At 44.4% G+C, this 72,089-nt stretch overlaps 1 protein-coding gene across 2 annotated transcripts; it reads right to left on the bottom strand.

Annotated features, from left to right (window-relative positions):
* Positions 1-14,317: 14,317 nt before the first annotated feature.
* LOC115087555 (glycoprotein-N-acetylgalactosamine 3-beta-galactosyltransferase 1-B-like) lies at positions 14,318-50,790 on the bottom strand. Of its 2 annotated transcripts, none has more exons than XM_029594913.1 (4): positions 50,559-50,790; positions 25,537-25,771; positions 23,122-23,786; positions 14,318-16,504 (listed from the first exon to the last, which is right to left on the bottom strand). In XM_029594913.1, the coding sequence occupies exons 2-4, from the start codon at positions 25,742-25,744 to the stop codon at positions 16,253-16,255; spliced, it is 1,125 nt and encodes a 374-aa protein (XP_029450773.1). In that variant the 5' UTR covers positions 25,745-25,771; positions 50,559-50,790; the 3' UTR covers positions 14,318-16,252. The 2 variants fall into 2 exon arrangements, with proteins under 2 accessions (XP_029450773.1, XP_029450772.1); XM_029594912.1 differs by having other exon boundaries at positions 50,555-50,788.
* Between the last annotated feature and the right edge of the window lie 21,299 nt (positions 50,791-72,089).

The following is a 72,089-nucleotide window of genomic DNA, read 5'->3' as shown; positions in this document are numbered from 1 at the left end:
TAAGGAATCCAATTCTTCTTTTGTATGAAGAAGAATCCTGCACCAACAGAGGATTTTGATTGTCAAATGAAGCCTCGAGCCAGATTTTCTTGAACATATTCAAACAAGAGCTTAGTTTCTGGATCCCATAAGGGGTATGTCTGTCCACATGGGGGCATGGTTCCAGGAAGTAGTTCGATGGCACAATCGTATTCCTGCTGCCTTGGGAGCATCTCTGCTTGCTTCTTGCTAAACACATTTGCAAAAACATGGTACTGTGTAGGAAGGCTTGGGGGAATTTTCAACTACAGCGACTATAAGAGGATATAGAAACATAGAAATGACGGCAGAAGACGACCAAACGGTCCATCCAGTCTGCCCAGCAAGCTTTCACTCCCCCCCCCCCCCATACTTATCTGTCCCTTGTAAGTGACTTTCTTTTGTTCTATTTCCCTTCCACCCCCGCCATCAAAGTAGTTAGTGCTGGAGCTGCATCTAAGTGAAGTATCTAGCTAATTGTTTAGGGGTAGTAACTGCCGTCATAGCAAGCTACTCCCACACATGTTTATCCAACCTGTGCAACTCAGTCCTTGTTGGCTGTTGTCCAAATATAAATCATCTTTTCATCATTCCCCCTGCTATTGAAGCAGAGATCTTTTCATCATTCCCCTGCCGTTGAAGCAGAGAACTATGCTGGATATCATTGAAAGTGAAATATCAGGCTTATTTGGTTTGGGGTAGTAACCGCAAGCTACTCCCCTGCTTTTTTGTGGATGCAAATCCTTTTTTTTTTCTCACATTTCCTTTTGCCGTTGAAGCATAGAGCAATGTTGGAGTCGCATTAACTGTGTGTATGGTAACTGAATTAGGATATTAATCTCCAGGTGGTAGCTGTCATTACCGCAAACTGTCCCCATGCCTCTTCACTTCATTCACATCCTCTAGACTTTATGGATCCACAGTGTTTATCCCATGCCTCTTTGAAATCCTTCACAGTTTTGGTCTTCAACACTTCCTCCGGAAGTTATAGGCCTTCAGTCCAGGCCACAAGAAGAGAAACTATAAGGAGGCCAAGAGGCAATCTGTCCTGAATGCCAGTTGATGAGTGGCTTATGTAAGTGAAGCCATGGTAACACCAGAAGAACCATACAAGAATCCAAAGAGAAATGGCTTCAGAGTGCCAACTAACCCCTAGAAGATTCAGATCCATTGTGAGGTGTAGTACCCCTCCTTGATTCAGGGGCTGTCCATCAATGGCAACTACTAAGACTGGTGCAGGATTGAGCTGACTAGGAGACAAAATCCAAACTGCTGCCCCGGAGTTGATAAAGGGGAGGATCTCTGCTGATCCTGAGAACCAATTCAAGGATACTGAGACTGAAATGCTGAGCTACATAGTTGAGGGATACCTGAACAAGGTCCAAGGGAATCTGCTTCTGTGAGACTGGTGATTAACATGGACTAGACCTAAGTGTCCAGGGTCAGTACAATAGAGGCAAAGTCCCAGCCACTTCCATTGATCTTTCTCTATCTGGGAAAGGTGAGTAACAATATGGCCCAATTCGATAGGTTTCTGAGGCAATGAGACAGAATTAGCCTGCAGGACTGTATAGAAGGTATAACTTCTAGCGGAATACTGGAGCTCTGATTGTCATACACAAATATGGAGATCAAATTATCCAACTCTATAGGCAGCTCCGGGAAGGTCAGTTCATTCTTGATCCAATCTGCTAATCCATTCAGGAAGGCCATGACAAGAACTTCATTATTCCATCCTGTCTTTGCTGCAACCATGCGGAGTTCTACAACATACTGCCACACAGTACAAGTACTTGCTTTATTTGAAGAAGCAAGGACTGAGATAAAAGCAGCCTGGGTCATCATAAAATGCATTTAAACGCCATAACAGCAACGTAGTCTGAGATCAAGGGAGCCTGTCTTTCCCATAATGTGGAGTCCCAGGCCAAAGCCTCCTCAATCAATAAGGATATTATATAAGCCACTTTAGACTTATGGTCAGGAAAACGGAAGGCTTGCAGGGTAAAGACTAAAAAGCACTGATTCAGAAAGCCCCTTCATGCTTCTTGATCTTCAGCGAAGCAAGGGGGTTCTTTATGTGTATGCTCCTTAATTACAGGAAGTATAGGGACAGAAGGCGGAACTTGTTACGACAATAATCTAGAGGGCCCTGGAGAAGATTTTGGACAAGGGCATTAACTTGCTCCTGCAGGTGTACCACTTGTTCTTGCCACCATCAGCTTATCCTGGTTCTCAAAATATGCAGCCAACATAGTGGGGTTCATATTGGCCAGGGTTTGATGTGACAGTCGTAGACTGTGGGTTATCCCAGAAGTGAGTAGTCTTGTCCCAGGGGAATCAAATCCAGGCCAGCAACAATAGATGGACTTCTGCCTAGGCCAGCCATCTTCTCTTTGGATCAAGCCCTCTGGTGCTGCTGGCCAGTGAGGCATGGGATAGCCCCCGACATGGACCAGGAATGCAAGGCCTGGCACAGGGTAAAGTGCAGGATCTAACCAGAAATCCAGGAGGCCAGGAAGGAGAATAGGAGTGCCAGATGAAAAAGCTGAATGTAGGAGCTGACAAAATTGCACTCTTCTGGAAAAAAAACAGAGCTAGAGTACGAGGACCAGAAGATAGGATCAAGCTCTAGGAACCAATGGCTGAGACTGCCTCAGTATAAGTACAGGTCTGTATAGGAAACAAGATGGCTGCCAGGAGGAAATGAGGAGCACAGAGCTGGGAGAACTAGACAGACATTTCAAGCAGCTCACAGCACCACCTGCAAGCCAAAGGAGCACTTGGCAACAGATTCTTAGCAACAGCAACATCCTCTACTTTCTTCATCCTCCCTCCCCTGCAGTAACATCCTCTGCTCCTTTCTCTCGAGATCTCCTCTTCTTCCCTCTATATCAGGTATTGTGGCATTTTGGTCACAGCAGTTCTCCATCTAACTTGGGCTGAGCCAGCCGGTGTCAGTGTTGGAGTGCAAGTGCCATAGTAGGTGCTGGAACAGGAGACAGCAGGAATAGCAGGCCTCAAAAGTGGACATTTGTCCTTTTCCTCCTGTGCTCTTCTTGCTGTCTGCTTGTTGTGCTTCTGCATCTGTGCATACTGTAGGACTGCAGGCATAGGTGCTGCAAGATGCTGGAGTGTTGGGGCTGGTCAGAAACAGGTTCCTCATTATTGGTTAAGTCCATTGCTGCCTCTCTTGTCGAACTGTTGTGGGCGAGGCTAGCCCAGCATACTGTCTGGCCTAATTGATGCTGGCTTGGTCTTGCCACTACTGCTCCCACAACTGTGGCATGCTCTAGGCAGCCACCTAGTGCTTCTACCAGCCCTGTGTCTACTCCAGGCTCGTTCCCTCCTTTTCTATTCCCTGCACCTACTGGGAAGTGAGGGGGTTGGAGCAGGAAGCAGAAGGTTGTTCTCAGCTGCCTGAGATTTTGGGCACTGGTTAATAGAATCATCCAAGCAGACCCAATGTACTTATGCAATGGGCCCCTGCTTATGCAGGGCCTAGGCTAACTGCCCCTTTTACCTATAGGTGGAAATGGCCCTGTTGGCAGCTGCTTCTGACCTTCTTGTAATTTCTTGAACTCCTCTCATATGACACACTGACTTGGTTTCTAGATAGTCCATTTTTCTCTCCTTCCCTTCTTCCTGCTTCAGTAAGCCTAAGACTGCCCGTTGTATCTCTGCTAGCTGAGGATCACAGTAGGCATTTCACCTTCCTGACTCTCTCCAGTCCTGCCCCTAAACATTTTCCTCTGATGATAATAGAGTCCCTCACCAGAACCATCTTTCTCCATCTCTGGAATCCCCTGCCATTATTTTTGAGTTCTCCTTTATAGTGGGCCACCAACTTCAACTCTGACTTTCTGTGGAACTGTTCTTACACAGTGGTATTGTTTAGGGTAGTGGTTCTCAACCTTTTCCCATCGTAACACTCTTGATGTACAATCCTCACACGTGTGACACACTGCTCACAACAATCCACACCTAACTAAAAAAAAAAAAGCCTCAGTTATTTTTATTAAGAATGACAGAAGGAAAAATAAGATTGTTACTTCTGTTCAGAGAGAGTAAATTTTTGTACAAGCTACATTCTGTCCCCCATGGGGCCACCAGCCTTTTTTCTTCTACTATCACTTTCGGGCCCAAAAGGGGGGGGGAGATAGAATCAGTTATCACTAGCCTGGAAGAGAGAGAATTGCCATTTCTCGCTGGGTTCCGGCAGGAATGGAGGACAAGAGCTGGGTCCTGCTGGGCCCAGTGGGTGAAAATGTCTGCCTTATGCACTCTCCCCTCCCCACACAATTAAATTATCATAGATTTTATATGAAAAATGACATTCAAAGTACAGTCTGAGGTAAAAAAAAAATCACTTACAATATATATTATATATTTACATGCACTATTGTGGTGCCAACCAGAAAACTCTGCAAAAAAAAAAGTAAAAAGACACTTGGAACCCATATGGTATTAGGCCTATTGTAGTGTGTTCAGTGTGGGCTTAGCACTTGGAAAGTCACGAGTAAAAATTATAAACAACAACAATATAGTAAAACCTCCAAACAGAAATATCCCTAATGCCAGCATGCAAATAGAAACAACCTTACTTATGACAAGGTAGAAATGCCATTATTGCACCAGGCCCTAAAATATAAGCCAGGCTGCTATTGATCCCTATACAGAAACTACATGCTGGCAGAATACTCACCTCGGTCAAATACAGGCAGACCCTCACTAAATACAGAATAAACAGAGCATATTATAATTATAAATTGTTAGTGCCGCTGGCATTAACGGGCTGCGGGTGCCTTCCCTTACCCACGATCCGCCTGTTTGGACCTCCCCAGGGATGCGTGCCGCGGTGGCAAGCCACTGCCGTCGCTCCCCGGGCCGTCCTGCACCTATGCAGAGCTCTGACGCCGCCGGCCCAGATTCCTCCGGGTGTCCCCTAGCTCACGTGCCGAGATCCCTCCTCTTAAAGGGGCCGTGGCGGGAAAACCAAGCCCGGCCCCTAGCTGATGTCAGGACTCACCGCCTATTTAAGGAAGCTTCCCCGGCCACACACAGACTTGGCAACAGGTCTGCTTGGCTTCGTTACTGGTACTGTGCTAGTTCCTGCATCCTGAGTTCCTGTTCCTGAATCCCAACTCTGGTTCCTGTCTTCCTTGTACCTGCTCCTGTCTCCCAGTCCTGTTCCAGCTCCTTCTTCTCCCTCGGATGGATCTTCCTGGCTTTGACTTCAGAGTACACTTCACGCCTCTTGTTTGCCACTTGCCCTGGACTTCAGATCGGACCACATGCTTCCTGCTCGCTGCCAGTCCAAGACTTCGGATTGTCTCGTCAGAACTTCATCACAGGGGCCCACCTAAGTCCAGCTGGTCCTCGGAACCCAAGGGCTCAACCTGTGGGGAACAGGGTTGGTATTGGTGAAGCTTCTACCTTTGGCCTTGTCGTCCGTCAGCCTCGCCTCCTGGCACTGGGAACCTGCAGTGGGTCTTCCGCCCAGCTGGTGACAATTCCAGCTCAGGCCAAGGGTCCACAACCTAAGTCGTGGTCATAACATAAATATAAATACTCAAAAACTGAACTGGAAACCAAAATAGTACAACAATGGAAAACAGAATCACCATTCCTCATAAAAACATAAAAAATATAAAATCAAAAGTAATAAAATCATACTAATAAAAAGAATAATTATTTCATAATAGCTGAAGAATAGAATAACATCCAACAATTAAAAACTCATGAAAATGTTCCAAATACCGATAAAACATTTCAAAACAGCAGACACAAACAACCAATAATTAAAACTAAGGATAAAAACAAAATACCCTGCTCTCCATACCTGGGAACTTTTGATTTCCGGGTGCCCTAAGATTGTCTTGGATTAGCGAGAGGAGGAGGAGGGTTGTTCAAACTTTCTCCTCTTTCTCATATATGCATATACTGTCTCCCTCACTCTCACATGCTCAGTCTCACTTACACAGACGCACAGGCTCTCTGTCTTGCATGCACACACACACACACACACACACACATGCTCAGCCTCACACAGACATGCACACACAGGCAGTCTGTTACTTTCATGTGCTCAGTCTCACACAGGCACACACAGAGGCTCTCTCTCATATATGCTCAGTCTCACACACACAGCTGCCTCTCTCACTTGCTTAGTCCCACACAGACAAAACACACCCACACGTTCTCTCTCACATGCTGTGTCACACAAAATGTGTCTCACTCATGTGCTCAGTCTCACACAGGCAAGTGCACAAGCAGGCTGTCTCACTCTCACATGCTCAGTTTCACACAGGCCTCTCTCTCTCATATGTTCAGTCTCACACAGGCATCTCACACATACATACACACACACACACACACACACATGCTGTTTCTCTCCTCCCAGAAGCCTAAGTAACAGCAGCAGCAGCTTGAAGCTTCAGCCTGTCCTTCTCCAGCCCCTGTGGCCGACAAGACTCATTCTCTTTCTTGGGGCCACGGGAGCCGATGCTCACACTGCTCCTTCTCTTGTTCCCACACAGGTCCACCTCACTTCCTCTTCCGAGCCATGCCAAAAAGAAGGCCAACTTCCCCCACCGGCCCCCAACCCCATGTGTTCTGTCTAAATGGCCGCTTAGTGCTGCAATCGGCTCTGCTGCTAGTGTTCCACCCGGGCTTGAAAATGCTGACAGCCTGGGTGGAGGAAGAGATCTCTGCATTCTGCTGGAGCAGAGGAGGGGGAGGGAAGAGGAGCCGCATCAGCAGGAAACCAGGGAGAGCAGTATTCTGGCCGCAGAGATAGCAACGCACCAGCTTGGGCTTTGCGACACAGTGGTGTGTGTCGCAACACACTGAGAATCACTTGTTTAGGCAATGATCTTTTGTCTCACAGACCTTTCCCTATTTGACCCCAGAGTAGTCCATCTAGTCCTTGTCTCTGGGATTGCTTTTTTTTTAGGGGGGGGGGAGGGGAGTGGAGTGGAGAAAGACATGGTAGACTGGTTATGGGGGTAATTCCTTTAATTCTTCCCAGTTCTGTCTTGAGCTGAGAAATATCTATCCTCAGTCCAACTAAATGGATACAGATAGATTTTCTAAAGAGTTGTGATGTTGCCCTATCTAAAAACTGCAGCCCTTACTCCCACCATTTCCACTGTTATTTCTGGTCCAATCGGTATATAAAAATTAAAAATAAATAAATAAAACAAATCCAATTATTTTCAAAATGTTTCTTACTGAGTTTATAACAATAAGGAGAATACCAGGTCTAAGAGCAGAGCAGAACTATTTAGCCTTATCAAGCAAGGTTACAGAAAGTACCTACCTTTTCTCTAAGAGGTGTCTATATAAGATAAAACGGTTGGTGGGAGAATGTTAGACAATAACTAACCCAGCCATGGCATCTAGAAGCAAATTAGTCCGCATCACCCATTTATTAATTCACCCCGCACTGGTTTCCACTGCCCTAGTTACCTTTGATCTTGCTACAAGTATGTTAATTCCTAATTTTCTAATTATATATTTACAACTTCAGCTTTGTAACTTCCATCAACATAGCTGTTTTCTGACTAAGGGCAGGGGCCAATGTTTCTAGCTGGCTGGCTAAGAATCGGATGTAATGATATTGAGTAAAAGTGTGCTAAACTACATTTTCTTTAATCACATGCAAAAAAAAAACCCAAAAAAGTTAATGCCCAATGGTATGCTAATACATCAGGAGTTTAAAAAAGCATGCTAACTTAAAAATGGGTGCACAAAAATATACTTAGCATGCATAAAAACCTGATTTATGTGCACCAATCCTGAGTGCAGATCCCCTGCAGCCTCACACACTAACACTAGGCCCAGAAACTAGTCCAGCTCTGACCAGGAGTTAAATTTCCAGCATCAAGAAAACATTGGTTAAATAAGCCTTGAAGCCTTTAAAGTAGCTTCCTGTGTTGGGGAGTAATAACTAATGCCTTCATTATTATGGAATAGCATTAATTTGTGCACACATTTTTTGTCTTCTATACTTACTAAATTGGGAGTAAAATTATGTGCAGAAGCGCACACTGGGGCGGAATTTCAAAGGGTTACACGCGTATATTATGAGCTTAACCCTGAAAACCCGCTCCTGTGCGCGCCGAGCCTATTTTGCATAGGCTCAGCGATGTGCGTACATCCCGGGGTGGGGCTGGAGCCTCTAGGCACAGCAGCCACAATTGCTACAACCAGAGCCTTTAACTTCCTGCAGCAGATTGTTCAAGATTCTGTGGCAATTCTGCAGTAAACTTTGCATAAAGATTCATACCTCTGATTAGGAAAAAAAAAGTCTGTTTTTAATTGAAAACTGTTCACATTGTTTGATTTTGAACAATTATATGCAAATACAAAATTTATCCAAAAAAAAAATCAACAATTTATAAAGTTGGTTACAAAGTTTTGTGAAATGTCACTTTTGACTTGAAATAGTGCAATGATCCTTTTTATTTATTTTTTTAAAGTCTTTATCTTTGCAACTATGAGCTCATGTGTGCTAAAAATCCCTGCAAAAAAAATAAAAGGGTGTATCCCATATCCACAATTACAAAAGATATACCAAAAATACACCCCCACCTATCCATGCATAAAAGATTTTAAAATTTTTTATAATTTTTTAAATGTATTAATGAGTAAATTAAAAAAATTATAACAATTATAAAAATAATTTTAAAAAATTTCTGCATGGAAAGGTGGGGGGTGCATTTTTTGTAATTGCTTAAATCCCTTTCACATCAGTAGTTTGTCCTGTTGTTAATCTCCCAGCTGCTGCTCTCTTCTGGCACCCCAACAGAGCTCCTGTTGTCTCTCTCTCCCATCCTCTTGCTGCACCACTCTTTCTCCTGGTCCCAGCTTAACCCACAGCAAACACACTTGTGCATCTCTTTCCTGCCCAGCCCAGGCCCAAGTATCATTATCTTTCTTATTCTCCTGCCCCAGAATTATGAAACATGTGCTGCCAGCCCCATATGCTTCCCAGACAGTAAACATGGGGGAGACACTAGGAGTCCGACCCCACACCCTGCCGGCCCTCTGTCCACGCTCACTGCCGCAGCCGGACAGAAGGGGAGTGTGTCAGCAGCATGTTTAGAAAGGTAAAGAACAGGGAGAAACGAATCCTTGGAGGATAAGAAACCTAGGGGTAGGGGAAGAAGAGGAAGGGAACCTGGTGAGAGGAAGGTGGGGATGAGGAGTGAAAGAAAGCATGTGTTAAAAGAAATGCAAGAAATGGAAGACTGAAGGCTGAAACACAGAGGGAACGAAGAGGAAGAAAGACCGAGATGGAGAAACAGATATATGGAGGGAGCAGAGACACAAAAAGAATAGCAAACGCATCTTTGAAAGAGGTAGGGGTGGAGTAAGAGAAGAGACAGAGGAGGAGAGAGAAGGAACAAAGTGTAAAAGTCAAAAAAATAAAAAATTGAAATATAGAAAGTAATTATGAAAAAACAAAGATATAACACCCCTGGGTTAACGTCCCCTTGCAGGACCCCAAAGACCACACCTCACTATTAGGTTTAAGTGATAAAATCCTCTCCTGATGTTCATACATTCTATAAGTCTAGAATTCACTATCGGGGTGGGGTGGAGTAGTGTTGTCTAATAGTTAATCCAGTATTAAAGTATCTTGTATACAGCACTAATAATCACACTGGAAGCAAAGATGGAAATTTGATGAAAATAGTAAGTTACAAGTTCTTGTTATTTGCAGACCATTTTACAGCGTTCGTTCTTCTAATAAATCTGTGACTCTGCTCTTCCAATTTGATTTATTCTGTTACTGATGCCAATGGATGTTTCTTATTTCCTGATCCATTCCAATTAATGGAGTACGTTTGGAACTTCCTCCCAGAATTTGGCAGATAAGAAAGATAATCTTTTCCCAATATAAGTTTTAAGTAAAAATCCCATTTTTTATACCTTAGTCCAGTTGTTCAATCATTCTTACTTCCCTTGTTTGTACCTGGATGGTACCTCCATGCTCCTCTCCTCAGCATCTTGATGATGATGTAGACGTGGTTAACACTGCATGGGCACACGGATCTTCATCACCCCAGGAATGACCCCAGATTAATTCCTCTACCAGGATTAGTTAAGTACCACCCTTGCTCTCTGGGTGAGAGGCACTACTCTTCTAGATGACATGCACTGAGTCCCTGGATCCTAGGGGTACTCAGTATGTTGGAAAAAATAAAGTGTCAGCAAAGGGAAAACAAAAATAGAGACAGAAAGGGTGGCATTACTTTCTCCTCCAAAAACAAAGGGTTTCCAAAAGGACCTGTTAAGGTACCTTTACTACTTTTTCCTTTCCCCAGGTCTCAAATCTAGCGGCCCAAAGGTTCTTTCCTAAGTAAACCAAACACAGGAAATAGTATAGTGACATGCTACCACGTCAAGGGATAACTAACAAATTCACAGCCTAAGATGGTAGCAAGGGTTTACAGTGGCTTGCACAAGAATTTGACCCCCTAAAAAGTCCGCAGATTTATGTGGAATACAAATGACACATACACAGATTGCTCCAGACAATGGGGCAAATTTTCAAAAGGGATATGCGCGTAACCCCCGAAAAGCTGCCCCTGTGCACGCCAAGCCTATCTTGCATAGGCTCGGCGGGACGCGTGTATGTCCCGGGGCTTCGAAAAAGGGGCAGGAAGGGCGTGGCCTGAGTCCTCCAGCACAGCGGCCTGTGCCGGGGGATGACGAGCCGGCACACACAAGTTACGCCTGCCTTGGGCAGGCATAACTTCGGAAATAAAAGGTAGGGGGGGGGGATGGGCAAATCGCAAAAAAAGGTTCTCTCCAAGACTGCTCAGATTTCGGAGCGGCCTTGGAGGGAATGGGGAAAGCCATAGGGGCTCCCTTTGGGCTCGGTGCGCGCAAGGTGCACCCCCTTGCGTGCGCCGATCCCGGATTTTATAACATGCGCGGCTGCGCGCGCATGTTATAAAATCGGGCGTAGATTTGTTCGTGCCGGGTTGCGCGAACAAATCTACGCCCGTGCATATGTTTAAAAATCTGGCCCAGTATGTTTATTGCAAACCAGTATACTCTTAAAGTAAATTTTCAAAGTCACAATTAATTATTTCTCTGCTTTTTTGTAAAATAAAATTAAAAACTGAAAAATGCTGCTTGCATAAGTATTCCCAACCCCTTCAGTCTTTTACTTGGTAGAAGCACATTTTGCTGCAATAACAGCTTTAAGCCTGTTGGGGTAAGTTTCTACCAGCTTCGCACACTGTTTGGGAATGAGTTTTGCCCATTCTTCCTGCCAGATTTACTCCAGGTTGCTCAGGTTGGTTGAATGACGCTTATGGACTGTGATTTTCAATAATGCCACAGATTCCTGATTGGATTGAGATCTGGACTTTGACTTGGCCATTGTAGAACATTCACCTTTTTTGTTGTTCAGCCACTCCTGTGTTGCTCTGGCCTTGTGCTTGAGATCCTTGCCCTGCTGAAAGGTGATCTTTCTCCCAAGTTTTAGTTTTTTAGCAGATAAACATTTTATCTTGCAGTATCTCCCTAGATGTTGCACCATCCACCCGTCCTTCAGTTTTAATAAGACGCCCGGTCCCTGCGGAGAAAAAAGCATCCCCACCACATGATGCTGTTGGGATGGTATTTGCTGAGGAATGGGCAGTGTTAGGTTTGCATCACACATAGCACTTTGAATTTTGGCCAAAAAGCTCCATTTTTGTCTCATCTGACCACAATACTTATCCCACTCCTGATGCTTTCTGTAAAACTCCAGACGTGCTTTGATGTGTTTTTTTCTTCAGTAATGGATTCTCTCTAGCCACCCTCCCATGCAGGCCAGTTGTATGCAGAGTTCTTCATATGGTTGACTGGTGCACCTCCAATCCAGTCGCAGCCACTGAACTCTGTAGCTCCTTCAAAGTGATTGTGGCCTCTCTGTGGCTTCTCTCACAAGTCTTCTTCTTACTCTGATGCTGAGTTTTGAGGGATGGCCTTGTCTAGGCAGTGTCTGGGTGGAATGATGCAGCTTCCATTTCCTCACAATTGATCCAACAGTGCTCACTGGGATATCCAAGCACTTGGATATTATTTTGTAGCTTTTTTCCTATCTTGTACTTGTCTATATTTTATCTTTAATTTCCTTAGAATTTGCTTTGGTCTTCATTTTCACAGCTTTCCTGTGATACTTGACCAATGCTACTGGAATTAAGGGGTCTTTCATCCATTGTGAAGCATTAAAAAAGGGGTCTTTTTTAATGCTTCACAGATAGAGGCCAATTGTTAAGGCAATATCTTTCATCTGTGTAAGCTTGGAGTTTCCACAGCACAGGGGTTGAATAGTTATGCAAGCACCATTTTTCAGTTTTTAAATTTTATTTTACAAAACAATGCAGAGAAATAACGAATTGTGAGTTTGAAAATTTATTTTAAGAGCATACTGGTTTGCAGTCAACATGGGGGGGGGGGGGGGGGGGGAGTGTCTATTTTAAAATCCGCACACACGTGTGGGTGGTCCATGACTCATGTGCAGAGGGGGGAATTTTATAACCTATGTGCGGTGACGCAATGGGCGTCCACCAGTTCCCTCCCAGTCCACTGCAATTAAGAAGTGGACTGGGAGGGAACGTCCCTATATCCCTTCCTACTCTGCCTCCCTTTTCCCCCTTCTCCTCCCCAACCCCTAAAACCCATTTCCCTACCTTTTCTTTTTTCTGTTATTTTAGAACTTATGTCATCCAAGCTGCTGGGGCATGCTTCCCCGGGATAGGGCCTAATGGCCACTGTCCCGGCCAGCCTCCTACCCGCCCCTTTGACCTAGCCCGGCACTTCTGTGTGTATCAGGAGATACGTGCATGGCTGGGCCGTTTTTAAAATGCGCTCGGTATGCACAAGGCCTGGCCATGCGTGCATCTCCCGATGTTTACGCGTGCCAGGCTTTTAAAATTTGGGTATTACTATCTGGAACAATCTGTGTACAGATCATTTGTAATCCACACAAATCTGACTTTTTAGGGGGCCGAATACTTTTGCAAGCCATTGTATATACTCTGAGGACTCACCATCTGAGGCTCTGACATGGGAGAGCTACCACCCACGATAATAGTACTCCTGTTCTCCCTGACAAATAGAACAATCCTCTTTAGTACAGATCCTTTAGGCCAGAGGTGGACAACTCTGGTGAGAGCCACAAACAGGTCAGGTTTTCAGGATATGCACAATGAATATGCACGAGATAGATTTGCATACAACGGAGGCAATGCATGCAAATCTACTTCATGTGGATATCTTGAAAACCAGACCTGTTTGGGGCTTTCAAGGACTGGATTTTGCCACCCCCCTGCTTTAGGGGCTCTACAAAAACAAATGATCAAGATGCACACAATCAAAGTTTACAAACTATTTTTATTTTTTTTTTTAAATAAAAATATTTAAAACTTTAAACAATTTTAAGTGAAAATTGGCTTTTCGTGCATATTAAATATTATAAACAGTATGCAAATGTGCCACAGAATCTTGAAAAATTTACCACAGTATATGGGCCCCCCTGGGCCACTGGAAGAAAAGAGGGAAAAGGAAGGGGAATCTTGGGGTTTGTTTTTTTTTCCAGGAAATCTACAGCAAATGCATGAGACGGATTTCCATGCACGGCCTCCATTGAATGCACGAACCTCTCTTCATATTCATCACGGATATCCTGAAAAATCAGGCCTGTTTGTGGCACTTGAGAACCAGAGTTGACCATCCCTGCACCTCTCTCCAGGGCCTAAGAGAAGGATGCAACTGCTACAGTTCTGCACTTTAGCCTCTATCTAGGCCAGCCTGAAATCAACACTGGCCACTGGGGCTAGTGTCTCTTTTCCATCACTTCTTCATTGTACAATTTTACCAGGGTAGTCAAATTTGGAAACACTTCAAAGAAAGCTACCGAAGTGACTGAGCAGCAATCCAGGAAAGAATTAGAGATGTAAAAAGGTGCTGGAGCTGACTCGAGAGAGTCTCTAAGAACTAGGGTGTCCAATGCTGGTTCTTGAGGGCTGTATACCAGTTAGGTTTTCAGGACATCTCCCAGGCATGTGCATGAGATAAGTTTACATGCACTCGGCCTCAACTGTATATGTATCTCATATGCATTTTATTAGGAACATCCTGAAAGCCAGCCCAGGAGGACTGGAGTCTGACCCTCCTGCAACAGAGAGAGGCAAAATTACCAACCCTTCCACTCCAATAATAATTAGCAACGCATTTGTAAAAGCATTTATTTCCTGAAAACTTGAAACTCTCTTTATCCTTTTGCCACATATTACATAAAGGGCCCCCCCCCCCCCCCCCAATCTCCTCATTGGTAGCTCTTTTTGTTCCCATCGTCCAGGGCTAGGCAACACTGGTCTTTGAGTGTCAGAAATATGTCCAGTTTTTAGGATATTCACAATGACGATACGCAAGATATATTTGCATACAATGGAGGCAGTGCATCAAAGTATCTCAGGCATATTCATTATGGATATCCTAAAAACTTGACCTGTTTGTAGCACATGAGGACCAGAATTGCCTACCCCTGTGCAAGTCATTCAGCTGAGATTAAAAAAAAAAAAAAAAAAATGTATAAATGAGGTGTACACAGAAGTTTCCATTCTGTCCTGTACAGAGATTGAAAAATCCACATGGAAGCTGGAGAGCAGAGTCTGTGCCTGGCCTGGGAGGCCCTATTCAAACACAGTCCTGTTTTTCAATTTGGTAAATAACATTTGGAATTTTAATAAATTATGATTTCTCTCTAATCCCAGGACCCAACTTGTAAGGGCACTGCAGAGCTCAACATTCTGCTCGTGTAGTTCATTTTACTGACCCTATTGCCGTTTCATGGCTGCAATATAAACCAACTAAAAATAAAAGCTGTGAGTATGCTAATTACCCAACACCCAGTCAGGGTCCTGATTTTTCAATTCCTGATTTAAAGCATTCTGGTAGTTTCTTCTTCTAGAAATTAAAAAACCAAAACAAATCCCCAAGAAAAATAAAGCAGGCATTGGGAAACACCTAGACTGACTCTCCTGGTCCTTATGAACTGCAGCTAGATGCCTACCCTACCATAGCTGATATTAGGAGAGTAAGTGGTGATGGTCATCTGAGCAGGCTGAGTCAGTCCTGCATTTAGGTCAGTAAATTTTTGGAACTTGTAGTTCCAATTTCTCCAAGAAAAACAGAAATAAAATGTCCTGCACCGACATGATGAAGGGATCATAGCTCTTGAAAGAGTCTCATAAATGGGTCAATTTTTCAACAGGTTTACCCGGTCAACTTCTAAAGTTAACCTCTGACTTTGAAAATTCTCCCCCACTGAGCAGCTAAATTTACAGCAAGCACAACAGGCTCAGGAGGGGTTTCTGGGTGGGCTTTCCATTTTCACAAATACGTGGCCTAAATCTAGCCAGACAAACTATGTCCAGCTTGATTTAGGTGAATTTTCAGCCACAAACTTAACCAGTTAGGTTTGGCTAAAGATAATCCAGTTAGATTACCTGGTTACTTTTGCCATTCAGCAACTTACTGAAAATTGACCACAAATGTATTAAGCTTGTCCAACAGAGTAGTATCACAACTTAATTGATCTTTATTTCTACATATCTAAGTGGATTAACAGGGCAACCATGATGCCACATTCTCAGAAAAGCAGGAACTACAAGTCCATAGATGCACCAGGCAGATCCTCGCCCGAGGTATTCTGGAGCCTGCCTGAAGCCAATTCTTAGGCCCCAGTCCCACAGTGAGTGAAGGCACATAACCTCAGAGGACTGGCATCTTCTGGACTTGACTTTTGGCACTGTGAATCATTAGAGATGAGACTGTGCTCAGGCCAGGTCTAGTTTTCAATGTTAAAAAACTCTGGCTCTCCCAATCTCTTCCTATGCTTGGGACATAATACTGTGCCCCATGTGTGCACCAGAAGAAAATAAACCAATGGAGATGGCAGCATTTACTGCCCAATCTATCTTTTTATAGTGCTTAGGGAGCAGGAAGTTGATTTGGGGGCACTGTGATCATCTGAGAGAATCAAGATGGGACTGGATCTCCTCCTATCCACTCTTCAGTTCCTGAGCGGACAGAATCTTTTCCGCAGTAGTATTTGCAGGATTAAACACCACCATACCGCAGGATTAAACACTACCATCCCACACCCCCCACCTCACAATCATTCAATTACTGGCTGAAGATATCTTTAATTGCCACTGCCGTCCCTTCATGATTTTTTCCCCTTGTCTTCTAGAAGTGTCTCGTTGGTTTTCTCCTGGTTGGCTAGAGCCTCTGGATTTTTCTTCTTGTCACTTGAGTTATGCACTTGCAGCTTCTGGGCATTTTCAGAGAGTGCTGGATGGTACCGGTATCGATAGCCATATGCCCGGATATGGTATGTTAAGTATTCCAACATGTACATTCCTTCAGGGCTGATGTAGTGAAAGGATATTGCAAAGTCTGAACAGCATTGAGGCCCCTGCAGAATAAAGAATGCTAAAGATTAATGAAAGCAATGTGCATTACAATACTGTCCAGAAAAATCAAGCATTTAGATTTGCCAGACAGCATCATGCGCTCCTGCATCAGAATATTTTCATGTGCAAGAAATAATTTCAGGGCAGCTTCAACGATACCTCCTGAATGGGCTCTCTCTCTGTCTGCAGCAGGACACATTTACCAGTGCCTCATGATGTCAGAGTGTACTCTGCCTCCAATGCAGTGCAACTTTAACCATGCCTCTAGCATTATGAAATTTCAGATATGACAGCTGAACACACACACATATACATACCATAAAACTAGATTAAACTAGGAATAAGATAAAGAAAGTAGGCAATATTTTGAAGCATGTAGGTCATACTTTGCTCTAAAGCAGTGGTTCCCAACCCTGTCCTGGGGACCCCCCAGTCAGTCGGGTTTTCAGGATATCCATAATGAATATGCATGAGAGAAAATTTGCATGCACTGACTCTATAACATGCACATTTTCTCTCATGCATATTCATTATGGATATCCTGAAAACCGAACTGGCTGGGGGGGGGGGGGGGGGGGGGGTTTCCCCAGGACAGGGTCGGGAACCACTGCTCTAAAGTAAAAATAGCTTTGACTTTCTGAGAGCATTATGGCAAACCTGGTTCTCTTCCACATCCTTTTCTCTATGATTGTGTGCTAGGGCAAGAAATTGCAGTAAACTACATGCTTTTGAAATGAGATGTTAGAGAAATGTACTATGTATCCTTTTTCTTTCCAGCAGAAATAACCCCCGCCCCATATGACTGAAGTCTGTATGCTAGCAACTCTAAAAGCTATGAAAACTCATTAGGATCAGGAGCAGGGCTTGGTCATTTCTGACAAAACGAGAAAAACCTGTCATCTTCATGTATCTGCACGGAGAGAGAAGGTCCCTGCCATGGGAAAAAAAAACATTAAAATTAAATTTAGAGTCAATTGGTCTTACACAGAGACTCCCATCCAATCCAGAGATCTCCAGTCTTCACCAGAAATTTCCATTCACTTCAGGGACTCCTATTCAACCTGAACTCCAATATGCTTGATATGGAACTCAGCACTTTAAACCTCATAGGCAACAACTTAAAAAAGTGACAGCCCTGAAGCAAACTCCAGAAACATGGTCAAAAAGGGAGAAGGGAAATGAAATTGTTACTGCTATGGAATTATTGTTGGCTGAAATAAGGGAAGGAGAATTAATGGTAAAACCAGAGATTACTGGGGTATGAGACCTGAAATAATGTGACATGTTAAAGGTCACATAGAAAGTCATTGATTGAAATAGAAATTCACACTCATGTCCCAGGAGTTCTCTCATCTTGTACCGGCTAAACCTCCTTCTTAGCTGAAATGCTGTTTGTACAATACAAAGGGAGAATCTCTGCGTGAGGCTGGGAAACAAAAATAATACACTGATTGATAAATGCAAATCATATCAGTACATTATTACTAGGATTACCAAATGGCTCTTATTACATCCGTGGATGTGTGGTTCTGATTTTCACATAGACGTCCCTAAGAAAAGCTCAATCCAGTGGGAGCACTAAGAGGAGTAGATCATCTTGCTGGTGGCTGAAGAAGATTGGTAAGTATTGCTTTGGGAAATATTTTTTAACTTAAAAAGTTTGGGGAAGAGATAAAACTATTGGAGTATATTCTTTAGTGTGTGTGTTTGTTATAAAAAGCAAGCCAAAAGTTAGGAAATAGCTTAAAAGTTTGTGTGTGTCTTTTCCCTCCCTTCCAACCTAGCTCATCCTTTGATTTATAGGCAAGAGACACTTTCACATTAAAAACCAATCGCCTTTTATCTCACACACAAGATTGCCCCAGCCCTTATCAAGAGTTTAATTATCTAATTGCAAGTCACTACCAGATTAATAGTAAATATACCAATACATTTAAAGGATTCTTATTTACACATCTCTACTCCCTTAGCAACCTAAACTTAACTAAGAACTCAACAAAATTAAGATGAAGGCAGCAATCCAGCAGCAGGAGGGGGGGGGGGGCCTTCCAGTCTTCTGCATAGAGTGTCACATGTATGATTTTTTTACCCACCAGTGAGAGGTTGTATTTGTGCAACTGGTGCAAAGAGCTCCTAGCTCTAAGAGAACGAGTCCAATCTACGGAGGCTAAAGTGAAAGACTTTGAGGAGCTGGGGCAGACAGAGAGGTATACAGAAGAGACCTTCATGGACATAGTAGCCAAGTTCTGACTCCAGTCTGGAAGCCCCTTGTGCTGCCTTGGAGGAGAAAGGTCTCCTGTTCAGACAGTATCATCCTGGTGCAGCAGGAAGTGATCCTATAGCAAGGACCTGCTCTCCAGGTGATGCATTGTTGTCTCGTACTGAGTATGTGTCTCCCAGGGCTTCTGCCCAGGAGAGAAGGGTTAGATTGGCCATCATAGTTTGTGATTCGATTATTAGAAATGTAGATAGCTGGGTGGCTGGTGGACATGAGGATCATCTGGTAACATGCCTGCCAAATTTGAAGATGGCAGACCTCATACATCACTTAGGCTTTTAAACAGTTCTGGGCACCAACGACATAGGAAAAATGTGGGAGGGAGATTCTGGAAGCCAAATTTAGGCTTTTAGATAGAAAGCTGAAATCCAGAACCTCCAAGGTAGCATTCTCTGAAATGCTCCCTGTTCCATGTGCAGGTGCCCAGAGGCAGGCAGAGCTCCGGTGTCTCAATGTGTGGATGAGATGATGGTGCAAGGAAGAGGGATTTTGTTTTGTAAGGAACTGAGGAATCTTTTGGGGATGGGGGAGGGGGTGTCTTTCCCAAAGGGACAGGCTCTTCCTCAACCAGGGTGGAACCAGGTTGCTGGCGCTGACCTTTAAAAAGGAGATAGAGTAGCTTTTAAACTAGAACAAAGGGGAAAGCTGACAGTCACTTAACAGTGCATGGTTCAGAGGGAAGTATCTTCGAAGGATACTAATGTAGCAGGAGATTTAGGGCATCTCAGAGGAATCCAATAAAAGCAAAAGGTAGTCCATGTGCCTTTAAGAATCATCTGAGCAAAAAGATGAATTATCCCTGACAACTGAAAAGCAGGTTGTTAATACAAAGAAACACATTTTGAAATGTCTGTATGCCAATGCCAGAAGTCTAAGACGTAAGATGGGAGAGTCAGAGTAAATAGCAGTGAATGATAAGGTAGACTTAATTGGCATCTCAGAAGTAGGTGGAAGGAGGACAACCAATGGGATAGTGCTATACCAGGGTACAAATTATATCGCAATGATAGGGAGGAGCAACTTGTTGGGGGGGGGGGGGGGTGGCATGTTATGTCCGGGATGGCATAGAGTCCAACAAGATAAAGATCCTGCAAGAGACTATATGCAGACTAGAATCTTTTTGGGTAGAAATCCCATGTGAGTTGGGGACGAGTATAGAGAGAGGCATATTCTACCTTATACCTGGCCATAATAAGGATAAGGATAATTATGAAATGCTAAGAGAAATTAGGGAAGCTAACTAAATTAGTAGTGTAGTAATAACAGGAGACTTCAATTACTCCAATATTGACTAGGAAAATGTAACATCAGGACATGCCAGAATGGTAAAGTTCCTGGATGGAATAAATGACAGCTTTACGAAGCAACTGGTTCAGGAACTGACAAAAGAGGGAGCTATTTTATATCTAATTCTTAGTGCAGCACAGGATTTGGTAAGAGAGGTAACAGGGATGGGGGCCGCTTGGCAATAATGATCATAACATGATCAAATTTGAATTAATGATTGAAGGGGGACGATATGTAAATCTACGACTAGCACTAAACTTTCAAAAGGGAAACTTTGCTAAAACGAGAAAAGTAGAAAAAAAAACCTAAAATGGTGCAGCTACAAAGGTTAAGAGTATACAACAGGCATAGGCATTGTTAAAAAAAAAAATCTTAAAAGTGCAGTCTAGATGTATTACACGCATTAAGAAAGGTGGAAGGAAGGTTAAAAGATTGCCGGCATGGTTAAAAGGTGAGGTGAGAGAGGCTATTTTAGCCAAAAGACCTTTCTTAAAAAACTGGAAGAAATCTGAAGAAAACAGGAACTTTGACAAGTTAAATGCAAAACACTGATAAGACAGGCTAAGAGAGAAATTGAAAAGAAGTTGGCCATAGAAGAAGAAACTCATAATATAACAATTTTTAAAAAATATACAAAGCAGGAAGCCAGCTAGGGAGTTGGCTGAGGCATCAGATGATTGAGAGGCACTTAGGGAAGATAAGGCCATCATGGAAAGACTAAATTAAATCTTTGCTGTGGTGTTCACTGATGAGGATGTTGGGGAAATACCAGTTCCAGAGACAGTTTTCAAGGATGATGATTCAGATGAACTGAACTAAGTCATGGTAAACCTGGAAGATGTAGTAGACCAGATTGACAAACTGAAGAGTAGCAAATCACCTGAACCAGATGATATACACCCCAGGGTTCTTAAAGAATTAAAAAATGAAATTTCAGACCTATTTCAATTAATTTGTAACCTATGATTAAAATCATCCGTTGTACCTGAAGACTGGAGGGTGGCCAATGTGACCATCAATATTTAAAAACAGCTCCAGAGGTGATTCGGGAAATCATCTGGTGAGCCTGACTTCAGTGCTAGGAAAAATTGTGGAAACAATTATAAAGAATAAAATCACGGAACATATAGATAGTAATGGTTTAACGGGACACAGCCAGCATGGATTTACCCAAGGAAAATCTTCTCACACAAATCTGCTACATTTTTTATGGGGTGAATAAACATGAGGATAAAGGTGAAACTGTAGATGTGGTGTATTTGGATTTTCCGAAGGTGTTTGACATAATCTCTCTTGAGAGGCTAAGAAAACTAAAAAGTCAGGGATAGGAGGCAATGTACTTTTTGGGATTGCAAACTGATTAAAAGACAGGAAACAGAGAGTAGGATTAAATAGTCTGTTTTCACAGTGGTAAAAGGTAAATATTAGAGTACCTCACAGATCTGTACTTGGACTGGTGCTACTTAATATATTCATAAATGATCTGGAAAGGGTACAAGTGAGGTGATCAAATTTGTAGATGACAAAATTATTCAGAGTAGCTAAATCACAAGCGAATTGTGATAAATTACAGGAAGACCTTGCAAGACTGGAAGATTGGGCATCCATATGGCAGATGAAATGAAATATAATGTGGACAAGTACAAGGTGATACATATAGGGAAAAATAATCCATGCTGTAGTTACACAATGTTAGGTTCCATATTAGGAGTTGCCATCCAAGAAAAAGATCTGGGTATCATAGTTGATATTACATTGAAATCAATGACTCAGTGTGCTGTAGTGGTCAAAAAAGGAAGAGAATGTTAGGAATTATTAGGAAAGGAATGGCAAATAAAATGAAGTGTGTCATAATATCTCTGAGACCGCATAAAATGAAGTGTGTCATAATATCTCTGAGACCGCATAATATCTCTGAGACCGCACCTTGAATAGTATGTGCAAATCTGATCGCCGCATCTCAAAAAAGATATAGTTGCACTGGAGAAAGTATAGAGAAAGGACACCAAAATGATAAAGGGGATGGAACAGCTCCCCTATGAGGAAAGGCTGAAGAGGTTAGGGCTGTTCAGCTTGGAGAATATGGGGGATATGATAGAGGTCAACAAAATCATGAAAGGACTTGAATAGGTAAATGTGAATTTGTTATTTACTTCTTTCGGATAATACAAGGACTAGGGGGCACTCCTTGAAGTAGCACATTTAAAACAATATCAGAGAAAATTATTTTTTCAATCAATACACAATTAAGCTCTGAAATTCATTGCCAGAAGATGTGGTTAAGGCAGTTAGTATAGCTGGGTTTAAAAAAAAAAAAGGTTTGAATAAGTTCCTAGAGAAGTCCATAAACTACTACTAATCAACAGGAAATAGCCACCGCTTATTGCCGGCATTAGTAGCATGGGATTTATTTAATGTTTGGGTACTTGCTAGATACTTGTGACTTGGATTCGCCACTGTTGGAAACAGGATTCTGGGCTTGATGGACCCTTGGTATGACCCAGTATGGTATATCTTATGTTCTTATCCATGCATGCAATGGGGCAAAAATAGAAGTTCTGTGAGCCAGATGGTAACCCTATCGATTGTGTTTGTGGACAAGATCAAATGTCTTAATTTCCAGGTCATCATGAGTATGCAGAAACAAATAGAAAAATTCTGAGTTTTTAATGTGCTGACTGAGCACCTCTATAGTATCAGAATAAATACATTTGGGCTTTAGAGTAAGGACCTCTACTGCCTGATTCATTTTTATCAACATGTTCAAAAAAGATTTCAGACTTCCAAACAGAATTTACAAACTTTGGGTATTGCACCAGTCTTCCCTCCTGCAATGCACTTAAGTCATGGTCTTTCAATTCTGGAAACGAGTTCAGCCCCCTACTGCTAAAGATAAATAACTGTGCTTCCACTGCACAACCAGCAGAAGGTGCTGTCTTTTTAATTCATCGGTAGACCACAGTTGCAAGTTCTGGTCCTGAGATATGGTCTGTCACACCTTCAAGTAGACTCTAAACATACTAGTAGAAGTAAAAGATCAATACATTGACATACCTCTACAATTGGGTAATAGCAATAGCTCCAATACCAAAAGGACTTTGAGAAATGTCCTGTGAGATGGGATTCAGGTGAGAAGGGGTGGAATGTCTCTCTCCTTTCAGTGTCCCTTGAGTCCCCAGCCCTGACCCCAACTTTCTCCATGCACTGCCCAATGGCTAGGTCCTCCACAGAGGAGGAGTGGGTGCACAACTTGTTGCTGAAGCCCACCACAAAACGTCTCAGGGCTTCCTTGCTAAGGACATAACCTGCTCCCCCACTCATGTAGCCTTGCTTGGCAAAGGGCTTGAAGCGTTTGCCAAAGTAGATGGGTTGATCAGGTGTATAGTTAGACAACATCCACCTCAGATTGTCTACCACCACAAAAGTGTCATCATCGGCTTTCATGAACCAGTCAGCTTCCTCCAGGTAGTGCTCATAAACGTAATGAAATGCTTTGATGGTTTTCCAGTAGAGCTGGTCTCGGCCTTCTTTAGTGTCAAGGCCAATAGTAGGGAATTTCTCATCAGCAACAGAGCTCATAAAAAGGACAATGTTGCAGTGTCGGGTCCAAGTGGTCTTCAGGTGTTTGGCCTTTGTTTCCAGGTTGTCAGGCCCAGTCATGATCCAGCAAAGGACCCGAACCTTGTTGTAGAGTTCATCTCCAATACTGCTATCTTCCCCTGGAAATGAGAATTTTAAAGATTATGTAAACTGTAGAATACACGTTTCGGTAGAATCAGCTAGGCCAGGTCAACAGCAGATGCTAAACCTTGAGCCTCCCAAACCTGGCTGGGGGACCCCACAGCCAGTCAGGTTTTCAGGATATCTTCTAGTGCTGGAAGCATAAACTGAGTGTAGTTTGTGTTTCCAGCACAGCTCAACAGAAGCTACGATGGATCTTGCCGGGAAAGGTCAAGTGCAGACCCTGCTCCCGGCAGAGATTTGTAAGGCCTTGGGAAGTGGAGGGAAGGTCCAGTGGGGTGGGAAGTGTGGTGGGAGGCTCGTTTATATTGTAAAAAGGGGGAGAATGAGAGGCCTCTGTTATACATTTTGCACCTGAGAAAGGGATTTGTCGGGGGGTGGGGGGGGGGAAATTGCAGCGATCCCAGCACATTTTGGTGTTTGAGGATGCAAGGTCTGATAGGGCTTCTTTGATATTAGATGGGGGAAGAAAGGAAATCATGGCATAGGCCCCTTTAATTCTTCTTTTTTTGTGGGGGAAAAATGCTACTTACCAGGATATTTATTTGAAGATATCTGGGGAAGTGGCAAGTTATCTGGCCACACAAAGCGGAATAACTTTAGACCTGCTCGGAAGAAGGTCTAAAGTTATCTTGTGATATTCGGCTAAGTTAGCTGGATAACTCAATCCCTCCCCTGATCGCCCCTGAAGTGCCTCATTTTTATCCAGCTAAATTATAGCCGGATAAGTGGCTGAATATGCCTATTTTACCATTTAGATGGATAACTTTTTGAATTATCCATCTAAATGCCTTTTGAATATGGATCTCAGGGTAACTATGCTGTTTCTTTACTGACCTAATGAAGAGAGGATAATGCTCAAAAACTTATTACAATGTATTGAGTTAGTCCAATAAAAAGGTCTCATCTATAATTTGCTTGACCTTTAACTGATGAATTGAGAAGTTTACACCTTGGGAAAACGTATGGCAATTAGGAGAAACAGGCTACCTGCCTTTAAAGCTATTTGTAAGCCTTCGGAGGACTGGAAAAACTGCAGAAGGGACTACACAAGGGTGGGAAGGGAAGCTGGAGGGAGTTTCTTTCTCTCTTATATGTCACTCCTTGAAAAACTAAATTTTTATGGAGATACCTATTTTTGCTTTTCAAAATGATTGCTTGTTGGATACTTGATTAGAAGTTTCACTTTAAAAAAAATGTCTCACAACGTATTTGACCCTCAAATTCATACATCCATGTGAATTAAAAACACAGAAACCACAATTCTTAGCATTTGGTTTGCAACCATTTCTCATGAAATTCTCAACATTTTTGCAAGAATTCACTCTTGTGTAAAATGTCACCAGGTTTTTGACTCTTCATGGAAAATGGATGTGTGATTCTAATTTTCCTAATTAAAAGTAAAGTTACATGTTCATGTATACAATGAGGGTTAAATAAGCCTCTCCTGAAAGACTGAGTATATTGTTAACACGAATTGTTCTGTAACATTGCTACTTTCTACAGACACTTTTGAGCCCAGTTGGTCTGTGTTTAGGAATTAAGGTTGGTGCCTCATGCAGGGAACACTGAAGCATAAAGAGGTGTTATTGGATCATCCCTATAGGGAAATACATGTTTTGTGGGTCCAACAAACATAATAGTTGCATTCTAAACATGTGGCATGTAGGCACTTTTAGACAGAATCATCCGTGTGCTTCAGCTGACCAAGTTGTAGTACACACAAACCTGAGTGGTGGGGATGAGCCTTGTTAAACAGTGCTGATTTCTTTATTATCCACTGAAGGTCTGCAGCATCTTGGTCTGTGGGGCCTTCTGATTGCTTGGAGAAATTCTGGTCAAAGAGGTCATTCAGAAAATAAAAAGACAAGAAAAATCCCACTACGAGGCCACAGTAAAAGGTGAGCCAAGATGCTTTGCAGTTCCAGAATCTCATCCTATTTTCTCAACTTATCTTTCAGATCTGAAACAGAATAAAGCAATGAAAATAAGAAAAAAAAAAAAAAAAAGCAGAGTCTGATGGTAAAAGAGAATTGTCACCCTTAGTCCCAGTCACTGTGCCAATATTTGAACATATAAAAGGAACAAGGACATCCATCCTGAAATATTTTTGTAAGCGTATGCTGCAAATCATAAGAATTGCTATACTGGATCAGACTGAGGGTCCATCATGCCCTGTAATCATGTTTCAGGAACATAACCGAGATTTATGAGCGTAAAGCTGAAAAGGCATGCTAGAAAAGCATAAAGTTTAAGAAGTACTTCTCTTGGCAGGCACTTACAGTAGCACAACTCTCATAGTTGTGCAGCGCTAGTTATATGTTTAACAGTCTATTGCTATCGCCTCACACTTCTCTGGATTCCCCTCTCTCTCTGTGTGAATAGCTGGCAGCAGCAATAATGGAAGGATGGTGGGTCTACACACCAAAATGCAATAAATTCATTTGATAATATTTCTGTGATCCTGTGGGCCTTAAAACCTTCGACACCAGCTAAGTAGTTTTTACTCTCTTCCTCGGATGAAGGAAAAGCACCGAAACATCAGCCGAAGCTGGGACCAATGATGACATCTTCATACTGGGTCATCATCAGGGATTACTTTAAATATTAGAACAATGGGACTGAATTTATCAATTTCTAGGCCGGTTGCTTTAGGACTTTGTTTCATCTCACTTGGATACTTGCACAGCAGAAAAGTGAAAAATATATGCGAAGGTAAATGACCGTTTGCTATAGGGCAAACAGGCTTTTCATTTCGCCAAATCCTGAAGTAAATGCTGATACCCTTTGCATACTACTCACTCTATGATCACTGGTGTGATTTGTGTACTTGATTTATAATTTATGAGGGCAAAATTCAAAAAGGTATTTAGCTAGATAACTTGTGAGAATATTGGGTGGCTCCAGCTGGAGCGGGTTCGTTAAGGTTGGGGAAAGAAGGGCCTTATAATTCCTACATTTGTGGATTTAACATTGTAACTTTTGAAGGAGGGGAGGGAAGCTTTTCTGATCTATAGGCCTGTAACATTGTCAATTTATTTAGAAGTGGAAGGAAGAAATTGGCCAACAGGGCTGGCCTAGGGTTTACTGGGGGTGGGGGATTGGGTCATGAGCATCTTTTTTTTTTTTTTTTTTTAAATTCACATCGACACTTAATCAGCTATATAAGCAAATTTTGCTTACCATATACAATGTTTTCTGTAGATAGGATGAATTAGCCATGCTCCATGGGTGACATCATGAGCCAGCACATTGCAGAGTTGTCTCTCAAGTCAGTTAAAGATTTTGGTTTACTGAGCATGCGTGGGTCTTCCCGCACGAACAATCGTTCCGAAACTCTCTTCAGTCCATAACAAAGCTAGTTGAATTCTTGGTATAGGCTGCTGTCCAGGGAGGAAGGAGCGTTTGACATGACTAATTCATCCTGCTATCTATAGAATACACCATTTATGGTATTCAAAATTTGCTTTTTTTCTGTCGATAAGCAGACTGAATTAGCTATGCTCCATGGGGAGTCCCAAGCTGAGGGTTGCAGTAGAAGAAGTTTCATTTGCACAAGCCCTTCCTATGTTAGCATATCTTGGTTGCTCCCAAGTTTATGTGAAGAGGAGTGTGAATACTGCACAAGATACGCATACCATGGCTTTCTGGGCCATACTGGACCTATTAGAATCATCCTGGCCTGATCTCGCATGTATTTTTGAACTATCCTAGGGATCAATGGAATTTGGGGAAATGCATACAGTAGTCCCCTTCTCCATGACAAGAGGAACGCATCCGGAGCTTCTCAGTAAGGAGTTGATCAGATGGAGCTGAACTTGCAAAACTTCCTGTTTTGTTCTGTTGCGAAAAGGTCTATCCAGGTTTGATCCAAACATTGAAAAAGTGCATCCACCACAGACTGCAACAGGGTCCATTCATGAGGCCAGAATATTCTGCTGAGGTGATCTGCTTCTATGTTTGCGATCCCTGGCAAGTATGTTGCCTGTAGAGTAATGTTGGCTATGGATGCCCACTCCCAGATGTGACCCTGTCCCTCCCTGCTTGTTTATGTAGAACATTGCAAACTGGTTGTCCGTGTGGATCATTACGGATGACCCTTGATGATATGCTGGAAGGCTCTGAGGGCATTTCACATGGATCGGAGTTCTTGGAGATTTATCAAGTGGTTGGAATCAGGAAGAGCAAAAAGACCTTGCATTTTGTACTGCAGAAGGTGAGCTCCCATTCATTTGTGGAAGCATCCATTGTTAGGATCAGCTGGTGTGGATGAGGGTGTAAGGGACTGCCTTTTCGTAATATGTTTGGTTGTAGCCACCATGCTATTTCTTGAGCCATTGCTTTCATCATTTTTCTTTTGGTCAACAAAGGTTGAAGATACTGGCACTATTGACTCTTGAGCCCCCACTGTAACCAACACATACTACACCAACACTACTTAGATCAGAAAAATTACAAATTTGTTTACTATACTGTCCACCAGGACTGCTTGAACATAACGTCTCCCCATTAATAGAACTTATTGCTAATGAACTTAATCCTGACAAACCAGCGATCATATTAGGAGACTTTAATCTTCACACAGATAATATCCCATGGTCTAACGCATGTAATACGTTAAGTGACTCTTTGACCGCCTTAGGATTTGAATTAATTACAACAGGTCCCACACAAAGCAGGTCATTCCCTCTATTTAATGTTTATTAATTTTAAAACAGAGTGCCCACCCTCCACGAAATATACTAAAGTACCTTAGTCGGATCATTACCTAATCCAATCCTTATTTGCAACTAAAACATGCCCTATAACTAAAAACAATCATCACGAATCCTTTTCCTATCGTCCACCGATAAATATTGAGGAACTCGCTGTGGAAATAGAGCAAAATCTAAGTAGCTTCAATTACTTGAATTGTGAAAACGCCACTTCGTCTTGGCTGCACTTCACTAATAATACAGCTGACAAACTAACTCCCCTTAAATTTATAATTAAAAAAAATAGTAAAATAAAGGAATATAAACCATGGTACAATAAAGAAATAAAATTCACAAAAAAACATTGTGTAAAAAGGAAAAAACCTGGAGAAAAAAATCCCACAAACTCGAACTTGGCAGTATACAGAAGTCTTCTGGCTTAATATAAGAAACTTATTAATGAGTCCAAAAAAAAAAAAAAAAGTTCTTTAGTAAAAACATTCAAAATTATCTGCACAATCCTAAAATCCTGTTTACAACGGTTCAGAATCTCATCAGAAATCCATCTGAAAACTGTGAATCTCTACCAGAATCAAAATGTACTGAAATTGCCGATTTAAGCAAAAAATAGTAAATTTATTAAATGGATTAGATAACACATCAGACAGAATCACCATGGGGATCAGGGAGTACACGAAGTGGTCCTGCTTTGAGGAGGTCTCATCTAAAGAAATAGAAAATCTGATAAAAAACATGAACCCTGCAACACATCCTCTCGATAAAATTCCCATTCCAGCAGTAAAAGCAACTGCGCATTTGATTTCCACTCCTATAGCAGAAATAATCAATCTTTCCCTTCAGGAGGGTCATTACCCCCAAATACTCAAAAATGCAATAATTAAACCAATTTAAAAAAACCCTCACTTGATCCTTTACCACTAAACAATTATTGCCCAATCTCAAACTTATTTTTCTTAGCAAAATTATTAGAAAAAGTAGTACAAAAACAGTGTACAGTTCATCTTGAAAGTAATAATATATTATTTCCCTCACAATTAGACTTCAGAAAACACCACAGCACTGAAACACTACTGTTTGCCCTCACAGGAATCATTATTGACTCCGAACTTAAACTTCAAAAAGCATATATCTATTAAGTTAAAAGAAGGCTATTACAAATTACATACACTTAAAAGACTAAAACCATTACTGGACCAAAACAACTTTAGAACTGTACTCCAAGCACTGCTTTTTTCAAATAATGTCTACTGTAACGCTTTACTCTTAGGCCTTCCTTAATCAACTATTCTTTCACTACAGGTCCTCCAAAATGCAGCAGCCAGGGTTCTAACAAATACAAAGAAATATGATCATATTACCCCCGTGCTGTCTTCCTTACTGGTTGCCAATTAACTACCAGACTGAGTATAAAGTATTGTGCATTATACACAAAATAATTTACGGAGAAGCAACAGAATGGTTTAATGCAGCCATTAGACTACATACACCCCAAAAGACAGTTAAGATCCAGTAATAAAGGGCTGCTATCAATCCCATCGGTACAATCAGCCCATCTTTCACAAGTCAGAGATAGAATGATCTCCCTAGCTGGCCCAAAAATTTGGAATACATTACCTGAAAAGTTAAGTCTACAGCAGAACCTTAAATCATTTAAGGAGGATGGAAAAACATGGCTATTTTGCAAGGCCTATAATAAAGAAACTCCATGATTGGATTGAATACCTATGCAGGACTGAAGAGGCGAAATCAAGTTTTAAAATGACTTGATTTTATTGTTTTTCTTTTATTATTATTATTGACATTTGATCTATATTATTTTATTGAATCTGTTTTATATTATGTTTTATTTTTGCTTAATATTATTATTAAGATAATATTTTATTTATATTTCCTTTAACTGTTTTTATGTTGGCACCGAGACTGGCCCTACTCACCTCGTGCTTCCGTTCACCGGCTCCAGCTCCCCCTCTTTGGCGTCCGCGGCTAGCTCCCATCGCCCACGGCGCTCCCAGGCGTCCCTAGGCCAGTCGGGGCCTTCCAGCTCTCACCGCTCCTCACGCCTGGGCTCGGCATCGTCCACGGCGTCGGCTCCGCCCCTAGGAATGTGAGCGTGGGCCGCGCTTCTCTGTAAAGGGCCCAGCGTGGGAACTTGGTCCGTGGTGCCCAGAGATGACATCACATAGCCTGGTATATAAAGGTGAGACTCTTCCCCCAGAGCCTCGCCTTGGCAATCAGATCGACATTGTTGGTGTGATAGTTTGCCTCCGTGTTCCCAGCGTCTCCGTGTTCCTGTATCCTTCCCAGGTAGTACCTATCCGGACTGTCCTTTGGTACTGACCTCTGCCTGCCTGACCATTCTCTTGCCTGCAGTCTGGAACCGACCCTCGCTTGCCTCGACTACGCACGGACTGACTCTCGTATTGACCCCTGCTTTGGCTGACCTCTCCTGGACTGATACTCTGGCTCTGACCCTTGCGCTTCACTCGGACACTCTTCTGGCCTCCTGTGACCATTGGGCCAACGTGCTTGGATAACAACTGCGGCTTCTATGTGGCTAGACCCTGCAGGTGCTGCCTGTCTCATCTGGAGGTCTCCGGAGCTTCCGGTTCAGGTCTAGCTCATCCACTCTGCATCAGCCGCGCACCCTTGCTTGTGGTGGGCACACCTCTGTGATACCTCTCCGGGAGACCACCGGAGGCCCACCTAAGTCCAGGCGGTCTGGGTACCCAAGGGCTCAACCTGCGGAAACCCCAGACTGTTATTGGTGAAGCTCCAGTTAGCCTCTGTCTCCTTGTGTGCTCTGCCTTCTGGTGGCAGGCACTCTCTGGGTCCGACCAGAGGGCCGTACCAATCCTGCACCAGGCCAAGGGTCCATCTCCAGCGCAACAGATGGTCTATAAAAGTTTAACAAGATTACATATTTATTTATAATGAAACTATGTGGATAGCTGCTGCCATATGACCTAGCAGCACCAGGACTGTTGAACTGGCATCTTTCTGCATCGCAGAAGTCTGTTCGCTGCAAAGCAAAGTTTGAGGGCTCTCTCGTTAGGGAGACATGCTCTGGATTTGATGGAATCTATTTGTGCGCCTATACATTGTATCTGTTGTGAGTGGATGAGCACGGATTTCTCATAATTGGTGAGAAATCCAACCTCTCTAGGCAGAGTCTAGTTTGTTTGGTATGAGACTGAAGGGTTTGTTCATTTGGTGCTACTATAAGCCAGTCATCCAGGTAAGGGAATAGACGTATCCCGGAGTGACGGAGGTATACCCAAGCCACTGCTAAACATTTTTTTGAAGACTCTCAGGACAGAGAAGAGTCCAAATGGGAGGACCTTGTACTGGTAATGGAGGTGAGCCACCCGGACGCAGAGGTAATGCCAATAGTTGGGGTAAAGTAGGATGTGAGCATATGCATTTTTCAGGTAGAGAGAACACATCCGGCTGTTGGGCTGGATGAAGGGCAAAATAATCCCCAAAGATGCCATTCTCAGTTTTTTCTGATTGAGATGTTTGTTCAAAGATCGGAGGTCTAGAATTGGTCAGAAATTTCCTGTTTTCTTGGGGTTGAGGAAGTAATGGGAATAGTTTCCTTCGTTGCAGTCATGAGTCAGGATGGTTTGTATTGCTCCCTGGGTGATCAATTTTCACATCTCCTGGTTGAGGATAGCCAGATGGTCAGGATTTCTGGGTTGTGACTCTAGATGAGGCAACTTTGTTTTTGAAAACGGAGATGAAATACCCTTTGAATTATTTTGAGGACCCAGCTGTCCATAGTGATCTCCGTCCAAGCTTGCTGAAAATGTTGTATCCGGCCCCTGTCAGATATCTGTTGCTGTGGAATAGTTAAAAAACAAAAAACAAAAAACAAAAAAAAAAACCACACAACAACTCTGCGGGGGTTTTGTGGCTTTGGTGCATGTTGGGTTGCAGGTCATCCCCTTTATAGGGTTTGTTGTGTTTGCTGTTTGCTCTGTTGATAGTAAGCCAGGTGGTAGGGTTGGTAGAAGTAGAATTGCTTTTGGGGGTAGTATGGGTATTTAAACTGTTGGTAGAATCGGCAGCCAGTAGGTCCTTGCTAGTTCTATAATGATAGGGATTGAAATGCTACATTCTGTTCTTTAATCTGCGCCACCATATCTTTCAATTTATCAATGAAAAGGTGATCACTCAAGCATGGAAAATCTATGGGCTTTTCGTGAACATCTCCCCTGATATTGCTTGCTTTCAACCAAGTCTTCCATCTAGCATAGACTGACGCTGCAGAGGTCCTAGTCTTGTGTATTAGTGTGTAATTTTGTGTGCAATTTTGTCCTTTATGAAAGAAAAATACTGTCATATAGTTATAGTGATTGTATGCAGTTTTAAGAAACAGTTCTTGCTTCATAGCCCCCACTTTTTCCCCCCTGTACAAGGTCAGCATGCACCCACAGCTTCACCCTCCCTTTTTACCCCCAGTCTGGCACATCTTACACATTTCCCCCAGCCTTTCCTCTCCCTAAGCTTCAAGGTAATGATGCAGATAGTTTCTAAGCACTTAATTATAATATTAAGATCACTACTTGCTTGAAGCCAGCTAGCATATTTAGAGTTACTTTATCGCAGCATAAGTTGTTTCGGCAGAGGCTGGGAGCTGAAGCATCTGGCAGCTGCCCAGGACAGAATGTGTTAGACTTAGGGAAGGTACAAAACTAGTGGTCACTATATGGTGAAGCAGTAGACAAGGACAAAGAAGTCCACCATCTTAGAGAACATATGCCGTAGGTTTTTATCAGCAGTAGCTTGGCAATATTTCAGGAAAGTGAAAGAGATAACGTCTGAGCATATGTAGCAAAAAAGGGCATATAACCAGAGCACACCCTATGCCAGACAGATTCCTTGCTGAGAGAGCTGACATTGAATATTTAGCATGACACATCTCACACCGATAGGGACCTCCAGTACTGACCTGTCTCCAACCGAGAACTTGCTTAGCTGACTCAACATTTGGGAAGACCAGAGAATCTTTACCAGGAAAAGATGACAGTTTCTGCTAGGCTTTTGTATATAATTATATCCTATTACTTAGGGAAATTGCTCTTGCTTATTGTGCTGATATATTGTGTGTGTGTATATATATATTCTGTTTTGTTATTTGTCTCAAGTGTTCACAAAAGCACCTATTGTGTACATTTATTATATTATACAGAAAAAAAGATAGTGAGTGTTGTTATTCTCCTAGTTTGTTTGCATAATACAGACTACAAAGCAAATACCACATTCCCAAAGAACCTACTATTACACCGTGGTGTCAAACACTTCATATGCTGAACAGTGTGGATGAAAAAAAAAAAAAAGACTGAAGAGAGTTCTGGGATGGTCATTTGTGCGGGAAGACCTGCGATTGCTAAGTACACCAAAAACTTTAACTGTCTTGAGAGACAACTCTGCAGCATGCCACCTGAAGATATCACCTATGGAGCATGGCTAATTCAGCCTGCTTATTGACGGAAATCTTGACTATAGCTGAATAACTTTAAACCTAACTGGAATGTATTGAGATTGGGGAAATTCACAAGGTCTAAGACAAAACAAGAAATCACAGTGCACACAAACCCCCGAGATAGCTGATTTCCCCTGTGGTGGCCTGCAGATGATATTTGACCTTTGCACTGTAATTTAAACAGAAGCCTGGGATGCTGGCTTGACTCAAGAATGAGGCTTGGACACAATGCATATCCCAGCATCCCAGAGGAAGCTGTAAAGACTAACATTCTGCAGTGCCATTGGCCAAAAAACCATTACTGGTCAGAAAGGCATTGGTCATAGACTTATTGTTAGTTCTTTGCACATTGTTTGGCTTTCGAGACAGAGAACTAGCCCTGAACATGCTAGAAATTCTCTGAGAGCCTACTCCAATTCTGATTGACAGCACATTTCCTGAAGCTCCATGGTGAGACCACACCTTGAGTACTGTGCATCTCAAAAAAAAAAAAAAAGTTCCACTGGAGAATGTACAGAGAAAGGCGACCAAAATGATAAAGGGGATGGAACAGCTCCCCTATGAGGAAGGGCTAAAGAGGTTAGGGTAGTTCAGCTTGGAGAAGAGACAGCTGAGAGGGGATTTGATAAAGATCTAGATCTCTCATGATTTTAAAGAACGGGTAGATGTAAATCAGTTATTTACACTTTTGGATAATAGAAGGACTAGGGGGCACTCCATGAAGTTAGCAAGTAGCACATTTAAGACTAATCGGAGAAAATTCTTTCACTCAATGCACAATTAAGCTTTGGAATTTGTTGCCAGAGGATGTGGTTAGTACAGTTGGGTTTAAAAAAGGTTTGGATAAGTTCTTGGAGAAGTCCATTAACTGCTATTAATCAAGTTGACTTAGGGAATGGCCTCTGCTATTACTGGCATCAGTAGCATGAGATCTTTAGTTTTTGGGTACTTGCCAGGCTCTTGTAGCCTGGATTGGCCACTGTTGAAAACAGGATGCTGGGCTTGATGGACCCTTGGTCTGACCCAGTATGGCAATTTCTTATGTTCTAATGGATAAGTAGTGACAAGTGTTAAGGATGAAACAAGTTACCTAATTTTACCTCTTTCCATTCACTGTTCACACTTTTTGTTAATAAACTGAGTTTGTTAGCTCTGCCTGTCCTGGACTGATTAATGTTCCTCAAATTAAGCTATTATACATTTTTCACTTCAAACTTTGTTTTCTCCTCAGATTATGTTTGAGTTTTCTGTATTTGGTCTGTGGGTACATTTCTAGAGTGGGATACTTGCCCAGAGGCAAGCAGGACCCAGCTGGTGGGCGGGAAGCTGCCAGTTTAGGAGTACATGCACAAGTGGAGGCAGACCCGGGCAGAACCCCATGGGACCATGGGGTTAATGCTGAGTGGGTGTTTCTCCAGTGTCTGATATATTACCTTTCTGTGGGTGCTGGTATAGAGTTTATGGTAAATTATTTCAAGTACTGCGCCTCTTTTTAGTCCTTCCATGGCTAATATAGAAACAACAAGAACACAATCAGATTTTTCAAGTAAACTTGAGCTCCCCCTTTTTCCCCCCTTTCCTCTCTTGTGCTGTGTACATTATCTTGTGAAAATGGCTGTTCTTTGTTTCTGTCACATACATCTGAAGTTCCTTCTCATTCCAAAAGTAAAGTGTCTAGACCGACCAGCTGTGTTATCTGGATATGCTTAAAATAAAGTAAAGCATAGGGCACTTTACAGGGAACTTATTCTACAGAAGAGAATAAAATAAATTAATGATCCAAGTTCATTTCCCAATTTTTGGGATTTGAAAACGACCTATAAGCCGGAGGCGTACATTTCCTGAACGTTCTGGTAAGGAAAATTTCCAAAGGGAAAAAACACAGCAAAAGACTTTGGAATTGTTTGCCGTCCCCTGCCCCTATCCCCAAGAGCTAAACTGAAAACATAGTCCAGCAGCAAGCTTTTGCTAGCACAGTCTGGGATCTTTCTGAATTTGCAGCAGATACAATCTTTGTGCTAAAGATGGGCGGTTTTGAAATTGTGCAAGCAAAAACTGCCTGGCAGGCTATTTGCACAGCATTTAAGTGGTGAAGAATGTGCATGTGTTTGACCTACTTTTCTCTGACACATACAAGGAACAAATATTCTTCAGCTGTGTGCTAATCCTCAAATTAAGACTATTATACATTTTTCCCTTTAAACTTATTTTCTCCCCAGGCTGTGTTTGAGTTTAGCAGCCCTTCTGAGCGGCTTAGATTTGAAGACACTGGGAGACAGACAGACAAACTCCCTTGATCAGATGTAGGTGCCGCTCTGTGGAATGCACCAGCGAGGGCTGGTCCTGAGGATGCCAATTCATGTTCAGAGTTCCTCCCAGCCACTCCCCCACCCCTGAAAGAAACTTGATTACACCCCAGTGTCCATCCCATTACACAACTACATCCTGCAACACCCTCCCATAGACGGTACACACCTGCTATTATGACCTATTCAGCCACTCCTGCCTGTAATTACTCAGGTGTACACTTTGCCTACTTTTCATGACAAACACCCTCCCTGTTTCAGAAAGTCGTTTGTGGTTATATATTTAAATTCTAAGAAAAATGCATGTATTTGGGTTTAGAAATCCTCACATGCATCCACAAGTCAACATTAAGAATAAAATATTTTGTACCGACTCTTGTTAGGAAACCAAAAAACATTTCAGAAGCTAGTGGCTTTAGCTTTCTGTTTAGAAAACAGTCTCCCTGGGCAGAATGCATATGCAGGGAATGCTGAATGATTAGAAAATTCTGCTTGCTAATAATCACTCTGGGTTGGCCCATGCTGACGCCGGCACATCTGAAAGATTCCATAGCAACAGAGCTGGGTAGTAGCAGGGTACTCGCTTTTTTTGCTGCCTTGTGTGAACAATTATTGCTCCCCCTTCCCCCCTTCATTCAGTCTCTGTTTTGGGCCTGCCAAAAACAGCCCAGCTCCTTTTCCAGTGACCTAAACTTTAATAACTGTTACCCTTCTACCCTCTGGGTCTTCACCCCCTCCCCCCCAAACCCATTGCTGGTACAAGAGTATTAGGTGGCCTAGGCAAGTCTTATACCCTTGCACCCCCATCTCCTGCTTTCTCCATGTACACAGTGAAAAACAATGCCTGTACAATAACAGATTTACATGAATATTCAAAGCGCAGTCTTCTGAGGCACACACTTCTTGGGTGCCAACCAGAAAAGCCTACAAAAGAGAGACACTTGGAATCCATATGGCATTAGGGCTACTGTAATGCATGTTAGGTGTGAGCTTGACTCTCAGAAAGCCATGAGTAAATTACAAATTAAAATATAATAATCCTCCCGCACCAAAGAGCACCAACTGCCAGCACTTAAAAATGTAACAATCCTACCTATGAAAAGGCAGTACTGCAAATATTACATCAGGCCCTAAAACACCAATATACCTCATATTAGGAAATCAGAACAAAGCAAGCTGCTATAGATCCCTACACGCTAGCAGAATACTCTCCTCAGTCATACATGCAGAACTCAGGCAGACCCTCACCAAACACAGGAAAAAGAAACCATAAAATATAAATAGAAACATGCAGGCAAAAACTGAAAAGGAAAACAGCAACAAGTCAAACTCTATGTAGTGCAACAATGGAAAAACTGAAACCATCACCAATCTCAGACATTAAAAACAATAAAAATCAAGAAATATAATAATACATTAATTATAATAGTATAAACATACTAATAAGAATATTTCACAACTGGTGAATGGAAGATCCAAGAATTAAAAATTCATAAACAATTTGTTTTAAATTTCTCAAAACACCAATAAATATTTCAAAACAGCAGACACATCAAACAGCATCCAAAAATTAAAACTAATAAGGATAAAATAATTCACACTCTCCATACCCGGAAACCTTTGATTTCCAGTCACTGAGAATGTCGTGGATTAATGAGAGAGGGATGCATAAACTTTCTCCTCTCTTTCATAGATCTAGCTATACATACACACACATATATATATGCTCTCTCCCTCATACTCATGCATGCTGCCTCTAACATACATATACTCCCTCCTACATACACACATTCAAGATCTTTCTCTCTCACATATACATGCTCAGACTCACACAAGAGAATACCCTATGTTTCGATACCTCAACCTTTCCTGATATCAACTGAAGAATTTACTGCTCAAAAAGAACTTATTATTTAGACTTCTTATTCTATCATCCCTAGAGCTTGCAGCTGTCTCAGTGCTCCCTCTCACTGTGGATCCATAAAGTCTAGAACACGTGAATGAAGAGTGGGTGGCTCGCGGGAATGACAGCTACTGCCTGGAGATAATACTCTTATTCAATAAATATACACACGGTTAATGCGACTCCAACATTGCTCTAAGCTTCAACGGCAAGAGGAAACGTGGAAAAAGATTTGCATTCACAAAAAAAGCGGGGAGTAGCTTGCTTGTTACGGCGGTTACTACCCCAAACCAAATAAGCCTGGTACTTCACTTTCAATGCATATCCAGCATAGCTCTCTGCTTCAACGGCAGGGGGAATGAAGAAAAGTAGATCTATATACAGACAACAACCAACAAAGTCTGAATTAGTTAGTCTGGGTAAACAAATAAGCATGTGTATAGCTTGCTTATTGTGGCGGTTACTACCCCTAAATAATTAAGCTAGATATTTCACTTAGAGAAGGTTCCAACACTGCTCTCTACATTAATGGTGGGGGGGGTGGAAGGGAAATAGAATCAAAAGGTTACTAAGAGCCAAGAGTAACAGATAAGTATGAGAAAAAAAAAAAGAGAGCAAAACTTGCTGGGCAGACTGGATGGGCTGTTTGGTCTTCTTCTGCCGTCATTTCTATGTTTCTCTCCCTTTTTCTCACACACACGCTCTGCTTCGGCTCAGGTATACACATACATGCTTAGATACACACAGGTTCCCTCCTACTCATACATACACCAAGGCCTCTCCCAGTATTCCTGGCCCTCCACTTCGGCAGCAAGTTGGGAGATGCCTCGTGGCTTTTTTCTCCCTTCTGGCTACCTAGTGGGTTAGGAAGCCCGCGGTCCTGCAGCTCCTCTTCACCTTCGCCACGCGGCCCTGCGGCTCCTCATCTTCACTGCTTGGTGGTGCCAGCAGCTCACTCACTTCAGCTGCAGCCCTCAGGCCGCCGCCCTGTGCAAGTGCACGGTTTACACAGTGGATTGCACCATCCCTGGGTAATAGAGTGGTGGGAAGAGATTAATTTTCACAGCCAAATGCAGAAGGGGCTGATCAGCAACTATTGCAGTCACCAGTTTAAAGATATTCTTCACTTTCCTACTTTAAAGCTCTGCTCAACTTTCTGAGGCTCCTCAGCAGCTGGGGGGACACCATGACAGGAATCCCAAGGGCTTCAGGTGGCGGAGCTATTGGTGTATCAAAACAAACCCTCCCCCCTGCAACACAGACTCCACATTCATCTATAATTAAGAATCATTTAGAATACCATTCATGATTTTTTGAATTCCGTTACTGCTTTTGCCCACATGTCGTCTGCTGGGAGGCTTTTCACGTATCCACCACTTGTTCTATGAAGAAGGATTTCCTTATGTTATGCATCATTCTACCCACCTCTTGCCTCAGCTTATGATCCCTTGCTCTAGATAGTCATTTACAAAAGAAAATTGTTTGCTTCTTCTTCGTTATAGTTTGAGGTATTTGAATGGCTTTATCATATTCACCCTCTTATGTGTACATATGAAAATCCACCTTGGGTTTGAGATTACAGACTACATTATTTTGGTAACCCTCTTCCAGACTGCCCTTGTTCTGTTTGTAGCTCTCCATAAACAAATGGACTGGTGGATTCTCCAAGGCGGTCTCACCAACAATTTGTATAGAGCCATCATCACCTCCCTTTTTTTTGCTAGTTAAACCAAAGGATTAAAAAAACAGAAGTGGTGCCATGCTGAGTCAGACCCATGGTCCATTGAGCCCAGCATCCTATCTTTTGACAGTAGCTAATCTGAGTCTCCATTCTGATCCCTAAGCCTACCTGGCTAATACTTGTTAATGGACCTAACCTCCAGAAATGTGTCCAAACCTTTTTCAGACTCAACTATACTACTTGACAACATTCTCTAGCAACAAATTCCAGTTTGTGTGTTGACTGAAAAACATTAATTCCTTAAAATTGTTTTAAATATGATCCCAGTTAGTTTTATGGCTTGTCCCCTTGTCCTACTACTATTTTAACACCCTATTTATTTATTACTTATCTGATAATTTCCTTTCCTAAAGGACAGGCAGGCCAGTCCACGCAAGTGGGTTATGCACTCCAACCAGCAGATGGAGACTGAGAAACTGACTCGCTGATGTCACTCTTATATAATAGTGAACCAGAATCATCCTGCCAGTGTACCTGGAAAAGCCAACTGAGGACAACTGAATGACACACTAACTGTTACAACAACATTGCCTTAACCCAAGGAATACCATTTTGTTTTAATCATTTCCAGGAAATCAAGAAGCATTGGACTCAGTAACTGAAGTAACAATAGTAAGGGGGGGAAAAAAAAAAAAAAAAAAAAAAAAGGTCCTTACTTGCCAGGATTCGCACAGATCTGGATTTCTACCTCTGGACAAAGCGGGAGAGCAAAAAAGGCAGCCCATGGAGGGATTGTGGATTGTCCTGCCTATCCTAGAGGAAAGGAAATGATCAGGTAAGTAATAATTTCACCTTCCTCTGCATTCAGGCAGGCCAGTCCACACAAGTGGGATGTACCAAAGCTATCTGCCTGTTGGACGGGAGGCTGCTTGACCTCCTTGTAATACCAGTCTGGTAAAAAGACAGGTCTTCCTGAACTCTAACATCCAAACAACAGTGCCTGGAGAAGGCATACAACGAAGGCCATATCGCTGACCTACAGATCTCTGACAGAGATAGCAACTTAACTCCGCCCAAGACACTGTCTGCCTCAGCCCTAATTTGTCTGGGCAATGGCTTATCCATACCGTATCTACGTAGGTGGCTGTGACTACACCCTTAACCCAAAATGCCACCATGGCATGAGAATTTGCTTCTTCCTTCTTTACTCCTCCGAGAAGTAAGAAGAAACAATCTGGTTTCCAAAAGGTCTCTGTAACCAAAAGATGCAACCTCTGAATTATGTCCTCATTCGCCACTCTATCCAACAACGGTGATAACACAGACTGATTTCAAATGAAAATCTGATATAATTTTGGGAAAGAAGCATCAGTACCAGCCTAATCTGCACCCTATCTGGCATAATCTCTAAAAACGGCTCTTGACAAGAGAGCTAGCAATTCTGAAATCTGCTGCGCGGAACATATAGCAACTAAGAATACCATGTTCATGGTTAGCAAACACAAAGGGGGCTGCTGAAAAGGACAGAATGTGAGACCTGCCAAAAAAGTCAGCATGAGAGTTAGGTCCCAAAGTAGTATAGGTATTCGTAATGGCGGTCGTATTTGCACAACACCCCTTAGAAATCTGGACACAGGCATCTTTGGCCTTTCCTGTAACAGGCCAAAGATGCCACCTACACCTTTAGGGCCAGATTTTAGTACCTACGCGCGGGCGTAGACGTGTGCACGCAATCCTGCGTGCACAAATCTACGACCGATTTTATAACATGCGCACGCAAGGGAGTGCACACTTGTGTACCTTGCACGCGCCGAGCCCTAGGGGAGCCTCAATGGCTTTCCCTGTTCGCTCTGAGGCCGCTCCGAAATCAGAGTGGCCTCGGAGGGAACTTTCCTTCCGCCCCCCCACCTTCCCCTCCCTAACCAGACCCCCCCCCCCCCACCTTTGTTTGGCAATTGTGTCTGCCTCTGGGCAGGCGTAGGTTGCGTGCACCGGCCAAGGGCCTGCGCACGATCCCCTGGCTTAGAGGCCCTATGGAGGCCTCTTGCCACGCCCCGGACCACCCCCGCCCCTTTTTTCAAGCCCCGGGACATACGCGAGTCCCGGGGCTTGAGCGTGTTGCCGGGCCTAGGCAGAACAGGCTCGGTGCGCGTAGGGCTTTCAAATCTGCCCCTTAGTGTACTAAGGGCAACCCCTTACACGAACCTTCCTGCAGAAATTCTACAACCAAAAGAGTTGCTGATGTAGCGGGGACACACTGCCACCCCAGGCACCAATACTCAGAAAACCTCCAGGCACACACATACGCTGACGAACCAGAAAATATTCAAGCTCACAACATAATGCTCACCACCATCATAGAATAATCCCGCTTCAACAGTCTAACTCTCTCAAGGGCCAAACCCTAAGACAAAAACCAATCTGGATTTACATGGAGAACCGGCCCCTGTCACAGAAGGTCCCTGCAAAATGCTAGCCATGGTGGCCTGCCATCGATCAGATGCTGGAGGTCTAGATACCACAGCTAGTCTGGGGCCACCAGAACATAAGAAATTGCCATGCTGGGTCAGACCAAGGGTCCATCAAGCCCAGCATCCTGTTTCCAACAGAGGCCAAACCAGGCCACAAGAACCTGGCAATTATCCAAACACCTAGAAGATCCCATGCTACCGATGCCAATAATACCAGTGGCTATTCCCTAAGTAAACTTGATTAATAGCTGTTGATGGACTTCTCCTCCAAGAACTTATCCAAACCTTTTTTGAACCCAGCTACACTAACTGCACTAACCACATCCTCTGGCAACAAATTCCAGAGCTTTATTGTGCATTGAGTGAAAAAGAATTGTCTCTGATTAGTCTTAAAATGTGCTACTTGCTAATTTCATGGAATGCCCCCTAGTCCTCCTACCACATCTACCCATTCAAGACCTCTCATGATCTTAAACACCTCTATCATATCCCCCCTCAGCCATCTCTTCTCCAAGCTGAACAGCCCTAACCTCTTCAGCCTTTCCTCATAGGGGAGCTGTTCCATCCCTTTTATCATTTTGGTTGCCCTTCTCTGTACCTTCTCCATTGCAACTATATCTTTGAGATGCGGCAACCAGAATTGTACACAGAATTCAAGGTGTGGTCTCACCATGGAGCAATAACATTTTCAGTTTTATTAACCATTCCCTTCCTAATAATTCCCAACATTCTGTTTCCTTTTTTGACTACTGCAGCACATCAGCTGATTTTAAAGTATTATTTATTTATCTATCTATCGAGTTTTATATACCGTCATTTGGTTTCGCCATCACAACGGTTTACAAAGTATCGATGTTTAACAGAGTGTTCAGAAGTTCACGTTCCACTATGATGCCTAGATCTTTTTCCTGGGTAGTAGCTCCTAATATGGAACCTAACATCGTGTAACTACAGCAAGGGTTATTTTTCCCTATATGCAACACCTTACACTTGTCCACATTAAATTTCATTTGCCATCTGAATGCCCAGTCTTCCAGTCTTGCAAGGTCCTCCTGTAATGTATCACAATCCGCTTGTGATTTAACTACTCTGAATAATTTTGTATTGTCTGCAAATTTGATAACCTCACACGTTGTATTCCTTTCCAGATCATTTACATGTATATTGAAAAGCACAGATCCCTGAGGCACTCCACTGTTTACCCTTTTCCACTGAGAAAATTGACCAATTAATCCTACTCTGTTTCCAGTCTTTTAACCAGTTTGTAATCCACGAAAGGACATCGCCTCCTATCCCATGACTTTTTAGTTTTCTTACAAACCTCTCATGAGGCCTTTTGAAAATCCAAATACACTACATCTACCAGTTCACCTTTATCCACATGTTTATTAACCCCTTCAAAAAAATGAAGCAGATTTGTTGGGCAAGACTTCCCTCGGGTAAATTCATGTTGACTGTGTTCCATTAAACCATGTTCTTTCTCTATTCTCTACGATTTTGATCTTTAGAATAGTTTCCACTATTTTTTCTGGCACTGAAGTCAGGCTCACTGGTCTATAGTTACCCGGATCGCCCTTGGAGCCCTTTTTAAATATTGGGGTTACATTGGCCACCCTCCAGTCTTCAGGTACAATGGATGATTTTAATGATAGGTTACAAATTGTAACTAATAGATCAGAAATTTCATTTTTTAGTTCCTTCAGTACCCTAGGATGCGTACCATCCGGTTCAGGTGATTTGCTAAGCTTTAGTTTGTCAATCTGGCCTACTACATCTTCCAGGTTCATGGTGATTTGGTTCAGTTCGCCTGACTCATCACCCTTGAAAACCATCCCCGGAACTGATATCTCCCAAACATCCTCATTAGTAAACATAGAAGAAAAGAATTCATTTAGTCTTTGTGCAATGGCCTTATCTTCCCTAAGAGCCCCTTTAACCCCTCGGTCATCTAATGGTCCAACAGACTCCCTTACAGGTTTCTTGCTTCGGATATATTTAAAAAAGGTTTTATTATGAGTATTTGCCTCTATGGCCAACTTCATTTCAAATTCGCTCTTCGCCTGTCTTATCAATGTTTTACACTTTACTTGACAATGCTTATGTTTTATCCTATTTTCTTCAGATGCCAATTTTTGAAGGATTTTTTTTGGCTAAAATAGCCTCTTTCACCTCACCTTTTAACCATGACTGTAATCATTTTGCCTTTCTTCCACCTTTCTTAATGTGTGGAATACATCTGGACTGCGCCTCTAGGATTGTATTTTTAAACAATGTCCATGCCTGTTGAACACTTAACCTTTGCAACTGCACCTTTCAGTTTTTTTCTAACTATTTACCTCATTTTATCAAAGTTTCCCTTTTGAAAGTTTAGTGTTAGAGCTGCAGATTTACTTATTGTCCCCCTTCCAGTTATTAGTTTAAATTTGATCATGTTATGATCACTATTGCCAAGTGGCCCCAGCACTGTTAACTCTCTCACCAAATCCTGTGATCCACTAAGAATTAAATCTAAAATAGTTCCCTCTCTTGTTGGTTCCTGAACCAATTGCTTCATGAAGCAGTCATTTATTACATCCAGGAACTTTATGTCTCTAGCAATTCCTGATGTTACATTTACCCAGTCAATATTGGGGTAATTGAAATCTCCCATTATTATTGCACTGCCAAATTGGTTAGCTTCCCTGATTTCTCTTAGCGTTTCATCATCCGTCTGACCATTCTGTGCAGGTGGACGGTAGTATACTCCTATCACTATACTCTTACCCAACACACATGGGATTTCCACCCATACAAATTCTACTGAGCATTTAGTCTCTTGTATCATCTTTATCCTGTTGGACTCTATACCCTCCCAGACATAAAAGTGCCACACCCCCACCAAGTTGATCCTCCCAATCATTGCTATATAATTTGTACCCTGATATAGCACTGTCCCATTGGTTATCCTCCTTCACCAAAGTCTCTGTGATGCCAATTATGTCAATCTCATCATTTGCTGCTATATACTCTAACTCTCCCATCTTACTTCTTAGACTTCTGGCATTGGCATACAGACATTTCAAAGTGTGCTTTTTTGTTTCTATTAACAACCTGCTTTTCAGTTGTTAGGGATAATTTGTAAATCATTAGCCTCGGTGATTTTTTACATATAGACACATGAATTAGGTTTGCTTTTATTGAAACCTCTCTGTTGGGATACCCTAACTCTCCTGTTTCATTAGTATCCTTCAAGGATACATTTCTCCAAACAATGCACTGCTGAGTGACTGTCAGCTTTCTCCCTTGTTCTAGTTTAAAAGCTGCTCTATCTCCTTTTTAAAATTTAGTGCCAGCAGCTTGGTTTCACTCTGGTTAAGGTGGAGCCCATCCTTTCGGAAAAGTCTCCCCCAAACGTTTCCCCAGTTCCTTACAAAACTGAACCCCTCTTCCCTGCACCATCGTCTCATCCAGGCATTGAAACTCTGGAGTTCTGCCTGCCGCTGGTGACCTGCACGTGGAACAGGAAGCATTTCAGAGAACACAACCCTGGAGGTTCTGGATTTCAGTTTTCTACCTAAAATCCTAAATTTGGCTTCCAGAACCTCTCTCCCACATTTTCCTATGTCGTTGGTGGCCACATGTACCACGACAGCCGGCTCCTCCTCAGCACTGTCTATAATCCCATCTAGGTGATGCGTGAGGTCTGCCACCTTCGCACCAGGCAGGCAAGTTACCAGGCAGTCCTCACGTCCACCAGTCACCCTGCTATCTACATATCTAATAATTGAATCTCCAAGTATGATGGCCGGCCTAACCCTTCCTTCCTGGGCATTAGCCCTGGGAGACTTGTCCTCAGTGCATGAGGACAATACATCACCTGGAGAGCAGGTCCTTGCTACAGGATCACTTCCTGCTACACCAGGGTGATGTTCTCCTACAGGGAGACCTTTCTGATCCAAGGCAGCACTGGGGCTGCCAGACTGGATTTGGGACTTGGCTACTATGTCCCTGAAGGTGTCTTCAATGTACCTCTCTGTCTGCCTCAGCTCTTCCAAGTCTGCTACTCTAGCTTCCAGAGATCAGACTCGTTCCCTGAGAGCTAGGAGCTCTTTGCTCAGAGTGCACACATACGATCTCTCACCGGCGGGTAAAAAAATCATACATGTGATACTCAATGCAAAAGACTGGAAAGCCCCCCTCTAGCTGCTGGACTGCTGCCTTCATCTTAGTTTTATTGAGTTTCTAGTTAAGTTTAGGATACTAAAGGAGTTGGAATTAGAGTACTTTAAATTTACAGGAGTATTTACTAATTAATCAGCTAGTGTCCTACAAGGGGATGATTAAACTTTCAATAAGGGCTAGTACAATAGTATGATTTAGATAAGACCCTGATTGATTTTTAATGAGAAAGTGTTTCTTGCCTAAAAATCAAGGGTTGAGTGGGTGGGAAAGACAGACACTAAAATTAACTATCTCTGGCTTGCTTATTACCTCAGACACACATAACTCTAAAGAATATATCCCTCTATTTCAACTTTCACCAAACTTTTATAAGTCCAAAGATTTCCCAAAGCTATACTTACCAATCCTCTTCAACCACCATTAAATTGATCTTCACTCAGTTAATTGAAGGGTTTGAGATTTGGCATGCGCTTCTGGTCTTCTTCTACTGCAAAGGGTGCAGGCCATCTGGAAGATGGGGCTGTGGAATTCAATCCCTGGATCGCTTGCGGTGACCTCTGGACTCCTCTCCCGGGGGATGCTGGGAGCAGTATGCAGATAAGCCTTCCGGTCCTCTTCTACAAGTCTGGAAGGTGGGCTATCTTCTGCCGCTAGCTGCCAATAATGGACCCCAGAGAAAGTTCTGGGATGGTCTCCGGGCATAATAGGTGTCCCAGTGGATACCTTCCCAGGATTTCAGCACTCGTCCTCAACGATCCCACGCCAAATGAATCTGCTTCCTCTGTTTTCTTTTTTTGTTTCATTTTTTTAAAAAACAGATCCAGCTGAAGACAGAACCAGCACTAAAAGTGATAACTGTCCTATTTTCTTAGCCATCCACAATGAAGAGGTAGTAGAAAGAGGGAGGGGTGGGTGGGGGCCATGAGAGGCCCCAAGTACTCACACTGGCAGTCCTCAGGTCCCGGGCAGTGCTCTACTGAGGGAGGAAACACAGACCTATCACTTCAGGAGCTGCAAACTCTGTGGCTTAGTCTTCAGACTAAGGCTCAATTAAGGGAGGGAGAAAACATCTATCACCTCAGGAGTTGCCCACCAAATTTTTCCTGTTCATTTGGCCTAAACAGGTCTTAACTCTCAGTCATGGGAAGCACGACCACCATCTGCTGGAAATGGAGAATACTGGCAGGTTGATGTCAGTGCAGTATTATATAAAAGAGTGACATCAGTGAGTCAGTATTTTTGTCTCCATCTGCTGGTTAGAGTGCATAATCCACTTATGTGGACTGGCCTGCCTGAATGCAGAGGAATAATGATTTTATAAACTTAAGTACATGCCATACTGGGTCAGATGAAGGGTCCATCAAGCCCAGCATCCTGACTCCAACAGTGGCCAATCCAGGCCATAAGAACCTGGCAAGTACCCAAAAAGTAAGTCTACCCCATGCTACTGATGCTAGTAATAGTAGTGGCTATTTTTCAAGTCAACTTGATTAATAGCAGGTAATGGACTTCTCCTCCAAGAACATATCCCAACCTTTTTTAAACCCAGCAACACTAACTGCACTAACCACATCCCCTGGCAACAAATTGCAGAGTTCAATTGTGTGTTGAGTGAAAAAGAACTTCTCTGATTGTTTTAAATGTGCTACATGCTAACTTCATGGAGTGCCCCCTAGTCCTTCTAGACCTCTCATGATTTTAAACAGCTCTATCACATCCCCCCTCAGCTGTCTCTTCTCCAAGCTGAACAGTCCTAACTCTTTAGTCTTTCCTCATAGGGGAGCTAGCTGTTCCATCCCCTTTATTATTTTGGCCGCCCTTCTCTGTACCTTCTCCATCGCAACTATATCTTTTTTGAGATGCGGCGACCAGAATCATACACAGTATTCAAGGTGTGGTCTCACCATGGAGCGATACAGAGGCATTATGACATTTTCCGTTTTATTCACCATTCAGTTTCTAATAATTCCCAACATTATGTTTGCTTTTTTGACTGCCGCAGCACACTGAACTGACGATTTCAATGTATTATCCACTATGATGCCTAGATCTCTTTCCTGGGTGGTAGCTCCCAATATCGTGTAACTACAGCATGGGTTATTTTTCCCTATATGCATCACCTTGCACTTATCCACATTAAATTTCATCTGCCATTTTTGGATGCCCAATTTTCCAGTCTCACAAGGTCTTCCTGCAAGTTATCACACTCCGCTTGTGATTTAACTACTCTGAATAATTTTGTATCATCTGCAAATTTGATTACCTCACTCATCATATTCCTTTCCAGATCATTTATAAATATATTGAAAAGCACGGGTCCCAACAGATCCCTGAGGCACTCCACTGCCCACCCCCCACCACTGAGAAAACTGTCTATCGCATTCCTTCTCGGTCATCTGTTCTCCAAGCTGCAGAGCCCTAACCTGTTTAGCCTTTCTTCATTTACCATCAAAATGTTAGCTAGAGGGAAAATACACTGGGGCAAAAATTCCCTGGCAACCATGAATGATGGCCTCTGATCACTAACCTTAGTTCCCAAATCATCATTGTTGTGAATGGCTCTTTGCCAACCTCAGACTGACAGAGTCAGGAGGCAGCTGACTAACACAATAAGTTAGTAAATAAGTCCAAGAATGAACAATGGGTGCCACAGCAAACAATGAAAATGGACATTTCTGCATTTCAGTTCCAAGAAAGTTGCAGCTTCCGTCTTTCTTTTATCAGGAGGAAGGTCTTTAGATAAACATGGCTGCATTCCTTAGTTCTTAACTTTCTTTAAAGCAACCAGACCAGTTTCTCTTTGATAATTCAGTGGTCTGTTAAAACAAATGGAATTATGATGGATTATCCCTTTTCATTTTGACTTTTATGTTATTTATAGGATTTAAGAGTTTAAAACGTTTTTTAAAAATCATCCTATGCAACCACTCTCAAAGTTATCAATCCATGGAAACTGGGGATGCTACTGTGCTGATCTTCAGTACAGCCTCATGTAAAACAAGAATACAGCACAAGCAGCTCAAAAGTGGATGCAGGAAAGGTTTTTAAAATATAAGAAGTAGCTATAGTAAAAGAAGCACACATTCCCAACCGTGTAATAAAACCAGTAGAAAGTACAACATTCTAGTTAGCCTCTATTCAAGCCCAATGCATTTATGGTAAAATTGCCACTTTGCTACCCCGCGCCCCCAACTTTAAAACTCCAGGATGAGGTGTCTGTTCAAAGACCTACCTACACACCAAAGGCCTGATTTGCTTTCTCCCATTCTGTTTATGGGAAAAATGCTTAGCAAATGAGGCCCCACGTTTGGTAAATCTAGGTTTAACCGTTTCCAGGTTGTAAGTCGGGGGAAGGAGTACATACAAACAACTCCCATCACAAACAGACATTCAGTAGCACAGGAAATAATAAGCTTCTGTTCATATGAATCGAAGCTAACAGAAAGAAAATATATTACGACAAAAAGAAAAGAGCACCCAATTTCCCTTTGAATGTAATCCGCTTATAAGATCCAAGGAGGAACAAGATACAGCTGAAAAAAAAAAATGCTATGATTAAGAGTGTAACCAGCACTGCTGCTTTTATGGAGGAAGAAAAAGAGAGAGAGCAATGCTGTCTGAGGCATTCGCCCGTGACATGTAAATCTCAGGAATTAAAGAGTTGATCCCTCAGCAGAGCTCGCCCAACCTCATCCTTCCGTGGAAGGTTAAGTGCATTAGCAATTATTCTTGTGTTCTAAGTCAGGGAAAGCTAAGGATAACGGTGCTCGGTACGAATCATCTTTATTAGCTGGGAAGAGGATGACTCTTCCTGGGCAAAAAAAAAAAGAAAGTAGCCAGTTTCCCCTCCTGCGTCCTAAAAGTTCCGGGTCTCTGACGCTTGTCGCTGGGGAGCCCTGAGCCATTTCCCCATCTCGTCTCCCAGAAACCTCCATTACAGAATATGGGAGGCTTTCAGCCCCCCCCCGCAACAAGAGAACCCGAAAATGACGTTCACAGGGGTGGCAGGAAAGGCGAGGATTACCTACGGCACGCTGGAACTCCGTGAAGGGGCTTCCGAGCCATAGAGACCGGGGTGGGTGCAGGATGTGCCGCCGCTGCCTCGCACTGACAGCTCACGTAGCCTCGAAGAAATTGCGCGAGCCGAGCTGTAAAGCAGCCTGCCATTGGACAGACTGCACCCGTATCCTGGTTGGGTAACCGCTTTGCGGGGTTAACCAATCAACTGCGGGCCTCTCTGCTGGGCTGGGCGAGGAGGGGCGTCCGGGGAAGAGTGAGGGAGAAAGGGGGGTGGAAGGAAGAGCAAAGTGCAACCGGCCGAGCGAGCCGAGCCTGAATAGGCGGGCTTGGCCTCCAGCCTCAGCGAGTCGCACGCTTCCCCGATCGGGACTGCACTGGCTAAGGGCCGACAAGGTGACACTGACATTTTACCATTTTGCAATTTTTCCCCTTCTTTTCCTACTCATTTATTTTAATCAGTCTCTTTCATTTTGGCAGCACGTTAAATTGTCATGCCCATCTAATTATTCTAATCTGATAAGAACATTATTTCTTTATTTTGATTTTAACATTCCCAGCACTTCAAAGTGTATATCAAAGCGGATTACATTCAGGTACTATAGGGTATTTCTCTATCCCCACAGGGTTTACACTCTAATTTTGTACCTGAGTTAACAGAGGGTAATGTGACTTGCCCACCGTCACAAGGAGCAACAGAGGGAGTTGAATCCTGCTTTTGCTGGGTTGTAGCCTGCGCTCTAAGCACTAGGCTATTCCTTCACATAAATTGCCTTACTGGGTCAGACGGAGTGTTTATCAAGCCCAATATCCTTTTTCCATCAGTGGCCAATCCAGGTTACAAGTACTTATGAGTCCCAAACGTTAAATAGATGCCATGCTACTGATACTGATAATAAGCAGTGGTTATTCCCAAAGTCAACATGATTAATAGTAATTTGTGGACTTTCTCCCAGGAGCTTATCCAAACCTTTTTTAAACCCAGCTACGCTGACTGCCTTAAATCACATCTTTTGGCAATGAATTCCAGAGCTTAATTGTGTGTTCAGTGGAAAAAAAAATTTTTTTCAATTTGTTTTAAATGTGCTACTTTCTAACTTCATGGAGTGCTCCTTAGTCCTTGTACTATCTGAAAGAGAAAATAACCGATTCACATTTACCCATTGAAGTCCTTTCACAGGGGCGGATTGGCCAATCGGGAGATCGGGCATCCCCCGGTGGTCCGGAGGTTCATGTCACATGACTTTTTAAAGCTCCTGTTCAGAACGCCTGCGGCCATAGTAAAGAAGAGAGGCCGCCATGGCCCGAAGGAAGATTCGGCAGAGAAGCAGAGCTCACCGGGCCCGTGGCCCGAAGAAAGGATCGGCGGGAAAGCAGAGCTCGACGGGGCCGCAACAAAATCCAACCTGCTATGGCCTGAATAAAGGTTTGGTGGGAAAGAAAAGCTCGGGGCCGCGATGGTGCCCAACTCACCAAGGCCTGCACAGTTGTGGAGAGCCCCCCCCCCCCCCCCAAATCAGGAATAGCAGAGCCATAAGAAGACAGCAGCTGCAGCGCAATTGCAGGGCTGCTAAAAGCAATGGCCTCCTCCCATCTCCCCTGCTGTAGTGAGGAGATCGCAGCCACTCCATAACAGCTGAAGACAAGGCCCAGGAGAAAGCGGAAGTTGGAAAGCATGTTTGTGTGTGTCTGTCTGTGTGTGTGTATGAGAGAGAGATTGTGTGTATGTGTGAGAGATCCTGCAAGTGTATGAGTCTATGTTTTATGTGTATATGAAAGAGCCTGTATATGTGTGAGAGAGAGAGAGAGAGAAGGGGAGACATCCTGCTTGTGTATGAAAGAAAGAGCTTGCATGTGTGAGTGAGATAAAGTGTGCCTGCATGTAGGTAAACTGAGATTATCTGCAAAAAAAAAAAGGCTGGAGTAATTGGGGGATTAAAGCAGGAATTTGAGGATTGGATGAAGGTAAACTGGAAACTGGGGAAGGGGAGAGAAGCCCTGAATGGGGAGTCAGGAAACGTGGGAACTCAAGACTGGTGGGGGGGTGAGAGACTGAGGAAATGTAGAACCAGGAGGATTAAGGTGTAGAGGAAGAGATTCAAGAGACTAAAGGGTAGTGTAAGAGGGAGAGAGCACAGCCCAGATAGGGAGAGAAAAATGGGGACTGGCAGGCGAAAGAGGCTAGGAGGAGGGAGGATGGGTACAGGACAGTAGGCATGCTGCCTGAGAGATGAGATGGGGAAAGGTAAGTGGGGACTGATGGGTATTTATTTATTTTTATTTATTTAACGGTTTTATATACCGACATTCATCAAAGATATCACATCGGTTCACAGCGTAACAAGAAACTAGTGCCAGTGGCGGCGCTTTACATCGAACAAGTTTAACATAATACAGTTAAAAAATATTGGAACATAATAACTAGAGCATGAGGAAAGGTAGGGGAAGTAAAACATTAAACTAAAATTAGAATAACATGATTACAAGAAGGTAAAAGAAGAGAAAAAAAGGGGGGGAGAAGTGACAGAAGACTAAAATTAGATTAGTGAATTATTGTAAGCGAAGATTGCAGGTATATACAAAATGTAAAGTGGGAGAATGAAAATTTAGGGCTTGAGGAGGTGAGCTGAGATGCTGCATACATCTAACGAAGTGGACTGTGTTCCCAAAAGCTGCCTCAATAAAGTGTTTGCATATATGTTCAACTATCTCTTCTATAAAATGTATCACAAAATCTGCATGTGTGTGTGTGCGTGTCTGAGAGAGACAGAGTGTGTGGTTGTCTCACTGCTTAGCAACTGATTCAAGCGCTGATTGGTTTAACAACCAGGAGAAATGTAACCAGACTTGGGGAGGATGGGGGCTCAACCAAATTTGCTCATGCTTGGTCTAGAATGTGCTCTACTTCTTGGTTATTTATGAAAAATTTGAAATTTGTGTTGAAGATTTTTTTGGCTCAGGTCTGACAGTTAAGGCGTTTGTGTTCCAGGTCACATAATATATCTCTCAAGGGTCAGTTTGGTGGGCTTTTGTGAGTCAGTGAATCACACGGGCCTGTTTTGAAAAAATCCTCCAGGCTGATATTTTCCTACAATCCGCCCCTGTCCTTTCATGATTTTGTAGACCTCTATCATATCCCCCTCAGCCATCTTTTCTCCAAGCTGAACAGCCCTAATCTCTTTAGCCTTTCTTCATAGGCAAGCCATTCCATGGCCTTCATCATTTTGGATGCCCGTCATCATTTTGGTCGCCCTTCTCTGTACCTTCTCCAGTGCAACTATATATTTTTTTGAGATGCGGTGACTAGAATTGCACTTTATTCAAGGAGATAAAGGGAATGCAGGAAAAAACAAGTTGGAGGTCACAGAATAGGTATGTGTCTGAAACCCAAAGGGCAAGGCTGGTGCTAGCTTTTTTGCTGCCCTGTATTATCAATTACTGTGTTGCTTCCACCCCTACCCCCTTTCATTCAGTCTCTTGTCAAGGGATCACCAAAAAAGAGTCAGCTCCTTCCAGCGATACAAACTTTAAAAACCGATACTTCCCTCAGCCCCCAGTTCTTCACCCTCTCTCCCAGAACCCGTGGTTAGTGCAAGGGTATTAGGTGCCCGAGATGAATCTTATAGTCTTGCACACTCCTCCTCCCCTGGCTCTCTCCACACACACACACATAGTTGAGTAATGCATTTATAATACATTTTGCATGAAAAAGATCAAATTATAGTATTCTAAGGTAAAAATATCACTTACATTATATTACATTTACATGCACTCCTATAAAATCCAACCAGAAATCCCTGCAAAAAAGACAGTTGGAACCTATATGGTATTAGGCCTATTGTAATGAGTGTTGGGTGTGGGCTTGATCCTCAGAAAGCCCTAAAATACCAATACACTTCCTATTAGGAGAATATCTCACTTCAGTCACACATGCAGAACATAAACAGACCCTCACCCAATACAGAATAGAGCAAACCATAAAGTATGAATAGAAACATACAGGCCCAAACTGAACTGGAAACCACAATAAATAAGCCAGATTCTCTATGCAGTGCAACAATGGAAAAATAGAACCATCATCATTCCTTAAACACCAAACAATGTTGTGAACCTGCCCGCGAGGAGTGCGGGCAGGCTCCCTACCTTCGTGGCCAGTCGGGCCTCTGACTCACCTCGTGGATCTCCGGCTCCCTCCGGCCCTGCGCGGCAGGGTCGGGCTGCTGACCCTCTTTTCTTCACAGCAAGCGTGCCGCCATCGCCGGGTTCCTCTCCTGCTGCCGCCAGTCCTGCGCAGCAGAGTCGGGCCGTCGGGCTGGAACCTCCGCTGCTGCTCCTGCCCTCCCCGACGCACTGCAGCCACTCCCGGGATCCTCAGCCAGCAGGGAAGCCGTCCCTGCCGGTGCCTGCTGCTTCCTACTCTCTCTGCTTGACTTCTTCGCGGCGGGAAGCCGCTTCTGCTGCCTACCTTGCTTCCTGGGCCCTCCACGTGGCCGAGGACGCCACCAGCGGACCCTGCTCTTCTTCCAGCTTCCCTAGGCGCGGGCGCGTGCCTCTCTCCTGCTCTTCAAGGGCCAGCCAGGTGTGCCCCCTGCTGATCCCTCCCTGGGCGTTGTCCTCTTCAGCCCTACAAAAGGGCTCAGCGTCCAGTCCAGCGTTGCCTTCGCAAGGAGTTAGACACTCCTGGGATCCTGCTGTCCTTCGCTCCAGCAGTCGTCCCTGTTCTAGCACTTCTTCAAGGTCCTGTGTTTCCTGTTCTTCGTTGGAGTTCCTCGTCTTGTCCTGGTGTCCATGTTCCAGTCCAGATGTCCGCCTGCTGTTCTTGATGTTCGTGATCCAGTTCTGAGATCTGTCTCCTGATCCTGTAATCTGTGTTCCAGTACAGATGTTTGTTCTCCTGATCCTGATGTCCGTGATCCTGTCCAGTTGTCCTGAACCCTGGTTCCTCGTGCCACCCTTCCTGGCGTGCCATGTTGTGGTCCGCGACCAGCCCCACGTGCGGGCTGTGTATGGCGCTTGTGGTGCAGTGCCTCCTCCACTTCTGCAGCACAAACCTCCGGGAGACTTCCGCTTCTGTCCTTATCCCTGGTCTACGGAGTCCCTTGTGCTTGCTCCGTCTGTGCCTAAGACTCTGCCAGAACCTGTACTGTCCCAGCGTGGTCTGCGACCAGCCACTGGCGGCTGTGTAGGGCGCGCCTCAGTGCAGGCCTCTACAGCTTCTGAGACATGTTCCTTTTCATTGTTCCACTTCCCGTCTAGAGGCTCTTTGAGTCTAGCGTGGTCCGTGACCAGTCCTGTGGGTGGACTGTGTAGGGCGCGCTGCATCGCAGTCTCAACCCAGTACTTGCTTGAGTCTTCTGAATGCCTTGTACCTCGCCTGACTCTTCTGAATGGCTTGAACGTTGCCTGAGTCTCGTCTGTGCACCCAAGTACCTCGTTCCTGAGTCTTCTTCTGAATCTCCATATTCCGATCTTTGCTGCCCTGGCCTCCATCCGGCCTGCTTCTTCTTGCCGTACCCTGCGGCAGGTCCGAAACAGCTTGGAACGGTCGGAGGACTGTTCATAAGACCACCATTGCGTTGCTGGTCTTCCGAAGCGTGCAGGTCCGGAGGAGGGTCAGTATCTCCAGTCATCTGTCTTCAGTCCAGCCTCACTCCTGTCCAGCCCATGCTCGGGTATGCCTTGCCTGCTGCTGCACCTCTTCGGAGTTACTCTGGGGTCAAGCCGTGGTCCAAGAACACACATCCCCTGGTAAGCGGAACTGCTCTCCTAGCGCTTCCTAACAAACAATACAATAAAATATATAATACATACATAATTATAATAGTAAAAATATACTAATAAACATATCTAAAAGATAGCTGATGAATAGAAGATCAAATAATTTAAAAACTCATATATGGGAGAGACAGGGTTAAATAAGGCTGGAATCTGGGTGTGGTGCAAGTAAAAGAGAGGGGATTAGCCATCCAGGGGAGTGAGCTCATGGAAGACACCTGGTGGCACGGAGGCTGAAGCGAGCAATCTGAGACATGCTAGAGAGTGTGGTTCGGAGCCAGGCTCACTGGGGTCCTCTAGTGGCGGGGAGGCCAAAATGCAACACTACCATTCTCTCGCTCTCTCACACACACATATACCCCTACACACACACACACACACTCTCTCTCTCTCTTTCTCACATACACACAACCCAGGCAAGCTCCCATTCATATCCACACATCTACATCCACCCACCCAAATCCCAGGCAGGCTCCCATTCACACATACAAATCCCAGACAGGGTCCCATTCATACCCACCCATATCCCAGGCAGGCTCCCATTTGACTAACCCACTTACTGAAATCCCAGACAGACTCCCATTCACATACACTCACTCATCACAGGCGGACTCCCATTTGCATGTGTGTACACACACACACACAAGCAGGCTCCCATTCACACACATATTCAACCCATGCAAGCAGGATCCACAGGGCTTCTTATTCCTCCCTCTGCTGCTGTTGCTGCCACCCGGTACCACCTTCAGTGGGGGAGGAGAGCAGGAGTTTCTGTAGAGCTGTAGCCTGTAGGAGCCCATTCTGCGGCCATGCAGAATTCAACCCTTGTGGTGCTAGCACTTCCTGTACGCTCATCTCGCGATGTTCGAGATGAGCGTGGAAGAAGCGCTAGCACTACAAGTGTTGAATACTGTGGGGCTAGCACACGAGGAGGAGCTGCAGAATGGGTTCCATCCTCTTCTACTCCCAGGTTATGTGCACATGCTGAGCTGTGGAGTGTGGGCCTTTCCTTTCTTCCACTGCTAGTGGGATGGAGTCCACTGGTGACCACATGGGCTTCTTGATTCTTCTGCTGCTGGTGGGATGGAGCTCCACTGGAAGCCACACTGGCCTCCCTGCTCTGTTCTTCACTTCCACTGCCAACACTACCCCCTCTACCTAGGTGTGCCACCCTGTGTCATTGCATGGTTTGCACACCTGGTGGCACTGGGCCTGCCCGGAGGCTAAACCCTGCCCCCAAAGAATAACTTTTAGCACCTGGAGAGGCAAACACCAAGCCCAAGGATTAGAACTGAGGCACAAGGAGACGCAGTGATTTACTCAAAGTCACACACAGAGGCAGAGGCAGAGCCTGGATTAGATATAGGGAAATAGCGACTTGCTTAAGGTTACACAGTGTGAACAGCAGAGCTGGGATTACAATTGAAGTGCAGGGAGAAAAAGTGACTTGCCCAAGGTCATACAGAGAGTTAGTGGTAAAGCCAGGATTAAACAGGAGATACAGTGAGAGTGACTGAACTATTCCTGTTCTTGCCCCATTACATCTATGGCTAGTTTCTCTAAGAACAGCAGGAATGAATTATATGTCCAGAGACGCATTAAGAGAAAACCAGGAATGGATTCACTTGTGCCTGATGACATAGCATCATCTCATAACTGTTTCTATAGGTTTCCATGCACGGGAGATGAGCCTTTTTCACTGGAAAGGAGGCTCTAGAACGAGGGGTCATGAGATGAGGTTGAAAGGGAGTAGACTCAGGAGTAATGTTAGGAAATATTTCTTTACAGAGAAGGTGGTGGATGCCTGGAACAGCCTCCCAATGGAAGTGGTAGAGACAAAAACAGTATCTGAATTCAAGAAAGCATAGGATAAATGCAGGGGATCTCTAAGGAAGTGAGAATTATAATGCAAAATTAATTGGACGGTTGGGCAGACTGGATAGGCCACATGGTTCTGTGTTTTGAAGGGAAACTAAATACTTCAATATCGTTAACGATAGTAGTTATCTTAGCAATACCCCATCCCCAGGGCCACACACAGTAACATCCTGCTGGACAGGAACTCTGCACTAGGAACCCACCAGAATAGCATGACATGGAGCATTATGGCTGAGCCACACTGCTCATTAGCTTCTGATGCAAGATGTTTTTCACAATCTTGCTAAGAAAAGAGATTGTGTCACCAGCCTCCTATCTAAGAAGCTGTGTCTTTTAGGTTTTCATTTTATGTATCTGAAGGTTTATCAGCACCTTCTGTTTTATTTAGTTTGCACATAATATGGATTTCCTGATTTCTCAGTGCTGTGTAATATTTGAATGAATATTGCACCCATTGGTCACAGTACAGCATTGCACAAGCACACGTGGACAGTCGTAGCATGCATCTCAGATCCATTAGCAATTTCATTTGTGAATTAATTCTCGGTTGTGTTTAAGTAGTTTAGGGGCAGTCTCCCTGGATATAGCCATGTTTGGAAGAGCATCTCAAAGCACCTCCCAAACAATGTTGCCAACTCTGACTTGAAGAACATCACTAGATCCACTGTGAAAAGTCTCCAAATTGGGTAAAAAGTAGCTAAAGTTGCACAATGAATACTGAACATAGGAATAAAGGATTTTAAAATGATTTAAGGTTCATTGCCTTTAAAATATTCAAGAAAAAAATAAGATAAAATACAAAACTATTAAAAAATGAATACTAATAAATATGAAATGTATTAAGCCAGATAAAAATAAATTTGTGACAAGGGAGAAACTAAAAAAAATCCCTGATCCAGTTCACATTGTGTGGGCATACAGAGTGTAATTATAGCATTTCTTGCTAGCAGCCTGGTTGGAGGTCATATCAAATCTGGAAAATTGAGATCACTGCACAAAGATTAAGAAATCATATTTCAGTCTCACTATTTGTAACGATGTTAAACTGAAGACACACTCCATCAGTGAACATGGGAAAGATGGATTTTGAAATGATTGAAGGATTATTACTTTTAAAATCAAAATCTTCTAGGAGAGGGCCTGCAACATACTACCAGACTCCAGCCCAGCCCTCTTTGGGAAGCTCTAGCAGCTTAAGTTAACAGTAAAAGCAGTAGGCAATCCACACAGATGCTTGCAGTACAAGACTTTGAATTTAGTTCATAGAATGATACATAATGGTTCAAAATGTTGGACCAGTTCAATATTTAGAAATTACAGGCCTGTACGCCTGGTAAATGCTTACTTGAGATTCCCGCTATTAAAAAGGCAAGACTTTAATTGAGCCTTCTCGATAGCTGGACTGATTCTTTGGTTCTCCTTACCTGATAATATAAGCTTAATATCTAGTACCAACCAATTTAAAAAGGCTGTAAAAACCTACCTATTTAAACAGGTGAGTGGCTTAGAGTGAGTGTCTTCCAATTCCAAATAATGTGTCTTCAGGCCTCTGTTGCGATGCTGCCCGCAGCCGGAGCTACGGGCAGTCTCTTACCTTCTCCCGGCCTGCCTGCCTGCTCTCCGCGGCTCAGAGGCCGCCCACGTGGTCTCCTGCAGCAGAAGCTGCTGACGCTGTGGTTTCCTGTGACCCGGAGGCCACCATCTTCGCCACCCCCTCCTGTGTGGCTGGAGCCGCATTTCTGCCTCTCTTGCGGACCAGAGGCCGCTATTTTGCCGCCGGCGTTTCCTTCCTCCATTCCGCGGCCTGGAGGCTGCTGCCATCACTGTCGTCGTCCACAGCATGGAGCTGCTCGTGGCAGGGCCTTTCCCGTGGCAGGAGCCGCCGACCAGACTCCTGTTCTTGCGGCCGGGAGGCCACCTGGAGCTCCTCTTCTGCCCGGACGCCGCCGCCGCTGGTCGTGGCCTGCTTCCTACTTCACCGTCATCAGCGGCATGGATGCCGCTGTCCAGGGTCCTGCTGCTTCCTGCTTCCTCAGGTGTGGGGCCGCGCCTCTCTGCCGGATTTAAAGGGTCACCCCTTCTGGCCCCTCCTGATGACATCATTGTGGGACGTCCTCTTGAGCCCTTTAAAAGGGCTCTGCTGTCATTCCAGGTTTGCCTTTTCGGTAGTATATATATATATTTTTTTTTCAATATAATTTTTATTCAGAATGCACACAATATAAGCCATTATACAAGAACGTGTATAAGGTTAAAGAACTGCACAAATAATACAAAGAAACAAATAATGCACTTTAGCAAAGCGTAGATTACAGATGATCACTGCACAGCAAGAACATAATTAACAACAAGTAAAAGGAATGTACCAGAATTATAATAGAGTACAAGCGTGATAATAGGTTTGCCTTTTCAAGGAGTCAGTCCTCCTTAGGACTCCTCAAATCCAGCTCCTCCTAGGCATTCTGTTCTTCATGGGATCCCGTGTCTTCATCCTGGTCTCTCGTCTTGTGTCTTCAGTGTTTTCCAGATATTCCAGATGTTCTGCTTGTTCCTGATGTCTTCAAGTCCTTATGTCTTCAAATCCTGATGTCTCCAAGTCTCTGAGGCTTTATTTGTTCTGTCCCTGCATGGTCCGCGACCAGCCCGGCTGGGTTGTGTAGGGCGCTTGGTGGGACAGTTCCATCCACCGTGGCTGAGGATTCTCCACGTCTTCTTTCAGATCACCATCATGTTCCTGGTTCCAGATATTATCTCCTTTTGGGCTGTCCTCAGTCCAACTTCGGGATACCTTCAGATGCGTCTTCCACGCCGGGTCGGAAATTTCGCCTTCCTTCAAATGACCTATCAGGTGCGTCAACCACGCCGGGTTCCCGAGGCTCAGTCCAGGACATTGCTGCCAGGAGTCTTGGCCAGTTACCTTCATCCGTCTGTCCTGACGTCCTTCGTCTCTGGTTCCCAAATGTCTGTCTTCCTTCTCCTTCAGTACTCACCGCCATCTTGAACTCTAAATTATTAGAGTCGATGTCAGTTTGGTGACTGCTTTGCCTCCAACGTGGTTCGCAACCTGCCTTAACTGGCTGTGTAGGGTGCGTGGCATGACAGCACTCCTTCCGAATCCTTCTTCTTCCTGAATCCACTTCTGAATCCACATCTCCAACCACATCTGAGCCCACGTCTGAGTCTTCGTCTGAGTCCACGTGTTCCGCCCTCAGCCTCTGTCCGTCCTGTCGCATCTGCGGTTCCCTACAGCAGGTCCGAAAGGGCTGACGAGTGGCTGTAGGGCTACTCCAGAGATCAGCATTGCATTGCTGGGTCTCTCTGATGCGCCAGGTTCAGCAGAGGCCTGGGCCATCCATCTCCAGCCATCCGCCAGTGCTTGGGCTCTCCTCACCTGCCTCAGCGCTCCCTGAAGCTCCTCTTTGGGCGCGTCGTGGCCCAAGGGTACACTTCCTCTCCAGCATTCCCCGAAACAGGTTGCAAAGGCCTGGGTGCATTACATCTCCCTGGAATTGGGAGCGCCCCCTAGCGTTCCCTCCCATCGGATTCCAACAGGTTGCAAAGACCTAGACCTCACCACCTCCTTCCGGAGGCGGGATCACTCCCTAGCACTCCCGCAACAGTCTCAGCCCAACGGTTACTTTGTAGGTATTCTTTTGCATTTATTTTTGTACTTTGTTTGTCTTATATTTAACTGTAAAGGTTTGTTTTATATTTTGATTATGAATATTGCTTTGTAGGCTGCCTTGAAATGGCTCCATTGAAAGCATGACTAAAAAATGTTAATAAATTTAAAACTTGAAAACTTATTGTTGTGGGAAATGGAGAAGCTAGCCCACAGCCCAATGTGAGCCAACTCACTCAGATTCCTGCCTCTTGCTTCTTGGGCTCAACACAGGCTCAGCCAAACTGCATGGAGGCATTTTTAATTATTCTGCATATTTACTTTGGCAACACATATAAGACTGTCATGCCAAGAAAAGCTGACTGAATCTGATGTACATGCTGCTTCTTCTCATCACCCTCCCCTTTCTTTGCAGTCTCTAAATGCCTGATAGCCATCATCCCTACCACCCTGTGATATTTTCCTCCTGGCTGTGAGCCTTGTCCTCACAACTCCTCCAGGCTCTCACATACCTTTGACTGATGAGTATGGCTATACCATTAGAACAGGATACAATTTCAAACATTGCAAACTTATCCACAGCAAGTTGTCTTTATTTCTACATGTCACTTCTACAACAATGCTCAACGTATACAACACTGTACAAAACATATAAGAGATAGTCTGTGCTCTGTACAGCTTACAGACTAATCATCAGGCAAAATCTCCTCAAACATTTCTACTGCTGTGGAAGGGGAGGGACCCACTGACATATCTATATTAGAATGAATATGAATATTAATTTAGCATCCACCTAAAAAATTTGATTGCCCTCCCAAAGCCCTGGTATAGTCAAACACCTCAGATCTCAAAGTCACTGACAGACTGTGCTCACCCCTGCCTCTTAATCTGCATACAATTCAATGCTGGGTATTCCCCACATTTCCCAATACAGCACAAAGCCAGCTACCTCCTACTCCACTGCTTACCACTGCCTTTCTTGCTGTTTTTTGTTTTTTTTCAACTTTTAAGGATAGTCTGCTGCTATTCCCTCTAAGACGTCTAGAGCAAACAATAAGAGTCATAAAGGGAGGGAGGGTGGTTGCAGGCGCCATGGTCCTCCCCAAATTTCCATGGCGGCCACGCTGCCCTTGCCCATATCCCAATCCTCTCACTTACCTTCCATTTGCTGAAGAGGAGGTGGACTGCAGCCTTGCAGTGCCTCAGGCCATTTCCTACTTCTTGACTGCTGGTGCTTGAATGATGTCATAAGGCACTGACAGCCGAAGAAAAGGAAGAGGCGCAAGGGACTGCTAAGACTGTGATCCTCCTACCCTAAAACATGCAGGCAGACCTGAAGAAAACCATGGTGGCACAGTGATGACATGTCTGTGGGATTCCAACCCCCTGAAGAAAACTGTGGTGATACCGAAGAGACGCCAGCAGGCCAGAGGAGGTGAAAGGACTGAGGGAAAGGAAAGGTATGGGAGAGGGCATTCTCCTCTGATTCCTCTCCCCTTTCTATCTCCTCACTCAGCTCCCCTTGCTTCCTTTCCCTCCTCTTCCTTCTTATTGAGAAGGGTTAAAATCAGGAAACAGAGAGTAGGATTAAATGATCAGTTTTCTCAGTGGAAAAAGGTAAACAGTGGATCTGTACTTGGACTGGTGCTTTTTAATATATTTATAAATGATCTGGAAAAGGGAAATACGAGCGAGGTGATCAGATTTGCAGATGACACAAAATTGTTCAGAGTAGTTAAATCTCAAGTGGATTGTGATAAATTGCAGGAGGACCCTGCGAGACTGGAAGATTGGGCATCCAAATGGCAGATGAAATTTAATGTGGACAAGTGCAAAGTGATGCATATAGGGAAAAATAACCCTTGCTGTAAATATACGATGTTAGATTCCATATTAGGAGTTACACCAAAGAAAAAGATCTAGGCGTCATAGTGGATAATACATTGAAATTGTCGGCTCAGTGTGCTGCAGCAGTCAACAAAGCAAACAGAATGTTAGAATTATTAGGAAGGGAATGGAAAATAAAACGGAGAATGTCATAATGCCTCTGTATTGTTCCATGGTGAGACTGCACCTTGAATACTGTGTACAATTCTGGTCACCGCATCTCAAAAAAGATATAGTTGCACTGGAGAAAATGTAGAGAAGGGCGACCAAAATGATAAAGGGGATGGAACAGCTCCCCTGTGAGGAAAGGCTAAAGAGGTTAAGGCTGTTCAGCTTGGAGTAGAGAAAGCTGATGGGGGATATGATAGAGGTCTATAAAATGATGAAAAGACTTGAACACATAAATTGAATCGGTTATTTACTCTTTCAAGGACTAAGGGGTACTTCATGGTTAGCAAATAGCATATTTAAAACAAATCAGAGAAAATTCTTTTTCACTCAGCATACAATTAAGCTCTGGAATTCATTGCCAAAGGATGTGATTAAGGCATTTAGTGTAGCTGGGTTTAAAAAAGGTTGGGTAAGTTCCTGGAGAAGTACATAAATTGCTATCAATCATGTTGACTTAGGGAATAGCTATTATGCTTATTACCAGCATCAGTAGCATGGGATCTATTTAATGTTTGGGTACTTGCCAGGAACTTGTAACCTGAATTGGCGACTGTTGGAAAGAGGATGCTAGACTTGATGGACCCTCGGTCTGACCCAATAAGGCAGTTTCTTGTGTTCTTATGAAGGGAAGGAAAGGGGAGCTGAATTGAGTAATGGAAGGGAAGAGAGGGGTCGTGAGTGAGGGTAAGCAGGTGAATGATGGGGAAGGGAGGAGGAGGGGGTTGTTGTTGCGGCAGCTAGCCGACGCGTCCTGTGGCAGCTCTATGCATCCCTCACTGAGCCTGTTTACCTCAGCCCGCAGACGTGGACCAAGGAAGCCGCAGTCGCTGCCCTCCTCCGCGGCAACCAGATGCCATCGCTGGCGCGTGGCTCACCCCAGCTCTTAAATAGACTGCAGCGGCCCCAAGTGATGACATCAGCAGGACAGCCTATTTAAAGGCAGCTCTGTCCTCCCAGAGCCGCCTCAGCAATGGCTCAGCTCCACATGAGTAGTGTGTTACTCCAGTTCCTGCTCTGCTCGCTGCCTGTTCCTACCTCAGCTTGTCTCCTGGATTTGTCTGCTTGCTGCCTGCCTCAACTCTGGACCATGTGACTCAGCCTTTGTTCAACATCCATCTGGAACCCTCTTACGGGGACCCGCTCCTATGTCCAGCTGGCCCCAGCACCCAAGGGTTCAACCTGCAGGGAACGAGGGCTGGTAGTGGTGAAGGTCCAGTAGGGTCTCCGCATCACCCTGGACCGCCTGCCGAGGGCAGGGACCTACAGTGGGGCTTGCCTCCTGTAGGTAGCATTAACCCCGCCTCGGCCCAAGGATCCACATTGCAACAGCTTGCTGAGGCCATGGACCCATCGGACTTTTCAGGACTCCAAGCCATCCCGGGCCTGTTGCAGAAGCTCTAGCAGCAGCAGCAGTTCCTTGAGATGCTGGCCTTGGATCAACGCCTGCCTTAATGCTGCTGCAGCTCCGGCGGCACTGCCACACACCCTGGTGGCCTCTCCTCCTTCCTTACTTCATCTCCCCGCTCCTCCTCGATACTCTGGGGACCCCAAGCTCTGCCAAGGATTCCTTAATCAGAGCTTTATGTACTTCTCGCTGCAACCTTCGCAATTCTCCACAGATGTGGTTAAGACTACATTCATCCTGCCCCTCCTCGATGGCAAGGCCTTGGCTTGGGCCTCCCTGCTATGGGAGCATGGGGGCCCACTCTTACAGGATCTGCAACTCTTTGTCCAGGCCTTTAAACAGGCCTTTGATGACCCCATCGACTGGGCGCCACCAGCTCTGATATTCTGCATCTTCGTCAAGGTGCAAGGCCACTCATAGACTATGCAATTGAGTTTCATACCATGGCCACCGAACTCAACTGGCGGGAGGACTGCCTCAAGAGCATCTTCTTGGAGTGACTTTCGCCCAGCATTAAGGATGAGGTGGCAGCCAGGGAACTTCCAGAATCTTTTGACAGCTTGATTGACCTAGCAGGATGAGTGGATTGCTGTCTTCAGCAGAGGTCTCGGGAACTCCAGCCACCTCGCCGGCTTGTCACCCTGGTGCCTTCCTTCTCTTGCCTACTCACCACCACAGCCATGGTTTCTTCTTACCCCCGATGAGCCTATGCAGCTGGAGCAGAGCCCCTTGACTATTGAGGAGAGACAACAGCAGCAGCCGTTGGGCTTGTGCCTCTATTGTGCTGATAAGGGGATACTTCTTGGCTCAATGTCCCGAGAGGCTGGGAAACTCCCGTGCCTAGGACCTGACGGGGAGATGGCCCTAGGTTTTACTCTCTCTGCTTCCCAACTCATACTTCCTGTGACTCTCCTGGCGGGTGACCAGGAGTTCCAGAAGTTGGCCCTCGTGGACTCAAGTGCTGGAGGAAATTTTATTATGAAGAGTCTAGTCAAACATCTCAAATTACCTACTGTCGCCCAGTGGACCTCTCTGGTAATCTCCTCCATCTCGGGGGATCCCCTCCCAGGACAAATCACCAAAATAATGCCTCCCATTCGCCTAAAAATGGGACTTTTACACCTTCCATGTAATGGGGAAGGTGATACATCCCATCATACTTGGGCTTGCATGGCTGCAACAGCACTCGCTGTTCATCGATTGGGGAACCCTCTAGCTTGCCAGGTGGGGGTTCTACTGTCTTCCAAATTGTCTGGCCCCCATCCGACACCCTTCCATTATACTCATGGCCACCACCATTCTGGGACTGCCACCACAATATGCGGATTGTGACAGATTGATGACTGAGGTCCTACCCCACCACTGTCCTTATGACTGTGCTATCAACCTTCTTCCTGGGGCTACCCTTCCACGGGGGAGGGTAAACCTGCTATCCCCCTCAGAGACGGAAGCCATGGCCCAGTACATCCGAGAGAATGTGGATTTATTTGTCTTTACTTGTCACCTGCGGGCACCGGGTTCCTTTTTGTCACCAAGAAAGATGGCTCACTTCGGCCCTGCATTGACTACTGTGGCCTCAATGCAATCACTATCTCCTATTACTGAGCTCCTGGACCGTCTGCAGGGAGCAAAGATCTTTTCTAAACTCGACCTTCGAGGTGCTTACAACCTGGTACTCATTAAACCCAGAGACGAGTGGAAGACCGCGTTTAATACGCGAGATAGCCACTATGAGTACCTGGTCATGCCTTTGGGTTGTGCAACTCACCTGCTGTTTTTCAACACTTAATGAACGACATCTTCAGGTACCTTCTCTATCTCACCATGGTGGTATACCTGGATGATGTCCTGATTTTCTCCAAGGACCTCCAGTCCCACCGATAGGACGTGCGACAGGTTCTCCAACGGCTACGCACCAACAAGGTCTATGCGAAGCTTGAAAAATGTGTGTTCGAGAAGGAATCACTTCCCTTCCTCGGGTACATCATCTTCAGTTCTAGGTTTCTCATGTACCCTGAGAAGGTGGCCTGCATCCAAGATTAGCCTCAGCCTTCAGGAATCGGTGTCCAGAAGGCTGAGGCTAACTTTTTTATAATTTTCATTTATTTCAAATTTTCATTTGTACAATCAAGCATATTCCTTGACAACCAGAAATTATCAATGAACAGTGGAAGAAATTACAACAATATATAATTTTACATATAGGATATTAATCTATACTGTCATTGAAACCACAGTCCTCAAATAAAGGTATACAAGTCACTTGAAGGCACTTTTAAGGAAAAAAGGAAAAACCTTATAAGTAAACATTAGTGTACAGGGATTGTATTGTTATTTAGAGAACAACACAGCTTTATTGAGGTGATACAGCTATTTATTAGCTTTTTCAATAACAGAAGAAGCTCTGTCAGAGATAAACTTAGTAAATTGCGATGGATCATAGAAAATATACTTAACATTATGATGGTTTATATAACATTTGCAAGGAAATTTTAACATAAACATAGCTCCCATTTGTAAAAATTTGGGTTTCATAATCAGGAATTGTTTCCTTCTTTTTTGGGTTTCTTTAGCTACATCTGGAAATATTTGCACTCTTATCTACAGGTACTGACCCCTGCTTCAGCTGACCATTCTGGACTGATACTCTGGCCTTGATTCTCGCTATCCACTCAGACTCTCTGTTCTGGCCTCCTGTGACCTCTGGACATTCTTGTTTGGACATCGACTGTGCACCCTTGTTCGTGGTGGGCACTCCCCTGCGCTTCCTCTCTAGGAGATCCTGCGAGGCCCATCTAAGACCAGACGGTCCGGGTAACCAAGGGCTCAACCTGAGGGAACCCTGGGTTGCTATTGGTGAAGTTCCAGCTAGCCTCTGTCTCCTCCTGTGCTCCACCTCCTGGTTGCAGGCGCTCTCCAGGTCTGACCGGAGGGCCGTACCAATCCTGCACCAGGCCAAGGGTCCACCTCCAGTGCAACAGGTTGCCAAGGCCATGGACTTGGCGGAGTCTCCCGCCTTGCAGGCCATTCCTGGCCTAGCCGCTCATGTCCGAGAAGAACAGCAAACCTTAGAAGCGTTGGCTTCATCAATGGAGAGACTACGGTCTCAGCTACAGGACTCTGTCATGGCCAATTCAAGGGGTTGGGCTCAAACCCCATCTCCCCAGGCATCACTGGCCCTTCCAGCTCCACCCCATTTCAATGGGGATGAATGCCTCTGCTGAGGCTTCATCAATCAGTGCTTTATGCAATTCGCACTGCAGCCTGCATTGTTTCCAAGTGAGACCACCAAGATTACCTTCATCCTCTCACGCCTTGAAGGGAAGGCCCTGGCATGGGCTTCCCAACTTTGGGAGCGTTCTGATGATATCCTCCGTCATCTCTCCCACTTCATGACTGTTTTCAAGTGGACCTTTGAGGATCCCGGCCGACAGGCAGTTGCGGGTCATCAGCTTCTCCACCTCCGTCAAGGCTCGCATTCGCTCACCGAATTCACAGTGGAATTCAGGACACTAGCCACAGAACTGGGGTGGCAAGAGGACTCCCTACAGGCAGTCTATCTGAACGGCTTGTCTCCTGCCTTCAAGGATGAGCTAGCTGTTCATGAGATTCCCACATCTCTGGATGACATGATTTCCCTGGTTGGCAAGATTGATCGCCTACATCAGCGACACCAGGAGGTAAAGGTCTCCAGGCCACCTGCCTCACGCCCAGTTTGTGCTACGAGCCCCCAGTTGAAGGCCTTACCGGCACCTCCTCCATCACCAGAGAAGCCGATGCAGATCAATCGCGGGCACTTGTCTCCTGAAGAGCACCTTCGTTGCAAGAAGCAAGGCCTTTGCCTATACTGTGGTGGTTCCGGACATCTCCTGCAATCCTGCCCCGTATGGCCGGGAAACTGCAGAGCCTGAGCCCGGCGGGGGTCCCGAGCTTGGGCGCTATTGCTACTGGCCCCTAATTGTTACTCCCGGTGTCCCTCTCTAGGGAATCACGTTCCTTTGCCACAACCGCGCTCGTGGATACTGGGGCGAGTGGCAACTTCATTCTGGATGATATCGTCACACTACTCCAGATCCCTCTTCAACCTCTGGAGGTACCCCTCCACATTGCATCAATCCAGGGAGAGCACTTCCCCGGACGCATTACTCATCACACCATGGCCTTCCGCCTCTCCATGGGAACCCTCCATGAGGAGGAGATCTCCTTGTACGTCTTAAGTTCTACGCATCCAATAAACCTAGGACTTCCTTGGCTCCAGGAACACGGACCCCACTTCGACTGGCAATCCCTGCAGTTAATTCAGTGGGGACCCCAGTGCCGGAACCGCTGTCTGCGACAAGTGTCTCCAGTGGTGTCAGTTCTGAACTATACAACCCTTACTGGGTTACCTGCTCTGTATTCTGACTTCCAGGATGTGTTCTCCAAACAAAATGCTGACATCCTGCCTCCACTCTGTGAATTCAATTGCCCCATTGAGCTCCTACCAGGTTTACCACGCCTCCCAAGGGCAGAACCTACCCTCTCTCGCTGCCAGAAACTCAAGCAATGTCTGAGTACATTAAGGAGAATCTGAATAAAGGTTTTATAAGACCCTCCGATACCCCAGCAGGAGCCGGATTCTTCTTCGTGAAGAAGAAGGATGGCAGTTTACATCATTGCATTGACTATCGTGGGCTAAATGCCGTGACTCGCAAGGATCGTTATCCTCTGTCACTCATTAGTGAACTCTTTGATCGCCTACAATGAGCCCAGATCTTTACAAAGTTAGATCTCCAAGGGGCATACAATCTGGTACAGATCCAGTCAGAGGATATTTGGAAGACCGCTTTCAATACTAGAGATGGCCACTACGAGTACGTAGTGATGCCTTTTGGACTTTTTAATGCCCCTGCAGTCTTTCAGCGTTTGATGAATGAGATCTTCCGGGACCTACTATATTCATTTGTCGTGGTATATCTAGATGATGTACTGATCTTTTCCAAAGACTTGAAGTCCCACCACTCACATGTTCAAACAGTCCTCTAACGTCTCAGAGACAATCGTCTCTATGCAAAATTAGAGAAGTGTATCTTTGAACAGACTCGTCTTCCATTTCTGGGCTACATTATCTCCAATTGTGGTTTCAACATGGACCCTGAGAAACTCCAAGGCATTCGAGATTGGCCCCAGCCAGTAGGCCTCCGTGCCTTACAAAGATTCCTTGGATTTACAAATTATTACAGGAACTTCATCGCTAACTACTCCATGCTAGACGCTCCACTCACGGCCATGGCTAGGAAGGGTAGTAACCTTCAAGTTTGGAGCCCCAAGGCTCAAGCTGTTTTCCACGCCTTGAAAGAGGCCTTCTGCACTGGACCCTGCCTACGTCACCCAGATCCTAACCGCCCCTTTGTCGTCGAAGTTGATGCCTCCGCCATTGGAGCAGGGGCGGTCCTGGGCCAATATTCCTCCAAGGGGGTCTTAGTACCCTTCTCCTTCTACTCACACAAATTTTCCCCCGCAGAGCAAAACTACACGACTGGGAAACATGAACTCTTAGCTGTAAAATTGGCCCTTCAAGAATGGCACCCCTGGTTAGTGTCATGATCCGCTATGCTGGTGGAAGGAGCAATCAGATAGGGGTGTCAATCTGATGTATTTGTAGGTGGATTTAGCAATCTGTTGTTATAGACTGCCGGAGATAGTAGTAAGTGGATCCTTGGGCCGGTGGCAGATGACCATGCCCCCGGGGGAAGATCCCGAGAGGGACCACCGACTAGGCTTAGAGTATGGAGACAGACACACACTAGTTCTTTTATTAAACAGGTCTTGAAACCACCAGAGGTGGCAGTAGTGAGCTGAAGTGCCTGGTAGGGCTGTAGTCCCTCAGATACTGTAACAGCGATCTCTGGATGGCTGAGCTGTTGAGAAACTGTAGACAGTGAGTAGGCAGGATATGCAGAGTTCATGAACAGAACTAGATGACAACACTCACAATTGGTCTCAGGGAGCTCAGGAGCTGGAAAGGACAGGCCCTCGAGGAGCAAGTACCTGGTTCCAGGGAAAGCTCTGAGAGAGCGATGGTAACTCACAATTATGTAGATAATGACTTCCAGGCAGAAGAGAATCAGCAGATAGTCAGGAACGAGGGCCTTCGAGGAGCGAGTACCTTTTCCCGTCTGTAACCTGAAAGGCAAAGAGAGAGAGCGAGGCCCCCAAGGAGCGGGTACCTTTGGTAAGTCCGAGGAGGCAGAGCAGCTTAGGCAGGGAATCCAATCTTAACCTTAGCCCAACCTTTGCTAACTCAACTAGTAGTGATATCAGAGACCTTTAAATATCGGAAGCAGATGATGTCATCTCAGGGGGATGCCCTTGAGGTTGCGCCCTTGCTGGTATTTCACTCGGAGCGCGCGCATGCGCGCACATGCACGCCCTAGGTTTCAGGCAACATGGCGGATCTGCAGCATCGAGCTGGCCTGGGGACGCCGGAGAGAGACGGCAGGGAGACGCCGCGGCAGCCAGCCATCCTTCAACCCTGGAGGGAGTCACCACAGAGGTAAAGAGAGCGGAGTGAAGACATCGGGCAGCGACAATCGCAACAGTACCCCCCTTCAAAGGGCAATCTCCTCTTCGGGTACCAGGCTTAGGTTTAGAAGGATGCGCGAGGTGGAACTGACAAAGCATCTCTTTAACCAAGATATTGATCTGAGGCTCCCAAGAGATTATGTTGGGGCCGAAACCCTCCCATATCAGAAGGTATTCAAAAGTCTTGCCTCTTTTATGAACATCCAGAATCTCTTTGATCTTAATCTCTAAGTCGACTTC

This window comes from Rhinatrema bivittatum, chromosome 3 (assembly GCF_901001135.1).
Source record: "Rhinatrema bivittatum chromosome 3, aRhiBiv1.1, whole genome shotgun sequence".
NCBI lineage: Eukaryota > Metazoa > Chordata > Amphibia > Gymnophiona > Rhinatrematidae > Rhinatrema > Rhinatrema bivittatum.
Note: the sequence above shows the minus strand (reverse complement) of the source record. Positions and strands in the feature narration are given on the sequence as shown.

What these genes read in the sequence shown, in the direction of transcription:
- LOC115087555 (XM_029594913.1), bottom strand. Translation starts at nt 25,744, where the DNA reads ATGAGATTCTGGAACTGCAAAGCATCTTGGCTCACCTTTTACTGTGGC. An exon ending in GGCTCATCCCCACCACTCAG is followed by an intron (nt 23,787 to 25,536) that starts GTTTGTGTGTAC and finishes TCTCATTTCCAG; the next exon opens with GGGAAGATAGCAGTATTGGA. An exon ending in GCTATTACCCAATTGTAGAG is followed by an intron (nt 16,505 to 23,121) that starts GTATGTCAATGT and finishes TTTATTCTGCAG; the next exon opens with GGGCCTCAATGCTGTTCAGA.